Here is a 67,599-nt window from a genome sequence, read left to right as displayed (position 1 = left end):
CTGTAACTTTTAACTTTAATGTGCCATTTCTATTTTATTTGACCCTTGATGTAACCTAGTAATATATAAAATCATATTTTTGAAAACAAGCAGTTCAGTCACATGTTCGAGCTGTTTTAACTGAAAGTAACTTGCACTAACATATCCTAAAATAAGCCAGTGCCATTGTTTTGTCTCTAGATGCACACCAGTAATGTTTTTCAAATCAGTCCAGTATACTGCACATCTGCACACACCTGACTCAAGTCATTGGCTCATTAGTAAAGACTGCACGCCTTTAGTAGGGGAGCGTGAGGCACAACTTAACCCAGCGTTAGTAGTAACAAACATTGTTTAAATACTTTATACACATGCTAGCATGATGAAACGTAATGTATTTACTAGTCACCATCAACAATATATAGAGAAAATTCAGAAATCAGAAATATGTCACTGAAGATTTCTATACAGTTAATAATACAATTGGGATAAATCACTTTTATGAATATCTGTTCAGAAGCCATGGAAGCGAATAAAAACTGAGAGGAAAAAGCAGAACATTTATAAAATATTATTTCAAGAAATGTTTCAGCATTTGTACTGGCTTATCTATTTGTCTTGTGTTCTGTGAGAGCTGTGAGTGGAGGGAGGGGAGTGTTTTTGTTCATTTCTTTTTTTGAATATTTTTTTTTATCTGTGTGCCTGTATTATTTTGACCAGTGCTGTTTAGCTGTTTTGCAGTGTTCATTGTCAAACTACAAAATTATTATAATTTAAATTTCTAAAGAAATGCTATTATTTTATATGAAAAAAATAAATAAAAATAAATTGTCCTGTCACATGGTCATGTTGGCATATTGATCGGATAACATTCCGATCACAAACGTGTTTACACTTGTCTTTTCAATGTGGACAACATCCAGATACAGGTCGCATGTTAATGCCAAGTGTAAACACAACCTATGGTCTCGATCCCGTCTCATTGCTTTTCACTATTGTTTTATATGAATAAAGGCCACAACGACATCTAAATTACTGTGACTTTTTTGTCTGGCTGTTAGGTGTATTATATTGAGAATTTTTTTTTAGGATTAGGATTTGGTTTATAGGCTACAGGCCTTTAGATGCTGATGTCCTGCTTTAGATGCCAATGTAACCTGTGCGGCTCGGTTATGCCCAGCATGATGCATGGCCAGTGACACCAGGTATTAAAACTTGGTCTGCGTTGTGTTACTTTGTGTGAGATTGTGGAGACAGACATGGGGCAGCAGATTCACTGGATCTTTTTACTCGAATCTGGGTAACATAGAGACAAATAAACAGCCTCAGAGTAAGTGGCCCTTATAACACTCAAAACAAACATGATGCACCTCCATCACCATGTGCTCGTTTCACATAAAAGACAGAAATATACTTCAAAGAATGCAAAATAACGAAAACAATCTCACGGATAGATAAAATAACACTATACACAGATATAAAAGCAATAATTAAAGTAAGGATTAGCAGGATGACAAAAGAAACCTACCTCCCCCATTGAATCACATTTCAAAAGGGAAGAGGAGGGGACAGGATGGGAAATTAGGTCATACTGTCACCATGCAACACCTAAAGGGGAAGCACTCATTTAGATCAGCTAACCATATAAAATGTATAAAAGAACAATTTTGTGTGAATTATAACAATATTTAGCAGTATGCTTTGTATACCTGTTACACCAACATAGGGTGAATTCAGGGTGAATGAGACACTTTTTCCCATAGAGATGACTTGGAAAATGTGTCCAAATCAACCTGAATTCACCCTATGTCATGATAACAAAATTATAAGCTACCCAAATATGTATTTTTTTTTTTTAAATAAAGGCAAAATTGCCATGCCCTTTGCCTCAGTGAAGGTTTTAATGTTTCTCAATTCTCACTGAAAGCAATGTGTTATAGCTGTGTCGCTGGGACATTAACACTTTACATGGATTAATCCTACTAAAACAATAACCAGGGTCTCACACATTTTCTTGTCATCAACAGCATCTATGGTTAAGACAACAGTGTAAACAAAGTGGAAGTACATTTCTCTAGCATCTCTAACTGTTCATAATGCTGAATGTATAAGTGTGTTGCCTTCATATTTGGCTTGACCTGCTTAAGGTTTGTTGATCTTTTAATATCACTGTCTTAATGCATGAAGTGTTTGCTTAAAGGTGTAATTGGATTCATAGTATGGGCGCATCTGCTTGTCTGTAGTCTAAATGTTTTATTTATAAGGTGTATAGTAGAATACTGAATTTGGTCCTTCAATATCACTGTCTTAAGTCAGCATTTTTCACGCTAAGTGCTTAGAATGTCCCGCTTTGCTGGCCGCATTTGCCGCCAGTATAGCATTCTCTTGCGGCAGATACTGGACCCCTCGTGAGGGGAAAAATCTCGCCAGTCACCATGTTGATACAGGTGTACTGCAATGTCCGTTTCAGTTTTAAAATCAAGTCATCCATTACATAGACATGGCTCTCGAAAGTGTGGGAGAAACAATAATTTTACAAAAGAAAACTTGTAAATTGACATTTCTTTGTCTTTGTCTATTTTTACGTCATTTACGTAAACGCAATGAACAAAAATCTGAAAAGATGTCTGTCACAGTTCCCTTGTCTCCCGGATTCCATTTCCACACCTGCACTCACTTCCCTCGTCATCTCCCCATCAGCACTCATCACCTGCACCTGGAATCCTTCAACCCGACTATTATGTTTCCTTAATCGATACTATTAATCTGATTTTGTATTTAAATGGCTCCAAATTTGTTGTTGAAGAGGTTAAAATAAGTGCTTATCTCGTCCAGTCTCCCCAGAAATATGGGCGGCCTGGCCAGTTTGTCAGTCTCCATCTTCCTCCACATACCCCTCCAGTGAGCTTTTCCCCTGCGTCCTATCTGAGCCACACTCCTCTGTTGTGTCCGGGCAGTCCAAAAGGAGGAAGAGGAAGAAGGCCAAACCCTCTCCAGTCTCCGCTGAGCCCTCTCCAATCTCCATCGGGCCCGCTCCCGTTCCTGTGTGGATATTAATTGTGTACGAGGGTATGGACTGGACCCCTCTTCCAGCCCTCTCCGAGCCCTCTGCTCCAGCCGCCCTGCCGAGCCCTCTGCTCCATGCTCCGCTGCCGCCAAACCAGCTCCAGTAAACATCTCCTGCCCTCGCCGAGCCCGCTCCTGCCTTTGCCAAACCCGCTCTGACAGCCCTCGAGCTCACTCTAACCCACAAGCCCACTCCTTGCCGTGGACCCTTCGAGACTTCCCTAAACCTCCCGAAGTATTTTTTTTTGGGGGGGGCAGGTACCTGTGGGTGGGGTACATGTGGGCGCCACACATGTGGGTGGGGTTCAAATACCGCCATGGCAGCCCACGCCTCCAGACCCGTCATGGCGGCCCACGTCTCCAGACCCGCCAAAGCAGCCCACATCTCCAGACCCGCCATGCCCTGCCGAGGCTCCTGACCCGCCATGGCTCATGAATCCTCCCTGGAGACCTCCATTCCAGTCCGCTCCTCTCCCTGCACCTGTATGAGGTCTCCAGGGCGCCCGCCCCCCCCTTCTACGGCGTGAGGTAGCGCCTACCGGGAGGGGGAGGTAATGTCACAGTTCCCTTGTCTCCCGGACTCCATTTCCCATAATCCTCCTGTTTCCACACCTGCACTCACTTCCCTTGTCATCTCCCCATCAGCACTCATCACCTGCACCTGGACTCCTTCATCAGCACTGCCTTTATTATGGACTCACTCCCTTCACTCCCTGTCCGTTCTCTGTTAATGTTACCTGATAGTGTGTGTTACGTTGTTCTGTATTCCTATATTACTATTAAAGCCTATTGTTTGTGGATCTCCGTACTCGCTTCATCTTTCCTACATACACCTGTAACAGAGTCAACGTTTATTTTGTGCATATGAAATTTGTGTATTTTGTTTTAATTTAAATTTTATTTAACATAGCATTTAAAAATGCAGCAACCATTCTTTTTTTTTCTTGACGTGGTTAAACAATAAAAAAAGAATGGAAGCAAAAGACACAGACTTTTGTCACATTTTTACTTCCCATACATCAGGATAAATAAAGACAAAAATGTACCCTGCATTAATGAAACAAAGCCACATATTTGTACCAGGCTGTGAAATTAATGTGGAACAAAAGAAATGATCTGATCCCTTAGTAGATTTACACAAACTGGGAAAGTTACAAAGCTGATGCAGCCTCTGAACTGGGACACAGCTCAAATGTGCAGTGCTGAAGGCTCCATAACAGTTTTGAAAACCCCTGTTCAAAGGCACATTTATAAAACATACTTGAAAGTCTTGTAGTTTTAACTAAGACCTTTCGCCTGGCTTTATCTAAGCCCTGTCTATGAAACCAGGCCTTGAAGTCGGCAACCTGACAAACTTTATTAAATCTAGTGATTATTTCATCTTTAAAAGAGCTTACTGTAAAAGTGTTAACATGATTTTCTCAGATAAGCTGATAAAAAATGTTTTATTTATTTATTTTTTTCAGGATTCATTGTGAAACATCATTACACACCTGTTCCTCTGGGATCTTCAGTGGTTTTGCCCTTTTATTCTGAACCTTTAGAGGTGGAGGGTCTGCAGGTAGACTGGAGAAGTAAAGGGAAGGCTCTGATTTTGTATCAAGATGGTGAGAGTCGACCAGAGGTCCAGCAGGAGGATTTTCTTGATAGAGCTCGTTTCTTTACTGATCAGATTCAACATGGAAACTTCTCCCTTCGTCTGGACAATCTGAAAGCTGAAGATGAGGGACAATACACATGTAGAGTTTATAGGCACTTTTCTTGGAATGATATGTTTTCAGCCAAGATAAATTTGGTGATGAAACTACTTGGTAAGTCAAGAGATAAGAAAGAGACCTACTCTTCTATCCTTAATCAATGGTTTAGTTATTTTAAATATCAATTTTGTGTTTCCAACACAATTCTGATTTTTATTTATTAAGTTATAAATAGAAATCGAGTTAGAAAATCGAATTACTGATAGTAGTAGTTTTAATAATTATCAAATATTTATTTCAAAATAATTTACCCATTTGACTCAGTTGGAGATATTTTGTCTTTTCTCTCTAGACACAGTCTTTCGTCTTCATATGTTTCTAGTCTTCTTTCCAAATATTATGATGTTTCTTGCTTTTGTCTTCTGGGGTGTTTCTGAAGGTGAGTGTTTCACTGCTGATTGTTTATCAGTGCATTTTATCATCCTAATATTTGTTTATTAATACAGAAACTATTACTATCTGTTTGTGTTTCAGGATCTGTGAATGAGTCGGTCTCTTGTTGTGCTCTTTATTTTTTGAGACCTCTCCTGATATTCTGGGCGGCTCCATATATTAATGAATTTACAGGTTTGAGTCATTTATTAGAGAAGAGGAAATATGTTCATACCAGATGTTTAGACTTCATTTATTCTTTGTGTGATTTACCAAAAGAAATTTGAATAAAACTTGTATCATAAAATGGACAGTTGATTTTAATTGGTTGAGACGCATTCAAAGCCATTGTAAATTACTCTACAAACAAACACATGTGACCTTAATTACATTAGTATTACTGTGCCACTGCGTCCGTGTGAAATAAATACATATTTTATGGACTAACAGTTTTATAAAAGCAATAAGCCCTGCAAAGCCATGATTTAAAGTGAATTTATAGGAGCATCCATGGCTTCATGGGATTATTGCTTTATTAATGTTGTTTTAGTGACATGTTGTTTAGTGACAGTGTGTAGTTGTGTATCACAATATAATTGCAAATATTGTTGTTTCTGTTTTACAGACAAAATTAAAACATGGATTCTGAATTACAGTTATGTTGCAGAATATGTTGTTTTCTCGATCATTGTTTATTCAGGTAAATAAAATACAAATATCAATCAATCTTTATTATGAGCACATTAAAATGTACATTAACAGATGAGAATTGTTTTTGTCAGAATTTGAATGTAGTTGATCTAAATAGTATTGCATAAATCATAGCATGGCAAAAACATAGAGCAGTTGTGGTGCATAACAGGATTTAGTCAGATCTTATTTCATGATCTTATTAAATGCACCCTGATGTACATATGATTATGAACAAAATCTACATTAAATGTCACACAGCAGGCCTCCGGTTTATAGTTTATTTACGACCCATCTCTCAATACACGTAGACTGGTATATACTGTGTATTAAAGCACCAAAGCATAACCTCAATGAATCTCAGATTATAAGAGAGACTGTCAGTTTAAATTATAGTTAAACAAGATGATTCACATAAAAACCCTCAGTTAAATGTTTTGTAATTTTTCCTAACTGTATTTATAGTTTGATTGTGCCTCTATTTGATAATATTTGTTTTTATCTCTTTCTTTCTTCCAGCTCTTTTTACAACTGCTTGGCAAAAACTTCTGAATATTGCTGTTTTTGACAGAGTCGTGATTATAGTCCTGTTTTCAGTCCTGTTTTCAATAGTGTTTCTGTGCTGCCTCTGCAAAATCATTTACTGTAAGTATTTTTGTGATGTACAGTATTCCCATCAGAAACTAGCGACTCACTGAGTGAAATAGATGAAAGTGTTTATCGGATTCACTGATCTGAACTGCCTTCATAACATTACTGTAATAATCTAAATTCATTTCACACTAGATTTTGATACTGAAATACAAACATATTTTAATGTTCAGATCTGATGTTGTAGTTGAAATAGTGCATATTGATATTTTCATTAAATATCGTAAAACTGTATAGTTTTTATTAGAAACATGAATGTTAGTGAAGGTTAGTGAATGACTAGTGCTGTTATTATTAAAATATGTTTTTAAATGAATCTCTCAGTCACATGATGATTTGCTCAGTTCTTCAGCTTTTGTTGTTGATTGTATTGTTTATTGTTGTAAATTGTATCATTATAAACTGTCATTATAATGACTCAAAACTGAATCAAATATCTTAATAACTGAAAATGTTTCTCTTATATGTTTAGTTACACAGAATGAAAAGAAAAGAGGACAGACAATTGAAATATTTGACCTTGTGGCTGATATGATGTTTGATATTCTGCCTACTTTACAATTCATACTCCTGTTTTACATGTTTGGATCTTCTGGAGCAGGTGATTAATATTCATAATGATATGAGTATATTTTATTGATAGTTCAGATCAACATCATTTGAACATGTTCATCTTCTTCAGTGTCACTTCAAAACACTCATTATTTACTGAAACTGATGTTTATAATGATTTACTGTGATCTGCTGTGAATCTGTTTATCTCTCATAATATCCAAAATAATTTCTCTACTGTTTTTAGGATTCATAATTGTTGTAATGTTACCAGTGTTACTGATGATGACAGATGACAGATGCTTTGATAGATGCAGATGTAGGCTCAGCTGTGAGTATTTGATGAATTCTGATCTGATCTCGGTAGAACTACATTAGTATCTCTGTTATATATTTATCATGAGCTTTGAGAGAAACATGTTACACTGATCTGATCAGTGTCTGATTCACTGTCAATCTAAGTGATATAATGAGTTTTATATTAGATTCATGATACAGTTACTGAGTCATGTCACTTCATCACTTGTTTTACACACACACACACACACACACACACATATATATATATATATATATATATATATATATATAAAATACAAATATTTTTCATGGGATACATTTACAACATTTGTAATCTGTTACAGTGTCGAGTTACTTTAACTATAACATTATAGTTCATAGCAGAATTATAGTTTATTTTTCGTCCCGTCACTTGATGCATGGTTGCTAGCGTGTTGCTATGTAGTTGCTAGGGTATTGTGTGTGGTTGCTGACGTGTTGCTATGCAGTTGCTAGGGTATTCTGGGTGGTTACTAGGATGTTGCTATGCGATTGCTAGGTTATTCTAGGTGGTTTCTAGGGTTTTGCTATGCAGTTGCTAAGGTACTTGGTGTGGCTGCTAGAGATTACACCTACAGTTTACACACAAGCAAGGGAATATAATGAACCATAAGTACAAACACACACACACAGACATCAGCACAGCTTCAGTTTCAGAAGAGAGTTTGGCTTTAGAGTTTTAATCATGTTGTTGTTTTTGTAATTTTTTCATATGATCAATATTAAAGAACTGAAAGATTCTGTAATAAACCAGAGTTGAGTTTTTAATTAAAGTATTGAGAAGTTAATTATTAAGGTAATTATTAATCTGTAGTGAATTTACTTTTTTGAGTAACTTCATCACTGATGATCAGATCAATAATAATCTTGATTCATTCATGTCAATAACAGTCATTGATTTCTGACTCTCTCTAATGGTTTGAGTTTAATCTACAGCAGAAATTATTTGTTTGATTCTTCAGTGAGTAGAATCATGATGCCCAGTGTTCAGATGTTTGTTTTCTGATCATCTTTACATTAAATGTCTTTATTCATTTTATCCTTTGATCTGATCAGCTCTATTTCTGTCTATTGATGAAATAGTTCATCGCGAGTGACAAGAGATGGTGGCGGTCATCATTCGATCTCATTGATCCATAGTTATAGACATAACTTACGATCTATTTCAACCTCACTCAGACTGTCACCACGGTCTTACCTTGGATGACTAATGCCATCAAGTTCACGAGGAAGCCTCCCCTGCTTTACATCAATGTTTAGCGGCCCGGGAGCAGAATTGTGGACCCATGCATAATTGGGTCTGCCACATTGATCCTGTAATACTTGGCAAAGGTACAAGGTGAACTCCATGATGTCCACAAATGTCCATAAGTGCCACCCCCTTCAGAGCCGCACAGGATGTGGCCAGACTCCTGGTAGACTGAGCCACCAGGTTCATTGGAACTGGTAAGCTCTGGCTGGAGTATGCTTGTGCAATAGTGTCTACTATCCAAAGTGATAAATGTTGTTTCGAGGCTGGTTGTCTGACACTTTTTGCTTTATCAAAACACACAAAGAGCTGAGTGTGTGAAAGTTGTAATGACTGTTTGTGCTCAATGTATGTGCGATGTGTTCGAACACAAGGTAGCGAGATCACACTCTACATTTGAAAGACCAGGGTCAGGTTGAAACTTTGCAAGTTCCATAACCTGATTGATTGTGCAAGGATTAAGAACCTTTGGCAGGAAAACCGGGTTTTGGCCAAAGAGAGACTGAATAGTCTGCTTTCCATCTCAGACAGTCTTCACTTACTATTAATGGATGTAATTCACCCACTCTTTTAGCTGAACAGATAGCAAGAAGGAAAATTGCTTTCCACGTTAGTGATTTAAGATCCATCTGAGCCAATGACTGTAGAACCATGGGGAGGTCCCAGGAAGATGATCGCAACCTATTCCCGGAGAAAGGCGATGTGCCCTTTTAAGAAATTGAGACACCAACATGTGTTTACCAACTGATAACCCTTCCACAATACTGTGAAAATGAGAAATAACCACAACATAAACTGTTGACCTTTCTTCCGGAGTCTAAAAGTGATGTAAACAGTTGATGCAAACATGTGGTTATGGGCTCTTCCAAACCGATCCCATATCAGATGCACCACCATTCCCACGAGAGAGGTCCAGTTCGGGAGAGGAGATAAGCTGCCCGGTTTACTATTCCGGGTATGTAGATTGCTCTGAGAAAGGCAAGTCTTGGGTAGGACCAAAACAGAAGGTTGTCTCTTGGTTTCCTGGAGGCAGCGCAATGACCTGGTGGTTGATGTAATAGACTGCCAACATATTGTCGGTCTTTACAAGGACATGCTTGTCCCGTAGGAATGGAATCAAGTGTCTCAAAGACAGAGATTGCTCTCAGCTTAAGTCCATGTGTTCCGTGGTCCAAGGAAACGCCCATGAGCCTCTGACTGTTCTGCCTTGCCAGACAGCCCCCCCAACCTATCAGAGAAGCATCCATTGTCACCACCATTCTCCTTGCTGGTATAGGAACCCCTTGGTTCAATTTGCTTCTGCTTATCCATGGACGCAAAGCCTGAATACATTTCCATGTGACCTTCAACTTCATTCGCCTGTGTAATTTGGGGTGGAGTTGAAAGTCCTTGTATATGTTTGATAATAGTCTCTGTATCTCTTAAGACCTGGTGATGACGTTGTGCACAGATCAACCAGTCATCCAGATATGGGAGGATCTTTATTCCCCCAACCTGAAGAGGGTAAATGACGGCTGACACCACCCTGGTAAAGACCCGGGGAGAAAGTGAAAGGCCAAATGGGAGTACCTTGAATTGGTATGCTTGGCCTTGGAAAGCAGAGCGAAGAAACTTCTTGTGATCTGGATAAATAGGCACATGAAAGTATGCATCTTTGAGGTCTAGTGTTGTAAACCACTCAATCGGTTCTACAGGTCCTTCTCAAAAAATTTGCATATTGTGATAAAGTTCATTATTTTCCATAATGTAATGATAAAAATTAAACTTTCATATATTTTAGATTCATTGCACACCAACTGAAATATTTCTGGTCTTTTATTGTTTTAATACTGATGATTTTGGCATACAGCTCATGAAAACCCAAAATCTCAAAAAATTAGCATATTTCATCCGACCAATAAAAGAAAAGTGTTTTTAATACAAAAAAAGTCAACCTTCAAATAATTATGTTCAGTTATGCACTCAATACTTGGTCGGGAATCCTTTTGCAGAAATGACTGCTTCAATGCGGCGTGGCATGGAGGCAATCAGCCTGTGGCACTGCTGAGGTGTTATGGAGGCCCAGGATGCTTCGATAGCGGCCTTAAGCTCATCCAGAATGTTGGGTCTTGCGTCTCTCAACTTTCTCTTCACAATATCCCACAGATTCTCTATGGGGTTCAGGTCAGGAGAGTTGGCAGGCCAATTGAGCACAGTAATACCATGGTCAGTAAACCATTTACCAGTGGTTTTGGCACTGTGAGCAGGTGCCAGGTCGTGCTGAAAAACGAAATCTTCATCTCCATAAAGCTTTTCAGCAGATGGAAGCATGAAGTGCTCCAAAATCTCCTGATAGCTAGCTGCATTGACCCTGCCCTTGATAAAACACAGTGGACCAACACCAGCAGCTGACATGGCACCCCAGACCATCACTGACTGTGGGTACTTGTCACTGGTCTTCAGGCATTTTGGCATTTCCTTCTCCCCAGTCTTCCTCCAGACTCTGGCACCTTGATTTCCGAATGACATGCAAAACTGAGCAACAGTCCAGTGCTGCTTCTCTGTAGCCCAGGTCAGGCGCTTCTGCCGCTGTTTCTGGTTCAAAAGTGGCTTGACCTGGGGAATGCGGCACCTGTAGCCCATTTCCTGCACACGCCTGTGCACGGTGGCTCTGGATGTTTCTACTCCAGACTCAGTCCACTGCTTCCGCAGGTCCCCCAAGGTCTGGAATCGGTCCTTCTCCACAATCTTCCTCAGGGTCCGGTCACCTCTTCTCGTTGTGCAGCGTTTTTTGCCACACTTTTTCCTTCCCACAGACTTCCCACTGAGGTGCCTTGATACAGCACTCTGGGAACAGCCTATTCGTTCAGAAATTTCTTTCTGTGTCTTACCCTCTCGCTTGAGGGTGTCAATGATGGCCTTCTGGTCGGCAGTCTTACCCATGATTGCGGTTTTGAGTAATGAACCAGGCTGGGAGTTTTTAAAAGCCTCAGGAATCTTTTGCAGGTGTTTAGAGTTAATTAGTTGATTCAGATGATTAGGTTAATAGCTCGTTTAGAGAACCTTTTCATGATATGCTAATTTTTTGAGATAGGAATTTTGGGTTTTCATGAGCTGTATGCCAAAATCATCAGTATTAAAACAATAAAAGACCAGAAATATTTCAGTTGGTGTGCAATGAATCTAAAATATATGAAAGTTTAATTTTTATCATTACATTATGGAAAATAATGAACTTTATCACAATATGCTAATTTTTTGAGAAGGACCTGTATAACCTCCAAGATGGTCAGCATCTTGAATGGCAGCATCTTTAAAAGATTCCGGCCTGAGCCCCTGGAGTTCCACTTCCTTTGTGGTGCATCTCTGATCGAGGTACAAGAGTGAGCCATTTGTGTGTGTCGTGGTGCTTGTCTGACACTTCTGCTGTTGGCAAACCTCCGATAATTACTATTTTGTCTTTTTGTCAAACTCTCATGGTCCTGGTCCTGTCTAAGAGAAAATATTGCAGATGACAGAGGCCCCAATGTCCCGATCATCCAAACTAAAAAGTTTCCATAAAGAAGCCAGAGATCGGGCTGTGCGTGTGGCTGAGTTGTAGGTTAGACACACTAAGTTATCAGTCTTCTCACACTCTTTCCAGGAACTCTGTGGGTCATCAGTCACCTGGACTGGGCCCAAGAGTGTTAAGGATGCCATGCATACCTCCCATGCCCGTTTCTGCAGCATATTGAATATTAGCAAAACGTCTACAACCAGGATTGAACTGGGATGCAGCTTTGGGGTTATTCCAAGTTTTACTTTGCATTTGTGAATAGTCTTCAGTAACAGGAATCAAAACAGAGGGTTGGGACTGGGAGGCTCCAGCCCACACTCCTTGCACCACTGGTGCAGCTGATGTCTCAGCCTGCATTTTCAGACCTAAAATTCTTGCAGCACTAAAAATTCGAGTAAGAATATCAGGTTGTGTATGATCCCTATAATTAGCAGAAGACTTGGACTCACCTTCTTGATCTTGATATCCTGATCGTTACTACCAAAAAGAGAGTCATGAGCATGGAGAGAAATAGTGTCAGGAATGTTACCTCTTTTGTCCCTGAGTGCTGTTGTGAGCTTAACCCTATTTTCTGGGGTCCAAAGTGATCAATTTTCACAGCAAAATCATGTGAAGTTGCTAGAATATGCATCTGGGTTTCAGCTTGATGGTCTGAAGCAATTGACCTTTTTTCATCAGAACAGCCAGGTCGATCCTGAACTTCAATAGAAGAATGCTCCTTTCTTCTTTTAAGGGAGCATGCATCCACAACTGATCATGATGGCTGGGCTTTATCACAAGTTGCTCACTCAGTAAGGCTAGCTTTTTGCACCCTCTCTCGGGGAACCTGAACAGCACACGTTGCTATCTGTGTTTAAATTAATCTCATTTAAGCCTTGCTGATGTAAACATTTAAGAGCAAGATGCAAAAGAGAACTCGCACGCGCTGTGAGAAGATTTGTGTGTGGGCTCATCCGAAGCGCGCACACGCTTATTTCAGTCTTGCGCTTCAGCGGACAAATATTATGTCAACATACAAAAATTATGTCAACATGCCCGTCTTGGTGAGTATCCTAGCAAACATAGTTGGTTATGTCTTAAGTGAACGTATATTAGTCGAGAAAGACAGTGCATGTGTAACAGTATATGTACTGGATCGTGCATGTCTTAAAGGGAAGAAAATGTATTCCTGCTGCATGTGTTTTTAATGTTAAAGAAATCACTCACTGCTCTTGACTGAATAGTTTTTGTAACTTCAATAATGATTCAACTTTATTTTATACGGTGAAGATAATATGCGGTGTTTTTTATATTTGATTACTTTATCCATTTTCTGTACCTTTAAACTACTGTTAGATACCTGAAATCCTTAAAAGTACTGTTTATTTTATTTGAATATTTGCTCTATTGTATTTATTTGTGCTGTTGCTTGTAGTTTGATTGTTTGTTCTTATTTTCTTTATTTTTAGACAATAGTCCTATTTTCCCTCAACAAATCACGTACCGAAACATACCGAAACCGTGACCCTAAAACCGTGATACGAACCGAACCGTGAGCAATTTGAACCGTTGCACACATACAAAGCAGTTACTCACCATATCCATGTGCTTCCCAAGAGTCAGAATATAAACACTACAAAACAAATATTAATATGAATTAACTTGAAAAATGTATTATGTAAACAATACCAACCACTCACCTGAAATATAGAAAAATTACTGCAATCCTCAGGGGCACCAGACGCCTGCACTATAGTGACGGATTGAATGGGTAAATATTTCCAAATATCATCATATACACGCAGATTTTCCAAAACCGGTCTCAGAATAGGCGAGAAAGGCAAAAAAAAGTGTTCGGTTCACCCGGATGTTTTATTGGGAACCAACCACTTGGGGTTGGTCATCTGGTTTTGTTTATATAAGGTCTTGAGGAGAGCTAGCAGAATGGCGTCATTCAAGTAAAACTGTGGTGACGGTCTGAATGAGGTCCTAATAGATAAATCTCACTCTCTCGTCTCTTACAGGTTCACCTTCAGTCACAAGAACAGTGATGTTAATCTTCATATTAGTGATTAATGCAGTGATTATCTGTTTTTACATGACACTGGAAAAGACAACAGGTATCATATTTTAATAATGTTTGGAAATATAACACGTCATTGATCTATTAAATATAAGTTTAACATAGTGTTTTCATTAGTTCATTAGCTTGTCATTAAATGCTGGAGTCGTGGCACAAAGTGTTGATCACGATTAGGGTATATACAGCTGTTGGGCTCATGCCGGTTTGAGTCTGATCTGTGTCTCATTCATTCTCTCTCTCTCTCTCTCTCTCTTCTTTCACTGTTATGTCTGGTCTACAATCCTGAAAAAAAAAAATCTTGAATATAAATTAGACATTTGTGTGAATATTTGCTGGAGAAGTAATTGTTTATTTGGCTCTGATCAATCTACAGATCAAGTCGGATGGGGCTGTGTGATGGTGTATCTGCAGATACACTGGGCAGTTGTGAAGTTTACAGATCCATATTATTTGATCTCTTTTTCTCAAAGTACAGTATTGATCATCTTTGATTATCTTTTACATTTTTCAACATCAGTTTAAATTCATGTACAATTAAATACTTCAGTAGTTAATTATATTAAGCATGCAAGAATTGAAATATTAAGCAGGTCTGTGTTTAGAAGGGACACATTTTTAAGGGGAAAAAAACTGTCCCTTTGTCTCTGTGTAATTTTAGTTTTAATTCTCATTCCTGATGGAAACAGCTAATCAATCAGTTACACTGATTGAACTAATTAATTAACAGTAATTATCAGTTGAATACATCATATTTAATTGATAGACAATATTTTAAAGGGTTAGTTCACCCAAAAATGAAAATTCTGTCATTTATTACTCATCCTCATTCGTTCCACACCCGTAAGACCTTCATTAATCTTATGAACACAAATTAAGATATTTTAGTTGAAATCCGATGGCTCCGTGAGGCCTGCATAGGGAGCAATGACATTTCCTCTCTCAAGATCCATTAATGTACTAAAAACATATTTAAATCAGTTCAAGTCACATGATTTCAACAGTTTGGCGGGTTTGACATGTGATCCTAATCATGATTTGATACACTGATTCATTTATGATCTGAATCTTCATGAAGCAGTGTTTTGAAATCGGCCATCACTAAATAAGTTGTTATTTTGTATTTTTGGCCACCAAAAATATTCTCGTGGCTTTATAATATTAATATTGAACCACTGTGCTCACATGAACTGATTTAAATATGTTTTTAGTACATTAATGGATCTTGAGAGAGGAAATGTTATTGCTGGCTATGGAGGCCTCACTGAGCCATCAGATTTCATCAAAAATATCTTAATTTGTTTTCCGAAGATGAACGAAGGTCTTACGGGTGTGGAACAGCATGAGGGTGAGTAATAAATTACATTATTTTCATTTTTGGGTGAACTAACCCTTTAAAATGATCTGTAGAAGAACGAAGGGCTGACATCAATCATATCAAACAACACAGATTAAATGCAAACAAAGACTAATAGATAATTTAAATGTGTATTTTTTGTTTAGTTTTTGTGTGGTTTCAATAATTTTCTCTAATAATATATTTTTTTAATTAAATGGTAATTAAATTAAACCATTGTTTTAGTGAGTAATTGAACATTTTTATGTCCCTAAAGGTAAACTGATGCAATTATTCAGCAGTTTGTTTAATCTTCACATTAAACATTTAAACTTGCATTACAGATTTTCATCGTTTTGTCCCGGTTTATGTGTTTGGATCAGTTGGATTTATTTTACTGACCTCCACTGCACTAACAACTGAACTGATACTGAAAGCAGGTAATAAAACACAACACTTTGAGAAAAATATTTCAATAATAAGGTTCATGGTAATATTACATATATATGCAGAAATCATCGGGAGTAATTATACAAATACAGATTGATTTCATTTCACGAAAATATTCTTGTGTTTTTCAGTGAATGGTGATCGTACGGTTGGAGATTTGAGATTTATTGTCTTTCCTTTTGAATGTTTCTTTGCTGTATCTCTGCTGCTTTCAGGATTATTTGCATCCAGTGAGTATAAACCAGAACTGTTCCAATTATAATCCATTAGATCACATTTACATCACATGAGCTTGTGTTCATCTGTTTTCTCAGTCATTTGTCTTTCTTCAGAACAAACACAATTAGTCAAATAAATGATCAATCCTTTAGTTTCATGCTGTAGTTAAAGGATTAGTTAGACCCCCATGTCATCCAAGATGTCCATGTCCTTCTTTCTTCAGTTGAAAAGAAATGAAGGTTTTTGATGAAAACATTCCAGGATTTTTCTCAAAACGGTTGAAGGTCAAAATTACAGTTTCAGTGCAGCTTCAAAGGGCTTTAAACGATACCAGCCAAGAAAAAAGGGTCCTGAGAAACCATTGCTCATTTTCTAAAATAAAAATTGTTATATACTTGCACTAGCATATTGTATATGACAATTTAGTTCAAACTTTGACCTGTGGAGGGCAGTAATACACTTTATTCAAATAGTGGAGAAAAAGAGAGCTAGTTCAAGATGAGCATTTATTGTTAAAACGTATTGACCTTATTCCTGACTAGCCTTCTGTGTTTCGAATTATGGGTTCCACTTCTGGTTTGGAGAACTTCGATTCAAAAAGACTGAAACAAATCATTTCAAATCATAAGGTTTCCCAACAAATAATGCTTATCTGCCCATTTGACTGAATGAGCTGTCAAAGTTTCTTTCATGATTTATTTTCAGACATCATGAGAATAACATAACGCTTGGTACTGTAACATAACATGTTATGACAAGAATATCTATGGCAAGAACTCTTTTCAGCCGCTGCTTTCTATCCTCCCAATTATTTCGTCTTTTTGCATACTGCTGTAATAGTATGAATAAGGACAACATATGCTGCACATTTCTGGACTGTTCTCCCGATATAATTTATGATATATCCCATTAATAATTCACTAGAATGCACAAAGAATCTCTCGTTTTACTCCTCAAAGCCTCACATCTCTTTCTAGATTTGTTTTCACAGGTAAATACAATTTATTATCTGTAAAAATGACATAAATCACTTTGAAATAGTATCACGCAATGCTGAAGTTTATGAAAATTTTTATTAGGGCAACGCATATTACATAGTACATATCACTATAGTTATATTTAACCCATTAGCTATTGCTGTAGAAAGAATCATGCTTTTTCATGGCCTGTTTAAAATACCTTGTTGATGCTTTTACACTTTTAAATGTCCAATTGTTCATTGGTTGAAGGGTGACAAGAATAATGTCATCTCATTGTACCCAGTTTAAAAATAAAAAGTATTATTGCGTTCATAGAGTGATTCTGACTGTTTACAGCTTAACGGAAGTTACTCCCATAATTTGCGTCAAAGCAACAATGATTGATGGTTTCTCTAGGTAAGACTCTTATTCCTCATCGTCTGGTATCGTTTAAAGCTCTTTGAAGCTGCACTGAAACTGACATTTGGACCTTCAACCCGTTGAATCCCAGTGAAGTCCACTATATGGAGAAAAATCCTGGAATGTTTTCATCAAAAACCTTAATTTCTTTTCAACTGAAGAGAGAAGGACATGGACATCTTGGATGACATGGGGGTGAGTAAATTATCAGAAAAATTATTTGAAAGTGAACTAATCCTTTGAAGTGCCTGAATTCTGATTCATTCACATATTTAACACATAGATTGTGTTGTGTGTCTCTGTTTGTGTGTTAATTTGCTCCTGTTTGATTGACGATCATATGTTTATCTGGACACTACATATGTCAGGCTCCTAATAATTTATTAATAATCTGTCATTTTTTCTCACAACACTTAAATCCCCCAGAGCCCCATTAAGAGTGAAATCCTATAGAATTCAAGCATCTGCTGAGTTTCACACACTGTGAGCAGCTCATATGCCATGTACACACTATAAAGTTTTAGGAGTGACAACCACATTTAAATGCAGCACTCACTCCTGAAACTGCGATGATTGACCCCATGGTAACCATAGCAACATTCTGGTGTCCCACATCTTTGCTATTCGCTATTCTGAAATATTACAGCGACAAAAGATTGATTATGTTCAGCATTTTATAAATAAAGCATAGTCAACGAAAGCGTCATTTTTTGCTTATGCTTGGAAAGGCTGCTTCACAGAGCTCTTGCAGTTTTGCCATATCCACTTATTATAGGCGTTTTTGGGCTTTGACTCATGAAGCAGTTGAGTTTATGTAGTTATTAAAGTGAGCAAGTGTGGGTCACCAAATTTTGATCTTGTTTTCAGCGTAAGGCATTTTAATATATTTTGCTTTATTGTGGGCTTGGTCTTTTCCGCTGCTTGTGCTGCTTTCCCTGTGATTCACCATACATTCAGAATAAAGACACATCTGCGATGCATGTTAAAATACATCAACAACTAGTTATTCAGTTTGGTTCTGTAAATACTGTGCAGAATGACTGTAAATGCATTTGTCACTACCTGCATTTTTTTGGGAGTTAATTCAGTTGTAAAATAATTTTCACTCCTGTATTTTACTGCAATTTGTGTGTACAGAACAGGATTAGGCACTAAAATGTGAGCTGACACTGAATTTAGCTGCAGTGTGTACTTGGCCATAGTGAAGATGAATGACATGGTTACAGAGAGAACGGCACTCTTATATCACAACCTCACAAACACTGAACAGCTCAAGATCATCACATGACCTGAGATGTGGCCTAGCGTGTATGCTCTCTAACAGAAACATGGGTGAAATGGATATTATTCAGATATTTGTGCATGTCACAATTATTGCGGCATGTGTGTTAATGTCCATGTGTGTTGTAGTTCAATCTTTGTATTTGCTGCCTCTGGTTTATTCAGGTCATTGATTGGGCTGAAGTATATCAGGGATCTTTTTATGTCTGAGCTTTAGCCAGCAAATTAATTACAAAAGTTTTTAACTTGAAATAGTATAATTTTTTAGCGTCTTAAACCACTCGGAGTCACAGTTAAAAATTATTAAAAGTGACAGCAGTTATTAAAATGATATGTAATTCTTGAAGGTTTACGTGAATGAGTAGATTAGTTTAATTTAAATTGAGAATGATCAGATTCAAACAGATCCGCTAATGTCTTTTCTCTCTCTGTTCTGACTTTACAGAGATCACAAACTGTATCCAGTCTTGTCAGGTTCGTATCATTTATAAAGCTGTCTTGATTTGAGATTTACAACATCAGATCTGCAACATCAGGAGACTTTAACTTCATACAACATTCTCCAAATGTTTGAGGATGTGACATGGACACTGTTTAAATGACATGACTTGTTCTTCTTGTTCAGAAGCAGAACACAGCAGAAACACAACAGATTAAATATACGAAGGCTGATGATGAAGATGAAGATTCAGTGGTGTTGAGTGTTGAGAACAAATGATTATTCCTGATTTATCTTGAACACTTCAAGACTTTAAGGCACAATTTTCTTCAAAACTGCTTTGAAAACACTTGGATTGTGAAAGGCACTATACAAATAAAAAAATTAAAATTACACATTACGGTTTAATCAAAGTCTCATGAGCTCCAACAATGATCAAGCTGAGTTCAGTGTAAAGATGTTATTCATTGTTAATATAAGGCATTTTCATTTGTAAACAGCTGCAGGATGTTTTATTGTTTGTTAACACATTTACTTTGTATAATTTTGTTTTATTGTGTGCAATACATTGTATAATTTGTGATTTTGATTTATGTTTAAAGGTGACCTTTAATGCCCCTTTTACAAGATGTGATATAAGTCTCTGGTGTCCCCAGAATATGTGAAGTTTCAGCTCAAAATATCCCACAAATCATTTATTATACCATGTTGAAAATGCCCATTTTTGAGTGAGAGAAAAAAGAGCTGTTTTTGTGTGTCTTTTTAAATGCAAAAAGCTGCTGGTCCACACCCCAGAGGGTGAAGCCAATAGCTTGTGCACTCTGTACTGAAAACTAAAACATGATATCTGTTTGGTTTTGATGATCATCTCTATCGTGGATACGCTCACGTGACATTGTAATTCTTCATCATCATAAAAGATTATCATCTGCATGTGTTTTAAAGCCATATTAGTCTAAACTTCTGATATATGGTTTTCTGAGCGCACACAACCAATGCATATGATCAACTAATTTGTCTTTCATGTATTGCGATTAAACAGTCAAATAAACAGTAAACACAGTTGGTTGTGTCTGTGAACGTGGCAAGTAAAGATCACTTTAATAGATCTTTTAAAATGCTTTAATATTAAATATTATTTTTATTAATATTTTAATATTAATATTATTAATATTAAAACGCATAATATTTTTTTCACTCAATTATGTCATTAAAATTACATATTTTCTCATAAAAACAAGATGTCATTAAAATGACATTTTGTACATGACGTGTACGTTTACCTTTATCTGTTCTACAATAGAGAATTTATATAGCAAATCAGTGAACGGCTCATTTGACTTCCTGGTTCTATGAAGCCACTCCCTGCGAAATAAGCAATGTGCTCAGATTGGTTAGTGGGCCCAGTGTATCGTGATTCGCTGAAGCGTCCGGAAACGCCACGCCCCTTACCATTCGTTGTTACATGCTTCAGTGGAAATGTAAATAATGCCGTCTATAATGCTGTATCAAACTGAGCCCGAATCAGACCCAGATGGAGAGGATAAAGCAGAACCTCTCCAATCACGGCTTTTAAAGGACGTTTATGAATGGTATTTCATTTAGTATTTGTGTCAAAGTGTTTAGATGCTGTCACTGCTGTTTGTTAGCTTTCAATATACAGTTTTATCCTGATTAAAGCTTTACTGTAGCCGAATACATGACTGAGTAGTTGCATTTTTGTAAATTTATCATTTAATTTATAGCATGAACAACTGTTTGTCTATGAACATAGAAGTTTGTTGGTGTCTGTTGCCGTTTGCTGGAGAAGTATGAAACTGGCTAGCGAAGCAAAAACGTGTTGGTCTTTGTTAACTTCCTCAATGCAACCAAAAAATAGCAAACTATACGTTTAAAATACATGTACAAACAATAAAACATACTCACAGTTTGAAGCCAATAAACAGCAGCTTCTGCTTTTAAAGTGGGAACTGCTTCTTTCAGTAAAAGCCTTTGAGCAAATCCAGCATTGAACTCCTGTAGATTCTGGAAGCTCTTCAGCGGCACATCCAGTGTAGAAAATATCACAGATTATAATGGGTTATGTTATATTTTGACACTCAAACTGTTGGTGTATCAGTCGTATTTTATTATAGCCTACATTCAAAAATAATGTTGCTAAAACTAAAATGTTTACAAAAATTAGGCTATAAATCTGTATTTTAGTAGCCTGGTAATACCAGACTCTGCTACTTCACTTTGCTTCGTAGACAGAGTCTGGAATGGCATAATAGAGAAGTGTTTTCTCTCTCGCTAGGGGGCGCTTGTTTGAAGTTTAAAATCATTGGTTACCCGTAAGCCAATCAGATACGTTTAGTTATGACGTATGTTATGCGCCTGTACAGCCGCATCGAAGCACAGACATCATGCATCGAACTCAAATCTGTTTAAAGATTTAAAGACTTAAAATGTTTATCAAACACTCTTCTTGTTCTGGCTTCAGTTTGAAAAAGAGTTGAATGTTCTCCATAACAGAGCGAATTGCATCCCGTGTCTCGTTTCCCATTTCCGCGGTCGTTTCGGTTTTCGATTTCTCTAACCTACAATGTAAAACTCGGCGCTTAGCATCTACGTCACGGCTCTCAGCCCGCCCTCTGTTCGTTGATTGGCCCGGCTGTTTCCAGACCGGTGGCAAACAGAAAGCTCTGACGCTGTATCAGACTGAGTACAGAAGCGAAATGAAATTGAGCGGAAGTAGGAAGTCTGACGTAGTCAGGCTAGTATTTTAGGCTATTTCCACAGCAAATCCTTTAAAATGTAATGGTATTCAATACAAAACAAGAAAAATATAAGTATAAAATAAACAAATAATAGTGGCATTCATTAGAAACAATATTTATTTTAAAGCCTAAACTAATTTATTCAAAGGGAAGCTGAAACTTGCACTCCTCTCATTCGGCACAAATCTAAATATTTCTATTTTCGCACTTGGACACTAAACTATTATTTATTATGTTAATGATGCTTTGTACTTTACTCATGTCCCAGTATCTACGTGTGACGAGAGATGATGTTATATAAAGGGTTAAAGAAAGTTGAACTATTCTAATTCACAGTCACAACTACGCCACCCTGGAATTCAACACCCGGGAAAGACCCACAGGTTTGCCTTTTTACAAAATGACCCAGAGATGTGAATACCTTGTATAAAAATACAAATCTTTATTATTTTATTATTAATCTTTATTAGTTTGTCTCATTCAGTAAGAGATGAAAATTATACGTAAGTGCAACTAGCTGCCCAAGAGTACACATGAGAGAACAGGACAACAAAAGAGCAGGGGCTTCGCAATAGGGAGGCAGCTAGGCACCAGGCTTCAATAAAGCCCGTACTACTTAATTCCCACACGTGCACAAAACCACACTTACACCCAGGAAATTCCCTGCAAATTCACACCACTTTGGTGAACAGGGCTAATGCCACACAGGAACAGCCAGCCTACCTTCTCCAAGCCCCCAGCTCCCACAGACAAGAGGAGAAAATTATACAAACAATCAAATCACAACTAGCACAAACAAACTTGTTGCCACAAAACAAACAAAGGGGGGGAAAGAGGATTTTTAAATAACAGAATGCTTGACTGCAAAACAAACATTCACAATGCAACCAGCTTAAATGTAAACAGAGATTAAATGCAAATCCTAAAAAATAATGAATGCAAAACCAAATTAATTAACTTCAACCAAAAGAAATACTTAAATACAAAAGTACATACATTAAAGCAAATCATGTTAACCAAACAAATTACAAACAAAAGAACTTAAATACAAAACATACATTCAAGCAAAACAAATTAATACAAAACAACCAAATAACTGCAAACTCAGTTAATAGCCTAAGTAATTAGTAGTTAATGCAAAACAAAATTATGAATGCTAAACACGCTAATGAAAGCAATATTAAGGCAAAACTTAAATCTGTACATGTGTGGAAGATTACCAAATTTGTCCGTTTTTCTTATCCAATCAGAATCATTCAGCCAAGTCAAGTAATGACGTAGTTAGTTGACTCTGTTAGAGTATAATTGTTGTGGAAATGTGAATGTACGCAGAGCGGCCTACGAACTCCTGGTAAGACTTGAAGCTGGCTTCAGCTGATAAAACTGCAAACTACAGCTATGGAAAAAATTAAGAGACCACTCCAAGTTCAGAAATCAATGTTAAGTGGTCTCTTAATTTTTTCCATAGCTGTATTCTTCATTAAATTTTTCTTCAATTTATTAAATTTTTTTAAACTCTGACTCCGGGTCTTTATTAAACATACCTGTTTTTAAGGGTCCTAAACTGTTTATCCCAAACGGTTTATGGTGGAGGATGCAGGCAATCACTATTTGGTGACATCCCTGTCTAAACAACAAACAAGGTAGGAAGCGGTTTTATTATTTTGTTATGGCTATCTGTGTGGAAGAGACTGGGTGAGAGGAACAGGATAGCTTCACTCAGACGTGAGTGAGGAGTACCGTGGAACCGGAGACCGGGAAGGTACGTTAATTATACTAGCTTTATGATATTGATGATCATTGAATTTGATAGTATAAGAAGTCGCTGAAGCCACAGGACGGCAGGCAGTGCGTCTAACACACTCCAATACAGGGACACAAAAGTGACTAGGACATGGCATGGTGTATAGAGGTACCCCTACAGGGAGTGTAAGGCACTGGATGGAGTAGATCCGGTGGCACTGTGAATCTGACTGTCTCTTCCACATCAGATAGGGGTACCCCGAAATTAGTGATTCAGACAGTTAGGGATTAAGCTATTAGTTAATTACAAAATGAAAAAAATAAATAGATATAGGGTTTCTTGTTTGCCTGGGATGCATCTAGAACGATTCAGAGAAAAGTAAAATTTTGTGACCCTAATTGGCTTGGACCAGTATGTAACTGTGATTTTGGAGTATACTTTGCAGTATCATCAAGCAGAAGCCAAAGCTGTGTTGTTTAAAGATTGCCGCCTCCATCTATTTCAGGTGAGTATTAACTTTGAATAAGATATGGCTGACAAATTGAGTAACTTGAACTTAAACTTGATCAGTCCTGATACAGATAATGAGACGGAATAGAGCAAAATGCTGTAAGCAGCTCTGCTCTGAAGCTCTCACTTCAAAGACAGAGATTACTAAGAAAATGGTTAGTCAGGGTTTTGATTCTGATTGGAAAGTTAAACAACAACCAGACTGGCTACAAACAAAGAAAAAACCAGAAAAATGCAAATGTTTAGCTGTTTGTGCTTATTCATGGATTTGTAAAATGGGCAGGGTACCATTAACTCCTGATGGAAAAATCCCAGAAGTAACTGAGGGATAGTTCAATTTGATTACCAAACGTAATAAAGATGACAAGGAGTGTTTTAATTGTGGTGAGCAGGGCCATCTCGGCCATAATTGTAAATGCCCACCAAAAAGGTGTAGACAGTGTAGGAAACTTGGCCATATTCACAAATATTGTAAACAAAAGAAAGAAAAGAAACAAAAAATATAAACTTCGACTTTGTCTAAGAATGGGCTTGTGAAACTGAGAAAGCACATCTTGGTTACAAAGGTAACCCTCGTTTCCTGAAGGAGGGAACAGAGACGTACGTCGGACAGACCGACAAATAGGAATCTTGCTAGAGAGGCCAATCTACTTCGAGTGTAACTAAAACGAGCCAATGCACATTGGCATGCAATCATAGGCAGCAGCTGCTCGCCTCGCAGTGCAGGTATATAATGAGCAGCAGGTGCGTTGCATCTTCAGCTTTTTGCTGAGTAGCCGAACCGGATAGGTGGCAGCATCAGCAGGGTACAGCAACTGTGGCGACGGAACGTACGTCTCCGTTCCCTCCTTCAGAGAATGAGGGTTAACTTTGTAACCGAGACGTTCCCATTCAGTCGGTCACGTTCGACGTATGTCGGACAGACCGTCGAATAGGAATCCCTACCAAAGCACCACAGGAGCTGCCCCCTTCCAGCGCTCTGTTGTAAGCCACCTGAACCCCCTTGCCTGAGGATGGTGGGACAGGGCTAACAAAGAGAGTGTCGATCACTGCTGTTCCCCAAACCCCACTCAGTGAGACTATTGGATAACACTGGGAAAGCATACCCTTTCACTGGAAAGGAACGCTACGGAGCCACGTGTTATGTGGAGAAGCACATATGGACTAACTCCGTAGGGCTGTACTACATATGGAAGAACTAGGGTGACTCCAACATGATTAGAGGTGGGTACTCCCAGAGGGAAAGACACAGGCTTCATTTAGGAGCAACCGTTGAACTAGACATATGGGATCCCTGTAGGGTCACACATATGGTACCCAGCCTAAACCCGGTTCTCAATGATGCAACGGAGTATAGGCCTGGCACCAGATGCACCACCATGTCGGCTGCCGACATGATCAGAGATCGGAGGACTCAACAGGGTGCCTTGTAGGCACTCACTGGAGTAAAAGCGCATGTAAGCGCAGCAAGCCGACACTAAGCCTGGGCCTCGCAGTGCCTCTGACCTGAGGTGAGACCACGGGAGGAGACACGAAGGCTGATGAAGGAAACTGCTCTTTTTTTGAGAATTTGGGTACAGAAACAAAATGAAACAAAGGATTTACCTCCCGGCCCTCCTCCGGGGGAAGGAGTGGTGCAGTCACCACCTCCTGAAGTGCAGTCCCATCCATCTCCGGGCCGCCCGTCCTAGGGCCTCTTGCTCTTGGCTTTACCACCCTTCTTGGTGGGGGCCTGGCTGGGCTGGGCACCCCGCTTGCGACTGGCTCCACGGTGTCACTTGGATGGAGGCTGCTGCTGCGGCCCAGGAGTGGGAGTAGCCGAAGGGGGGCACCCTCGGCGACGAGCAGGCTGTGGTGCTGCGGGCGGCAGATGGGTGGCGCAGCAGGATGTGACTGATGGCCTCAGACTGCTTCTGTACAGTCGAGAACTGCTGGGTTCTCGACCGCGTCGCTGAAGAGGCCGGTCTGGCCAGACACAGTCTGGACCACCATAGTGGACATCACACGACCCACTGACCCCGCCATAACCTTCATCGTACAAAGCGCAAGGTCCATAGCAGTACGAAGTTCCTGGAGAACTTGTGGATCATGACCACCGTCGTGCAGGCCTGATGGACCTGCAACAATGCCATAGCGTGTAGGGTGGATGCGGCTTCCCCGCAGGCCTGGTAAGCCTTGCCGAGTGCTTACAGGCCCAGGAAGGGAGAGACGGCTCCCCCGCCAGGTGGAGTTAGGGCACAGTTCATAGCAACGGGCCGTTCCACAGGGGGGATGCGCAGATAACCCTTCGCTGCACCACCATAAAGTGCGGTGAGGGAGGAGGACCCACCGGAACGGAGGAGGATTGGAACAAGGCAACGGCACTGGGACTCCGCCCCTTTGCAGGAACTGGAGTCTCGATTGCAACTCCAAGATCTTCCCACAGTGGGTACATGACTCATCCACGAATGCTGCCTCAGCGTGCTTTAAGCCCAGACGGCTTTTTAGCACTGCAAAATGCACTGTTACCAGTCGTGAGAACAGCCTTTTTAAACTGAAAGAACAGCTTTTTGCTCAAAAGACAAAACGAAAGTAAAAGGAAAAAAAAAAAAAAAGAGGACTTCGACCCCTCTGCCGGCTACGAAGCAAAAAGCTGAAGATGCAACGCACCTGCTGCTCATTATATACTCGCACTGTGAGGCGAGCAGCTGCTGCCTATGATTGCATGCCAATGTGCATTGGGTCGTTTTAGTTACACTCGAAGTAGATTGGCCTCTCTAGCAAGATTCCTATTCGGCGGTCTGTCCAATGTACGTCGAACGTGACCGACTGAATGGGAACAAGAGATAACAATAAGGTCATAAAATTGTAGTTTTAAGGAATTCCTTTTGAAGGAAATATCTATAATAATAAATTTTTGTCTGATCTTTGTCACCACCATGTGCAGGGCCGATGGCTCCAGTTACAGATGTAGCAGAACACTACTCTGAATGGACAGTTGTGAGAACTAAGTTCACTGAGTATAATCTCAGCACGGATATGTTGCTGCTGAGAGAATGCACAGTCTAATGATTTTAGTGATTAAATACTGCTGTAATTTACCTGTCTCCATTTTTTAACACTATTAGGCAGTCCAATGGCTCTGGTGACTCTTGAATGCACCAGAAAACACATGATTCTGTTGAAGAAAACTGTCAAAGATTTCATGATGGGAAAGAGCGGTTACCAGTGTGCACGAGGTGATTTCTCAATGATGGGTAAGATCCTCTTTGGCCAGACAGGGGACAACCTAAGGCAGGGGGTTACCGCCGCCACTGGGAATCTACCCTGATGGGAGGTGTTTTATGTGAGATGGGTATGAGAGTTGAGCAGGACGTCTGTGATGCCAGCAGCATCATTAAGGGGGGAGCTATGACAGGTACAGCAGTCTGCCCCAAAAATTTTCATCTATACCACTCACCAGAAACCGCATTCCTAGGATGGCTTGTTTTTCATTGTGACAAGTCCACAAATTGATCAACTATGCCAGGGGACAAGGCCATGAGGAGAAGATTATTGATAAAGAGTTGTTGGGAATGAGCTTTCAAGAGCCAACTGAGACCATGAGGTAATTGTCCATAATTTCTGGGGAGACCAGAGTAACATTTAGTAACATGATGTTGGTTGCCCTATTGGCAAGAACTGTGTAGAAGTTTTAGATTCAGCAGTACTATGAATCCCTAAGTCCAAGATGCTGTGTTTATTTTGATCTAATGTGTCTATATTATAGTTGTTACTCCTGCAGGTCATTGGACATGGCATAGGATAATTCATAGACATGGTGGGGGCTAAAGATGAAGACTGCTTTTGAAGATTCAAGAGACATATAAGTGCATTCAGCATTTAAACCAAAGATAACCTCAAACATGGCTACTAGCATAACACATTTTAGATGGTGGTAATGGTTTTTATTTGAAAGTTAAACATTTACATTTTAACCTTTGTGAATAACCAAGGGTTCTGTATAGTAATTTAATATTCAATTCTGACTAAGTTAGACTTGTGATTCTGTTGAAAAGATTATTTGTGCAGTAAGAGAGAGAGACTGCTTGAGTAGAGGCAAGGATGGAACTCTGTCTGTTATCAGTCTGCTAAAGCTTAAACAAAGCATTGAGATTAGAACCAAAACCACCTAGCTGACTTTTCTAAAAACCTACAGGAAAAATGTGAAGTTTAAACATGTTTTTAGATTTAAAACAAAAAGCAAACCTTGTCAATGAGCAGGTTCATATTCATGTGTCTAGTGTGAGTGTGTGTTACCAGTGTGCACGAGGTGATTTCTCAATGATGGGTAAGATCCTCTTTGTCCAGACAGGGGACAACCTAAGGCAGGGGGTTACCGCCCCAGGACAGGAAGAAGACAGACTGGCTAAACCGACCGTCTGCTAGCTGCCTCATGTTACAGAAGTCAGATAATTCCCAACACATAGAAACTCTCGCACCTAGATATTATCACATAGAGACTGTGTCTGTACCCCGAATTAATAAAAACAAAAAACTTCCAAACCCATTTAATAGTAAAAATTTAATTGATGTTCAACAAATAAAAAATAGAGATAATAATGATAAACAAATGATAAAGCTTGGGTTGTTAAATATTAGATCACTTTCTTCAAAAGCACTTATTGTAAACGATATTATCACAGACAATAATCTAGATGTGCTGTGTTTGACAGAAACCTGGCTAAAACACATTACATTACTTTAAATGAGTCTAGTCCTCAAGGTTATGATTATCGACACAATCCTCGTCAGAAAGGCAAAGGGGGAGGTGTTGCTGTAATTTATAGTAATATTTACAGTATCAGCCAGAAGTCTTTCAAATATAATTCCTTCAAAGTGATGGTGCTTTACGTAACATTATGTAAGATGACATTTGTGTTGGCTACTGTATACAGGCCACCAGGGCACAATACAGACTTTATCAAAGAGATTGCCGAATTTCTATCAGAATTAGTACTAGCTGCAGATAAAGTCCTTGTTGTTGGTGATTTTAATATCCACATAGATAATAAAAAAGATTCATTAGGATTGGCATTTACAGACATTCTAAACTCTATTGGTGTTAGACAACACGTGTCAGGACCCACTCATTGTCGTAATCATACTTTAGATTTAATATTGTCACATGGAATCGATATTGATGCCATTGAAATTCTGCGGCAGAGTGAAGACATCTCAGATCATTATCTAGTCTTGTGTAAATTACATTTAGTGAAAGCGGCTAAACTGCCTCCCTGCCATAAATATGGTAGAACCATCACTTCTACCACTAAAGATCACTTTATAAATAATCTTCCTGATCAGTTTCATCGCCTTAGCATACCAGACAGCTTAGTAGACCTCGATGTTGCAACAGAAACTATTGCCTCTCTCTTTTCCAGCACATTAGACTCAGTTGCTCCTTTGCGTTTAAAAAAGATTAAAGAAATTAATCCAACACCATGGTACAATGAGCACACTCGGGCCCTAAAAACAACAGCTAAAAAAATCTCACTTTTCTGTCAAAAATACTAGAAAAGGCAGTTTCATCACAACTATGTTCCTTTTTTAGAAAGAAATAGTATCTGTGAAGATTTTCAGTCAGGATTTAGACCATACCATAGTACTGAGACTGCTCTCATCAGAGTTACTAACGATTTGCTCTTATCATCAGATCGTGGTTGTATCTCTCTATTAGTGTTACTGGATCTTAGTGCTGCATTTGACACTATTGATCACAATATTCTTCTAAACAGACTCGAAAACTATGTTGGCATTAGTGGAATTGCATTGGCATGGTTCAAATCATACTTATCTGACCGTCATCAGTTTTAAAGTAGTAAACGATGAGATGTCATATCAGTCACAAGTTAAATATGGAGTACCGCAAGGCTCAGTACTAGGACCGTTGCTTTTCACTCTGTACATGCTACCCTTGGGAGATATCATTAGGAAGCATGGCGTTAGTTTTCATTGTTACGCTGATGATACTCAGCTCTATATTTCTTCGCGCCCTGACGGAACTTACCAATTCGCTAAATTAACAGAATGTATAGCTGATATAAAAAACTGGATGACCAGTAATTTCCTACTACTAAATTCAGAAAAAACAGAGATTCTAATTTTTGGACCGAAAACGATTTCACGCAATAATCTAGAATACTGTCTAACACTTGATGGCTGATCTATTAAGTCTTCGTCGTCAGTTAGGAACCTGGGTGTGCTCTTTGATACCAATCTTTCATTTGAAGGCCATGTTACTAGCATCTGTAAAACTGCATTCTTCCATCTTAAAAATATATCTAAACTACGACATATGCTCTCAATGAAAAATGCAGAACAGTTAGTTCATGCGTTCATGACCTCAAGGCTAGATTACTGTAATGCTCTACTGGGTGGTTGTTCCTCTCACTTGATAAATAAACTACAGCTCGTACAAAATGCAGCAGCTAGAGTTCTTACTAGAACTAGGAAGTATTAGCCCAGTTCTGTCATCACTGCATTGGCTTCCTGTTAAACATTGTATAAATTTTAAAATCTTGCTTACAAATTACTTACAAAGCACTAAATGGTTTAGCTCCCCAGTATCTAAGTGAGCTCTTAATGCATTATAGTCCTTCACGTTTATTGCGATCTCAGAATTCAGGCCAGCTGATAATACCTAGAATATCAAAATCAACCACAGGTGGTAGATCCTTCTCCTATTTGGCTCCTAAACTCTGGAACAATCTTCCTAGCATTGTTCGGGATGCAGACACACTGTCAGTTTAAATCTAGACTAAAAACGCATCTCTTTAACCTGGCATACACATAACACATTATCAATTTATATTTTCAAATCCGTTAAAGGATTATTAGGCTGCATAATTTAGGTCAGCCGGAACCGGGAACACTTCCTATAACACCAGATGTACTCGTTACATCAGAAGAAGAATGGCATCTACGCTAATATTAGTCTTTCTGTTTATCCCGAGGTTTACCGTAGTCAACCAGATCCGGGGCGTATCCAGCTGAGACCAAGGACCGGTGCCATGACACGACCACAACGCAGCCCTGAAGTATCAGCAGAGATCGAGTCAACTAGATCATCCATTGTGAAGACTTCAACACGACAGCCAGTGCCACAGTTCCTCAACAGACCGTCCATACTGGCGTGATGAATACGATCCTCAACTGGACACGACCACAACGCAGCCCTGAAGTATCAGCAGAGATCGAGTCAACTGGATCATCCATTGTGAAGGCTTCATCGACACGACAGCCAGTAGCACAGTTCCTCAACAGACCGTCCATACTGGCGTGATGAATACGATCCTCAACTGGATGGAACTTAAATAAATACTTTGATTGTTGCAATCCTATCAGACTTATGATAGCAACCTGAATTGTAACAAAGCACTGTTTGCCAGAGGAGAACTGGCCCCCCGACTAAGCCTGGTTTCTCCCAAGGTTTTTTTTCTCCATTTTAACAACTATTTGCCACTTGTGTGCAACCTGATGTCACCTGATGGAGTTTGGGTTCCTTGCCGGTGTCGCCTTTGGCTTGCTTAGTTGGGGACACTTGACATTTGATATTCAATAGTATTCCTGACATTTATTCAACAGTGCTTCTGATCTGCCTGCATTGACACTATTCTTTAAGAGCTGCTGTGCAGCCAAATTATGTACCAGTTATCAATGTAAAGCTGCTTTGACACAATCTGCATTGTAAAAAGCGCTATATAAATAAAGGTGACTTGACTTGTGTGATGGTGGCTGAACTTTGTTTTGTATGTGTAAGTTTGGAGAAATATTCTGTCCTCAGTGTGTGTATATGTCATTTCGGATTGAATCTTATGAAAAGATGATACAGAACATGGGACGAGCTTTAAAGGGTTAGTTCACCCAAAAATGAAAATTCTGTCATTTATTACTTACCCTCATGATGTTCCACACCCGTAAAACCTTCGTTAATCTTCGAAACACAAATTAAGATATTTTAGTTGAAATCCGTTGGCTCCGTGAGGCCTTCATAGGTAGCAATGACACTTCCTCTGTCAAGATCCGTAAAGGTACTAAAAACACATCTAAATCAGTTCATGTGAGTACAGTGGTTCAATATTAATATTATAAAGCGACGAGAATATTTTTGGTGCGCCAAAAAACAAAATAATGACTTATATAGTGATGGCCGGTTTGAAAACACTGCTTCAGTAAGCATCGGATCATAAATGAATCGCTGTGTCGAATCTGCTGTTTGGAGCGCCAAAGTCATGTGATTTCAGCCGTGTGGCAGTTTGACGCACGATCCGAATCATGATTCGCCTGCTTATACTATGTCCTAAAAGTATGTACTGTTTTTGTAAGAAAAAGTACATACTTTTGAGTGTGCAGCAGAAGAGTATGCAAGCTTTGGGACATACTTCCTTGTCATAATTGAGTCTTTAACGGACATTCTGTTGCTTAGTTACGCAACCTGTAACTGTTTAAACTACCCTGTCAATCATCTTGTCACAGTTAAAATCCTCCATATTCAATTAAATTTAATTTCCTACCGAACATTTAATAAATATCTTTTCGTCAGGTTAGATACTGATTATTAATCATTCAAGCCCCTTTATTCATTTTAATGAGAAAAAGATGTAATTTTAATGACATAACATCTCGTCATTACGAGAAAAAATGTGTTTTAACAACATATTTTTATGAGAAAAGATGTCATTTTAACGAAATATTGTCGTTTTTATGACATCTCATTTTTACAAGAAAATGTTTTAACGACATCTCGTTTTTACAAGAAAAGATGTCGTTTTAACGACATATCTCATTTTTATGAGAAAAGATGTCATTTATTACATCTTGTTTTTATGAGAAAAGATGTCGTTTTGATGACATCTCGTTTTATGAGAAAAGATGCCGTTTTGATGACAACTCATTTTATGAGAAAATATGTTGTTTTAACGACATCTCGTTTTTACGAGAAAAGATGTTATTTTAACAACATTACATCTAGTTTTTATAAGAAAAGATGTTTTAACAACATCTCATTTTTATGAGAAAAGATGTTGTTTTAACAAAATAATATCTTGATATTATGACATAATTGAGTGAAAAAAATATAATGCATGTGTAAAAATAAATTGCACTGTAGTGCTATAATAAACAAACAAAAAAAGAGCCGTTTTGTGATTTTGATCGGTTTTATTATTATTTTTTTAAGGACAAGTCTATTACAATCTAGAACAGGATCTACATCACCCAGATTTGTATGATTCCTTATATGTACATAATTTTTGTCACCCGTGTTGAGCATCACCCCAGCATCACTCCATCTCCAGCTGCTGCTCACTAATCTTAATCAGCAACTGAAACAAAGAAACTACTGTTTATACACACAGTTTTTGCACTGCAATAATACTGTAATAATATAAATTTCACATATATCAAAATGTAGATTTATTGAAATGAAAATTTTATTCAAGTCTGTATACTTGAACACTTTATCAGTTGCTGTGCTTTGCAATTTCAAAATAAAAAGTGTATCAAAATTTGGCTATAAGCATTGTAAATGCAATAATAGAGTAAATATATACAAACCCGATTCCAAAAAAGTTGGGACACTGTACAAATTGTGAATAAAAAAGGAATGCAATAATTTACAAATCTCATAAACTTGTATTTTATTCGCAATAAAATATAGATAACATATTGTAGTGAACAGCACATTCCAGGGCCCAGTTTATGGCCGGGCCCCTCTCTGTCCGTAACAGCGGACAAAGGTTTGCTACATTTTGATTGGATCTTGGTGGAGTAACACAAACAAACTGTCCAACGCCATCAGATAAAGATGTAAGGACAACATCCAGACACCTCTTAGAGGCCAAGAAGAAGACCTCTTGTACCAAGGCTGAGAAGGACAGGACTTCCCATTGGTCCACGTGGAGTTTCTGCCCTTCACCCATCTAGAGACTACTTCCAGGTTGCCATAAAAATTCCTCGGGACATTAGCAGCAATGGGTGAAACAAAGAGAGATCACAAAGATCCATCCAAATCCATTCAAAACTATGTTTGAAAACCTTAGAACTGATGCAAACTACACATCCTTTTCATACTTATTCACAGAAATAAGTATTCTCCGTGACAGCTATTTGTAGTGCAATATCTGATACAAATTCAGCTGTTAATGTACAATTGAGTGACAGTTCAATCTTTTTCCATCATGTTTAGTCTCTATTTGTTTATAATATTACCAAAGGTATTCTGGTGGTGGTTTGGAAAGTGAGAAATGCATTGGTAAACTTTAAAGACACTGTAAAGACTTCCAACTTTGTGCTTTATGCAAATGTGTTCCACAGGAGAAAGAAGGGTGGGTCACACTCTGTGTGTCCCCTCTGATGCCAGCAGCCAATCACAGCACTCGAATGGAGAAGCACCAAAATGCAATCTCCTCCTCATCGGAAAGGGATAAAGGTATCCTTGTTCATTCCTTCCTTGTTCTGAGTCTGCCCAACAAAGGGGAAAGACACAACAGATACGCCGTTCTGAGTCTGTCCTGCACGGGGATAGACATTAACAGATATACCGTTCTGAGTCTGCCCTTCAAACAGGGAAAGACATAACAGATATTGTTCTGGGTCTCAACTCTGTAAAGAGTGAGACATTAACAGATATTGTTCTGAGTCTGTCCTGCATGGGGATAGACATTAACAGATACACAGTTCTGAGTCCCGTTTTACGAAGCTGAGACACTAACAGATACAACACCGTTCTGAGCCTCTGGTCCATCCAGAAGAGACAACAACAGATCCTGTGATCTGAGTCTACAGCTTGTGAGGCAACAACAGAGATGACCACATTCTGAGCCTCCCGCTTGCGAGGAAAGAGACATTAACAAACTGCGTTCAGAGTTTCCGTCCAGCGAGACAGTAACGACATCGGCAACAAGGTTAATGTAACCCACACCTGAGGTGTAAATTTTATGTTAGCTCTACAACTGGACCAATGTGCTCAGAAGACTAGGTTTGTCCACAGAGAGAGATGGTGCAACAAGAGTGAACAAATTCAGACGATCAAGGTTTTTGGTAAGAACAAAATTTGAGTGTATTGAACACAAGGAATAAATGATTTCATTTAAATGCAGTGACATAAGAATAATCACATGTTACTAATTTGTACCCTTTCCTTTTTCTTTCCAGGAATTTGATAGTTGTTTCGCTTTATAAATTTAATTTTTAGTTCAGAATTCAATCAAGGCAAATGCAATCTGTCTGTGTATAAATTGAGACTAAATAAAATATAATTTGGTTGTCCTTTTTGTCTGAATTACTTGTTCTTGAATTCAACCCTATTTAGTTTTCACTTTTTGAACATTAACATCAAATCAGTTTAACATAAACAAAATTTCAGTTAATGAACTGAATGACCAGTAACCACAGGGTTCATTCACCATAAAATGGAAAAAACCTCAAAATAAAAAAATAAAATAAAAATCAGTCCATGAATTCAATTCAGTTCCTGGAAGAAATGTTCCTTGAATGTGGTATAATTCACAGTCTGTGCAGTTGATCCAGGATTAGGATGGAAAAAAAACAAAAAACAAGTTTGTTGTGTAATTTCCGTACTACCGTTCGACGACCACACGGTTAAGTTCACAAGAAGTTAAGGATTCACTCTACAGGTGGCCCGCCAAGATGCATATAGAAAGTGCAGGAAGGAGTTGAGACGATTCACGAATCAGAAGGATTCACGCTTTGATCAGTCCACATCAGATCAGGCAACATTCAGAGGCTGGTTCCACAAAACTCAACAGACAAGACATACAGGAAGAAAAAAAAACCTGGCCTTGAACACACAAGGCCAAAAAAAAAAAAAAAAACAATTAATAACTGATGCTATAAAAGCACACATTACTCAGTTTAAACTCAATTCCAAATAAAACATCAAATAATATCCTTGTATCTTGTTACATCAATTTGTATAACATTTTTCCCTTTGTGCAATTAATTCTCTTACCATTAAGGGCCTTCGTTTAACCCTTGTGCACTTGCTTTTCAGTTAACACACAAACTGCACCTTAACATTTCATATAACATATATACAGCGTCTTTTCTGCTTTAAGTTTACACTTAACGCTATAATCACCATCAATATTACACCAATAACAATCATTTGATTAAACACTCAATGTGACTTTGTAATGTAACGTTACTGAATTGAAAATAAAAAAAGGCCTGAACTCACCAAGGAACTCATTCATCACATGTACATCGGCCAACAGGAATTTTCCAGAGCATACGCGTTCCAAAATGTCACTCTTCACAGAATCTGCTTCTTTCTGAACCTTTTTGTTAGAAATATACACGTATACCACGTCACATTAGCTTAAGCTAATGCTAAAACACGTCATTAACATTCATTGGAATGAACGGAGATACGAGTAAATATCGCACTTGTGCTTGTTTCACACTAATCTCTACATAATCACATACAAATAATTTAGAGACTTATAAATCATCCTTACATTACTTTTCTCCGACTTCAATGCACTGAATCTCTCTCTCTCTCTCTCTCTCTATATATATATATATATACACATAATTCCATGTAATTAGTAAAATTACATCATTTATGGTTTCAGCCTCTTTATACTTATTTTAATATATTGTTTTATATATAGTTTGTTTATTTCAAATGTTTTTTTTTTTGTTTTTTTTTCTCAGTCACTAACCACTAGTAACCTGGGTTACATTAAGCTCAGGAGAGCAAACCTTCACTCCAAGGTACCTTTGTCTGCGTGTTCCAGATTGTTAAGGACCTTCTGCACCTATACCAGGGCCTCATCTGCGTGTTCCAGATTTTAGGACCCTTTGGTGCTCCAGGAGATCAGCATCCCACAGAGCTTCGTCTTCAAGACTGTTAAAACAGATTCTGGCTCCTCTCCCCGCTGCACTGTCACCCAGCACAACCAGTGGAAGACGTCATTGGACTCAACAAAGTGGAACGTAAATATCACTAAACCAAACCTCTTTCCAAAGACCTTGGCATTGTTATATATTATCAGTATATAATTTCCTAATTTCCATTAGATGTAATATAGCTGATGTTCGTTTATTTATTTATTTATTTATTAGTTTATTTGACAGGGACAATGCAGTCAAACATAGTTACAGAACGTCTCGGTTACAAAGGTAACCCTCGTTCTCTGAAGGAGGGAACGGAGACGTACGTCGGACAGACCGACGAATAGGAATCTCGCCAGAGAGGCCAATCTACTTCGAGTGTAACTAAAACGAGCCAATGCACATTGGCATGCAATCATCTGCATCAGCTGCTCGCCTCGCAGCGCGGGTATATAATGAGCAGCCGGTGCGTTGCATCTTCTGGTTTTCGCTGAGGAGCCGAACTAAGCAGGCAGCAGCACAGCAGGACAACAACTGTGGCGACGGGACGTACGTCTCCGTTCCCTCCTTCAGGGAACGAGGGTTACCTTTGTAACCGAGACGTTCCCATTCAGTCGGTCACGTTCGACGTACGTCGGACAGACCGACTAATAGGAATCCCTACCAAAGCGCCACAGGAGCTGCCCTCCTCCAGCGCTCTGTTGTAAGCCACCTGAACCCCCTTGCCTGCGGACGGTGGGACAGGGCTGACACACAGAGAGGGTCGATCACTGTTGTTCCCAAACCCATTCAGGGCAGCGCTTGCAGGCTCACCACCTGGTCCCTGAAGGGAGTGGTAGGAACCTTGGGCACATAGCCAGGCCGGGGTCTCAGTACCACGTGGCTGTCACCCGGCCCGAACTCCAGGCACGATTCGTCGACCGAAAATGACTGCAGGTCCCCTACCCTCTTGATGGAAGCCAACGCAAACAGCAGCAAAGTCTTCATAGACAGAATCTTTAAATCTGCCGATTGCAAAGGCTTAAAAGGAGCAATCTGAAGTGCTCTTAGCACCAGAGCGAGGTCCCAAGAGGGTATGGAGGGGGGACGAGGAGGATTGAACCGTCTCGCCCCCCTAAGGAACCTGACGACCAGGTCGTGCTGACCAACAGATTTGCCATCTATGTGGTCGTGGTAAGCGGAGATAGCAGCAGAATGGACTTTGAGGGTGGAGGGGGACAGCCTACGCTCCAACCCTTGCTGCAAGAAGGAAAGCACGACACCGATCGAGCATCTTCGGGGGTCTTCTCGGCGAGAAGAGCACCACTCAACAAACAGGTTCCACTTCGAGGCGTAAGCACGTCTCGTAGACAGTGCACGAGCCGAAGTGATGGTGTTACGTACCTCAGGGGGTAAGTCACCTAGAACCTCCGCGTCCCATCCAGGGACCAGACATGGAGTTTCCAGAGGTCTGGACGCGGGTGCCAAAGAGTGCCCCGTCTCTGAGAAAGAAGGTCCTTCCTCAGAGGAATGGGCCAGGGAGGGGCTGTCGCGAGGAGTGAGAGTTCTGGGAACCAGGTCCGGTTGGGCTAGTAAGGCGCAACTAGCAAGACCTGCTCCTCGTCCTCCCTGACGTTGCACAGAGTCTGTGCAAGTAGGCTCACTGGGGGAAACGCATATTTGCGCAGGCCCCGGGGCCAGCTGTGTGCCAGTGCGTCTGTCCCGAGTGTTCCCCCGGTCAGAGAGTAAAACAACTGGCAGTGGGAGGTTTCTGGTGAGGCAAACAGGTCTACCTGAGCCTCTCCGAACTCTCTCCAGATCAGCTGAACCACCTGGGGGTGGAGTCGCCATTCTCCTGGCAGCGCAGCTCGTGATAGCTCGTCGGCCACACGGTTGAGCACACCGGGGACATGAATGGCGCGAAGCGACCTCAGATGCATCCGACTCCACAGGAGGAGATGGCGGGTGAGTTGCGACATGCGACGGGAGCGTAGACCACCTTGACGGTTGATGTACGCAACGGTCGCAGTGTTGTCCGTACGGACCAGTACATGCTTGCCCCGTAGCAGGCCTTTGAGGCGGCTCAGAGCAAGACGTACTGCCAGCAACTCGAGGCAGTTGATGTGCCAATGCAGATGGGGTCCCGTCCAAACCCCTGACACTGCATGCCCGTTGTACGTGGCACCCCAGCCGGTGGCAGAAGCATCTGTGAATACCACAGCATGCCGGGACACCTGTTCTAAGGGGCACTCCTGCCCGGAGAAACAAGGGGTCCGACCACGGACTGAAGGTTCGGCGGCACTCCTGAGTGATTGGCACCCGGAACGTGCCGCGTTGCCACGCCCATCTCGGGACTCGGCCGTGAAGCCAGTGCTGAAGCGGTCTCATATGAAGCAGACCGAGTGGTGTTACAGCCGCAGCAGCCGCCATATGCCCCAGGAGCCTCTGAAAGAATTTCAGTGGGACCGCTGTCCTGCCATTGAATGTATTCAGGCAGTTCAACACCGACCGAGCACGTTCCTCTGTGAGGCGTGCTATCTGCTCGACCGAATCCAACTCCATACCGAGAAAAGAGATCCTCTGCACCGGGGCGAGTTTGCTCTTTTCCCAGTTGACCTGAAGCCCCAACTGGCTGAGGTGTCTGAGCACCAAATCCCTGTGTTCGCACATCTACTTCATCTCATTATATTGTATCGTGAGTCAGGATCCCTGACCCCGATACACCATCCTGTATACTGTCCCTAAATAGCTAGTATAACTGTATAATCTCAAAAATGCACTTTCAAAAAATAAAAATAAAAACCTGAGACTGTGTAATGATGCACAACCAAACGTTTTATTAACAGAAATTATTATGTACATTAGGATTTACACTAACAAAAAATACTGTGCCACAAGGAAACAAATCTAAATAAATAAATATAATAACCTTTTTCTATTATAAACACTATTTACCCTCCAGTACACTCACGTTAATACCTGGGAATGTGAAATGCTGACAAATGCAAACAAACATAATTTACTATGTACGTTAGTAGCCTATTTATACTTACAAAAAAACACTGTTGCAAGAGGTAGACTTTGAGAACTTTTGGAGCATAATAATAAACCAAAAAACAAAGCAAAAAAACATCTTTATTCTACTATTTGGCACTCAAAATTATAACTCCATTATGGCTACTTTCCACATTTTACTGCATTTTCTTGATTCCTTCCTTTTATCTAAACTTTCCAAACTGATGCCTACGTCTGTCATTTACAGATACAAACTGTTGGCCTACATCGTTAAGGTCCACTTTGTCAAGGGCCTCTTGATGTACATGACATACAGTTACATTATTAAGGCGCTGCTGAGACATAGTAGATCGTAACCAAGTTTTCAGTCTCGTCAGTGCACTGAAGCTTCGTTCAGCTTCAGCTGAGGCCACAGGGACGACCAACAACAACCTAACAAGCTTCTCAACCTCATCAAATAAGCCTCTCACCTCACTTCTGCTTCCAGAATGCATGCAGCTTCATTACTTGATGTGATTGTATGCTTTGAAAGAAACATTGGTAGCTGAACCTTCAAAATATCCATGTTTATTTCTGGATACTGTACAATCACATCATCCATCTGCCCAGTGAGGAGAACATTCTCGATCTGTTTCAGTTTCTGTAAGTCTGGTTGATTAAACCGTTCCTTGAACTGAATGCCCAAACTGTCCAACACATTGAAAAATTCTATTCTATAGTATTCCTCTGGTGTTTTTGGCTTATGCTGACTTGCCCCGCCAGTGAATCTTTTGGGGGGATTTCTTTGATGAGGGAGTTGAATAGGTTCAATTCCCATGGAGTCTACCATTGACACTGCCTTCTAAAACACTTTTGCAAACTTTTCCTCACTCCTTTTTTCTTGAAGAGTTGAACTAACATAGTCAACAGCAGCTTGCATGCCTTTAATTGTTTGGGACTGTTTTTGCAAAGATTTGTTTAAGCACTCAAGCTCTCCCAACACCTCTGATGCTACCAGCAGTCCAAGAACAGTATTACCCTTCTGGAAACTTCTGGACAACTGGCTCTAGTGCTATTTTGAGAACCAACAGAGGACATTTCCTCCAAACTACACAACACAGCTTCATACTGGCTAAGAACTGTATCAACAGCTTGACCACGCACTGTCCACCTAGTTGGACACAGAGGTTTAACTGTTTTGGTAGGCCCCTCAGATGTTAGATGGTTAGCCAATACCCCTTTGAATTTCACTGATTGGTTGCTCAGAGTTCCAAGCTCATGGACCCACTGCAATGTATCACATAGTAAGGTAGAGGCACTGCAAGCACTCTGTGTTATTAGATTTACACAATGTGCACCACAATGCACATACAAAGCCAATGGCTGTTCTCTCTTCAACACTGCCTGTGCTCCTGAGAATTTCCCTGCCATATTGGCTGCTCCATCGTAAGTCTGACCTCGCAAGCCAGAGATTGAAATATTCAATCTCAGGAGCACATCAATAGCTAGCTTAGCCATCTGCTCACCAGTTGTCCCTAGCACCTCATACAATCCCACAAAGACTTCCTGCGGCACAAGGTCTTGATCCACATATCTGAGACATATGGAAACCTGCTCTTTCCCCTGTATATCCTGTGTACCATCCATTATGATTGAAAAATGTAGCACAGACAAGGACCTGATTGTTGAGGCAATTTCCCTCACAATTGTGTTGGCAAATAAAGCTAAGTACTCATTTTGGCACTGTGGACTGATATAATCATGGCAACGTTTGAGCCAAGAGGATAAAATAGGGTCCTTGGTTGCAAGGAATTTCACAAGATGGTAAAAATTACCCTCATTAACCTCATATCCTCAAAAGGCAACTCCCTGCCTTGCTAGATATCTCAAAGAGCCCATGATTTGCTCGAGACAGTACCTCGCCTCCTCCTGTAATCTAGCCATTGAACTGGATATTTGAGTGTGCACTGGAGTTTGCTCGAGTGCATTGACAGTAATGGCATGATGGTGGGCTTTGCTTTTCTTGTGGCGATTAAAGCATTCTACGGCGTGTTTCCAATTGTTAAACCCATTAGAGCAAAAGGCAGGGTAATTTCTTTTCTCTAGTGTGGTCTTTTTGATGGTGTATGCTTTGACACACTCAAAACAAAGAACTTTCTGTAATGTAGGACTATAATGCAGTCATGGATATTGATTAAACCACTTTGCCTGAAACCTTAACTTCTTGTTTCGAAGTTGCTGTACTTTTATGAATTTTGGATCAGGCTGGTATGGCTTACTTCCCAAGTCCAGGACACTGCTACACTGACTTGCTTGAGGATTGCTGTTGCTCTCACTGACTGTCTCCTGAAGAGCAAACAAAACATACCCTGGTTTTTATCCACACTGATATCCTTTTATACTAATACCAATTCATTTCACTTTCACATAATAAAACAGGTAGACTATATTTATATTTAATAATTTGCTATTAATCAATAGTAGTATATCTCATCACAGAATCACTTTAAGACCTTCTCTTTAAGATGATCTATCACTTTAAGACCTCACCTGAAGCCCTGAAGGTCCAGCTACTTCTTCCTCAATATTCTCTATGACATCTTCACAAGATGTCTGAGTTTCCTATATGTAATTAAATAATGAACTAATGAATCAAATACACACGTATCAGTATGCATTCAACACATCATGTTTATATTTCAGAGCAATTTAAATATGAAGGGGACATGGATTTTAAAACTTTTAACATGCATGATTTCCTTTAATCACGCTTTAATAATTCATAGTTCATAAAGACCTCACCTTAAGCCCTGAAGGTCCAGCTACTTCTTCCTCAACATGCTCTATGACATCTTCACAAGATGTCTGAGTTTCCTATATGTAATTAAATGAACCAATGAATAAAATACACACGTATCATAGTATGCATTCAACACATCATGTTTATATTTCAGAGCCATTTTTAAATATGAAGGGGACATGGTTTTGTGGATTAATGTGTTGAAATTTATGTTAATCTATGTGTTAGTTTGTCTGTATGAGACTAGCAGTAAGCTAGATCAACATTAGAATAAAATACAGATCATATTCTAACATTTTATCATTGTTGAACTATATAACATTGATTAGTATAACAAAAATAAAAAATAGTGCATTAGATTAAACTGGGAAGGGTTATAACACTTGCATATTGTTGTCCTAGATTTACTGCTTCTATTGTTCTCAATTGTAAGTCGCTTTGAATAAAAGTGTCTGCTAAATGAATAAATGTAATTGTAAATCTGTTGTGGTTTGATGCTGTCTTTCCTGCATACAAAATGGTTAATTAATTTTGTAGTCTATCCTATGGCTAGCAAGTTTAATCCTCCTACCAGATAGTGTTATTGGATATTATGAATTAAATAATGATTCATTATATTTGAATAACCAACGGTGTTAACTTTTGCCTTTTTAACATTGCCAACACGTTTTTTCCAGCACATGTGTCTAGCAATGTCAGTTCTTCATTAAACTGTGGGTGGTTTCCCTTTTATTTCTCTGCATGTAGGGTAGGCTACACTCACAAATACATTACATAAACAGAATGTAGGAAACGAAAAATGGCTCAGATCCACTGTTTATGTTAACTGCAAGATTCTAAGTTAAGGTACAGGCTAATTGACATTCTGTTACTTGCTAACGTAGCATTCTATCATCCTGGGTAACACATACTATCACCAATTAATACTATTTTCAACAGTAGAATCTGCATTTGAAAGCCTGGTCAGTCACTACTGCTAGTTTATTTGTGTGGCTAGCTAGTTATTTTGCCTACTTACACTCTGACTCTGCTTTATGAAAAAGCTTCTTATGTCCCCTTTCTTCTTCTTGGGTGGCATCTACAAAGTACAAAAAGGGGCAAAAAAACTGAATATTAAAATGTTTTAACTCTGGCCTTTGTATGTGGCAGAGAGACAGCCCTGGTAACTTACCGTCGGCATCGTCAACATGCGCACACACACACACACACACACACCACCCGCTCGCTGCTAGTGCAAGCACAAAAGTAGTCCCGGCCCGCACGTGTAGCCTGTCAGATACCCCACCACCAATCAAATTACGGCGTTTCTTGTACTGTCGTCATCCTGGCCATTAGAATCGATCCAAATAGCAGTGCAAAGATCCAAATAGCAGTTCAAAGGAGCTTGCTAAATATTGGTGGGGACAAATTTGTCATCTCAAAATATTGATAGGAACTAGTACCTAGCGTCCCCCCCTAAACCTACGCCCATGCTTTCTACTATAATAACACAATATTCAGTTCTAAGAAAAAATACACAATGCAATTTTACATATTCAGAACTCACTCATTCTAAAAACTCATTCTAAAAAGTACACTGTGCAATTTTACATATTCAAAACTCACTCATTCATGTTCAGACAACTACAAATGGGTACAGTTTTGTTTTTTTTCAGCCATGCCTTGAGCCTAGAGGTGAACATTTTAAACTCAGAAATGATCTTAATCTCTGTGGGCAATGAGTTCCACAGTTTACAAGCCCTGTGAGAAAAGGCTGATTTGCCAAAAGATGTTCTGCACTGTGGGATTTTACAGTTTTGATTTGAGGAACCTCTTGTCACTCTACTGCTGTTTGGTCTCTGGATAAATGTACTCAGGGGTTCAGGAGCCAAATTATTGGTGCACTTAAATAACAATTGAGAAAACATACATTGCTGAAGCTTTCAAAACTTAATAAATTATATTTCTTAAGAATGTAGCAGTGATGAAAGCGAAATGGTTTTCTATCCATAATTTTCATTGCTTGGTTGTAAAGTGAACCAATGCGCTTTGTAGCTGAGGGAGCTGCCTGGGCCCATGCTGTCATGCAGTATGAAATATGAGAAAAGATCCGCCTGGTTCGGAATGTAATGTCAGATTAATTTGAAACAATTTAAATTTTGTTGTATTGTTTTTGATATTCTCTCAATATGTTTATCAAATTTTAGTTGGGGGTCAAGGACCAACCCAAGATACTTGAATTGAGTTACTAATTGTATTTTATCATTATGCAAATGTATTTGAAATTTTTGTTCTAAATTGTGTTTCCCTTTCATGGGAACTCGCGCTGCGTAAATCGCTATGGGAACGCCTCTGCGTGATGTCGTCGTGAACCACGTATGCAATCTGTCCAATCAGGAGACGGAACGTCATAGGCGGGTGACGTCACTGACCAGGAACCATAAAGCCAGCCCAAAAACACTGTCATTCAGCTTCTGTGTCTTCAGCAAGCGCTCCATGTGATCTTTCTGTCTTATTTACCATTGTCTGTCTACTCTACGAGTATTTATCATGGCGAGCGAGCAACAATACAGGAAGCGCGTGCACCCTTGTCCGCGTTTTATCCTGGACAGGGACTCGCGTGAAATGTGTGTTGTTTGCATGGGAGTGCAGCATGCCCAGGCAGCTCTCAAGGGGACTGCTTGCGTGCATTGTGATCAGCTGCCGCTGAGAACGCTGCGCTCCCGCCGAGCTCTCTGAGGAGAGTGGCTCGGTTTGCGTTCCCCAGGGCTCGGGTCCCGCTTCTACCGAGGCAGGGCGGCGCCTTATGTCTTGGGGTTCGCAGATGGATGTATCAGAGGGGTTAGAGACGGGCCATGCCTTATCTCTGCCTTCACCTGGTGCATCCGGCAGTGTATCCATCCGGAGGCAGGAAGCACGCTTTGTGATTTCTTCCGCTCTGGGGGATATGGTCACGTTAATGGCGTCTAGTTCTGAGGAGCTAGATGTTGTTAGCGTGGCCACGGGAGAGTCTGAAGATTCGCCACTTCAGTCTCCTGTGAGCGAGGAGCTCATGGAGGTGCTTTCTCATGCTGTGGCCAAGTTGAACATCGATTGGCCGGCCGAGAAGCAAGAGCAGACGGTGAGAAGCAAGCTCGATGAACGCTTCTTGCCATCCAGGTCTGCTCAGCCTCCACGTCGGGCAATACCATTTTTTCCCGACCTCCACACTGAGGTGTTGAGGTCGTGGAAGAAGCCGGTTTCTACCCGTGTCTACACACCTCAAACCTCCATATTCAGCAACGTGGCAGGGATGAGGAGACACGGGTATGGGGCGATGCCAAGAGCAGAAGAGACGCTTGCGAGCCATCTCTCTCCGCATGCGGCGTCGTCCCTTAAAGCCCCGACGTTGCCCACTAAGCCGCTCAAGGCCACTTCAGCGCTAGTGGGCAAAGCATACTCTGCGACAGGTCAGGCTGCGGCGTGCTTGCATACAATGTCCATCATGCAAGCATACCAAGCTGACCTGCTTAAGGATTTGGGGGAAAGTGATGAAGTGGGGGCGGATCTCATCCATGAGTTGCGTCTGACAGCCGATCTCGCTCTCCGTGCCACCAAGGAAACAGCCAGGTCTGTTGGTCGTTCTATGGCAGCCCTTGTGGCCATGGAGCGGCACTTGTGGCTTAATTTCACTGAGATTAAGGACAAGGATAAGACGTTTCTCTTGGATGTCCCACTGAATCCTTCCAACCTGTTTGGTGATGCTATCTCTACCGTCACCGACAGGTTCCAAGAGGCGAAGAAACAGTCTGCACCCTTGCAGCAGTTTCTCCCTCGACGGGCCCAAATCCCCTCAGCTGTCGGGCGAGAGCAGCAGAGGCCGAGTGCGAGTTCCTCGCAGCACAGACAACATCAAAAGCAGAGTGTTTCTACCCGTGCTCCCCCTCCGAGGAGTTGGGAGGCGGGGTAACACTCGCAGGTGAAGTCCTCGAAGGGCAAGACAGATCTGAGGGCCGTCATTGCTGCCTTAGAGGGCTTCGTCTAAGAGATCCTGATGCCAGAAGGGTGGTCAGGATCCTGAGGGTGGTCCCCTCCGGAGACAAACAGTGTTCACCTCATCATACGGTGCCTGTATGTCTTCAGTGCCCTCAGGAGGGCGCTCTGCCAACCCCGCCACAATGCCGGGGTGCAGTAGTTCCCTGCGTGTCACCCGAGGGTGGCGTGCTTCCTCTGCAGTCACGACAGTTGTTCCCTGCCGGTCCGCCGCTTCAGGGCACTGTGCTGGCTGCTCATGTTCCACCAGAGGCTAGTCTCGAGAGGCTGGTACCCTTAGTAGACTTTTTGTCAGAGTAGAAAAATCTGTCAAAAGTATCTCAGTGGGTCCTGCGAACTATAGAAAAGGGGTATGCGATTCAGTTCAGAACACGCCCACCCCGATTCAACGGGGTTCTATCCACAGTGGTAGACCCCGAGCAGGCTCTGGTATTACCACAAGAGGTTCAGACGCTCTTGCGAAAGGAGGCTATAGAGAGGGTCCCTCCTCCCAGCAGGGAGTCAGGCTTTTACAGCCGTTACTTCAGTACAGAAAGACGGAGGATTACGTCCGATTTTAGATCTATGACAGTTGAATCGAACAGTAGCAAGGCTCAAGTTCAAAATGCTGACAATAAAGCATGTTGTGTCACAAATCAGATCCGAGGATTGGTTTGTGACGATAGATCTAAAAGACGCGTATTTCCATGTGTCAATCCTTCCACATCACAGAGAATTCCTGAGGTTTGCTTTCGGGGGCGAAGCATACCAATATCGGGTTCTCCCCTTCGGCCTAGCATTGTCACCCCGAACTTTTACCAAATGTGTAGATGCGGTGCTGATGCCCTTGCGTATACAGGGCATCCGCATTCTCAACTACATAGACGATTGGTTGATTCTCGCTCAATCAGAGCAGATGGCGGTTCAACATCGAGGTGTTGTTCTCGCTCATATGGAAAAGTTGGGGTTGAGACTAAACGCAAAGCTCAAAGACCCACTGTCTCGGACATAAGGCAAGGCCAGTCACTCACTGTAAAACAGTTCCAGAGACTGTTAGGTCTGATGGCAGCAGCGTCCAACGTTATACCTTGCGGCTGTACATGAGACCACTGCAGTGGTGGCTCAAAACCAAGGGGTTCTCACCGAGGGGGAATCCGTTTCGTATGATCAGAGTCACGCGGCGATGCTTACGTGCTCTAGACATATGGAAGCTACCTTGGTTTCTATCCCAGGGACCTGTGCTGGGGGCTCTCAGTCGTCGCGTAACGCTAACGACAGATGTATCCCTCACGGGCTGGGGGGCGTAATGAGTGGTCGTTCGACATGGGGTCTGTGGCAGGACCATCATCTCACATGGCATAAATTATCTAGAAATGATGGCGGTATTTCTAACATTGAGATACTTCCTCCCAGATCTCAGAGACCAACATGTGTTAGTCCGGACAGACAACACATCAGTAGTCTCATACATTAATCACCAGGGGGGTCTGAGATCACGCCCGCTTTACAAGCTGGCGAATCAGATTCTCCTGTGATCCCAAGGGAAACTGCTATCCCTCAGAGCAGTTTACATCCCGGGGTACCTGAATGTGGGAGCAGACATCCTGTCGAGGCAGGGGGCGAGGCCCGGGGAATGGAGACTTCATCCAGATGTGGTGAAGCTCCTTTGGGAGAACTACGGCTAAGCCCAAGTGGATCTGTTTGCATCTCGAGGGACGACTCACTGTCCACTGTGGTTCTCCATGACAAACCCAGCACCTCTTGGGCTGGATGCTATGGTACAGCCGTGGCCGAGGCTACCGCTGTACGCATTTCCCCCGATCGCTCTGCTCCCAGGAGTTCTGGAGAGAGTTCGCCGGGACGGGTTCGCCTATTACTGGTAGCCCCGTATTGGCCGGCCCGAGTTTGGTTCTCGGACCTGGTTTCTCTCCTGGACGGGTCTCCGATGGAGATTCCGGTCAGGGAGGACCTTCTCTCACAGGCGGGCGGTCTAATACTGCATCCCCGCCCGGAGTTATGGAAGTTGTGGGCATGGCCTCTGAGGGGGCACGTCTCATAGATTCCAGTCTCTCAAATGAGGTTGTTGAGACCATACTCCAGTCCAGAGCTCCATCCACGAGGAAACTATATGCTCTGAAGTGGAGATTATTCACTTCATGGTGTGAAAATCATCAGTGGGATCCAGTTAACTGCCTGGTTAGCGTGGTGCTGGACTTCCTACAGGAAAGATTTTCTGCAGGGTTATCTCCCTCCACACTAAAGGTGTACGTGGCAGCCTTAGCTGCTTATCATGCTCCCTTCAGTGGAGTCTCTTTGGGGAGACACCCGCATATAACCCGTTTCCTTCGTGGTACTATGAGGATGAGACCTGCAGTACGCACGAGAGTTCCGACATGGGATTTGGCCATTGTATTACAGGGCCTGTCTATGGCCCCCTTCGAGCCCATAGAAGAGGTGGCAGAAAAGTTTCTAACACTAAAGACAGTGTTTCTTATCATCATCTCGTCTCTCAAGAGAATTGGGGACATTCAAGCCCTGTCGGTTGCTCCATCATGCTTGGAATTTGCGCCTGGCAATGTGAAGGCATTTCTACATCCCAGACCGGGATACATCCCTAAGGTTCTTACTAATACTGCGAGACCTATAGTACTGCAGGCCTTCTGTCCTCCTCCGTTTACGTCATCGGACCAGGAAAAGTTGAATCTACTATGTCCAGTACAGGCATTGGATGCTTATGTCCACAGAGCTGCCATGTGGAGAAAGAATGAACAGCTTTTCGTATGTTTTGGTGCACCAAGAAAAGGTCTACCGGCATCTAAGTAAAGGATGAGCAAGTGGGTCGTCGAGGCTATCTCACTTGCTTATGAGGCAGTCGGACAGCCTTCACCATTGGCTGTCTGGGCGCACTCTACGAGGAGTATGGCTGGCTCCAAGGCTTTTATCTCGGGAGTTTCCCTTTCGGACATTTGTGATGCGGCAGGCTGGTCCTCACCGCACACATTTGTCAGGTTCTATGAACTAGACCTCGGCTCCGCTCCAAGGGCACAAGTGCGCCTCGGCTTCACACGATCGGTCACTTGTTACTATGGCGACGTTGGTATGGCGTTCCCATAGCGATTTACGCAGCGCGAGTTCCCTTGAAAGGGAACGTCTCGGTTATGTATATAACCTTAGTTCCCTGAATAGGGAACGAGACGCTGCGTAACCTTGCCATACTCCCTGCATGCCCGAGAGCGACTTGCTTCAGACTTTGAGAAGCTGAATGACAGTGTTTTCGGGCTGGCTTTATGGTTCCTGGTCAGTGACGTCACCCGCCTATGACGTTCCGTCTCCTAATTGGACAGATTGCATACGTGCTTCACGACGACATCACGCAGAGGCGTTCCCATAGCGATTTACACAGCGTCTCGTTCCCTATTCAGGGAACTAAGGTTATATACATAACCGAGAAGTTTTTAATTGAAAAACACATAGCAACTGTTTTTGTAAGATTTAGAACCAACTTATTTTGAATGAGCCACTGACTAACCTCAGCCATGCACGCAGACAAAACCTCTGCAGCCTGCTCCGGTGTCTTAGAGGATGCATAAAAAACAGCATCATCTGCGTAAAGTTGGCAGCGGACACCCGGGTTAATAACAAATAATCTCTCGTTTATTTGTTTGTTACATATGTAGGGACTCACCCTATTTACAGTTTTTTACAATCACTTTGTTACTATTTTCAGAACCTTGATGTCATTTTTCACAACTCTAGACACAAAACTCACAACCAATGATCAAAATGCACATTTTTCAAAACTCTAACCCCTTTATGAATTGCTTGGATACAATACACATAAAACTTAGATCATTTGTTCATTCAACAAAAATCATCTGTTCAATATGACACAACTTAACATCAAAGTACTACTATTTCAAAAGGCAATTCACACATTACATTTCAAATGAGTGTCTATTCGTTTAATTACAATGATCTAACTATCAATTGATACAACTGCTCAAAATGAAAAGTAACTGTTGCATTTCTCTTAATGCATAGTTGTATGTAAACAGACAAACAATCTTCCATGTTTATTGTAAATCATGAAAGTTTCAGGATAACAAGATTCATTGTCACCAATTAGAGTGGAGCATGAACCAATTAGACTACAGTATCCATGGATGCAGCCTAATATTTTATCATAATGCTTCATCAGACACTGTGTCTATGGCCCCAAATACTGTACCACCTTTTCAGACTATTTACAGTATTGACAGTACTGCACTGTATAGATGCAGGCCCTTGTAATGGATGACGCCTGCAATGACATCACAGCAGACCAATGTCAGGCAAAGGTTTTTTCCAAGATGTTTGGATAATGAAAACATCCATTGTGATGTAGATGGGAACCTGTGGCCAAATCCACAACACAGAGTTGATGACAATGTAGAAGTACAGTAATCACTCCTGTTTTGTTTCTTACAGTACAAGCAAGCAAGTTGAGGAACACTGCATTTGATGTTTTACAGTCATAGCTAATTATTTTTGCTTTGATTCCAATAAACCTATGTTGTGATTGTACTGTAGTGTTTTGCATCACTATATTACAAACTTTGTTCAATGATTTCACTGTCTGTAGAATTCTCTACTACTGCAGTACTTTTACAGAGATGTATTTAGTGTACATGTAGTACCATAATGAACCACCTATTTTGTTCTACAATATTTAATGACTGTACAAACAATGACACGGTGAAACTATCGTTTGCTTGTGTGTGGGTGATCTATAGTTATGTTTCAATGGTATTTCACAGTAAATTTGTATTTTGAACCAATGATTGTGCAAGTGCAAGATTTCTTTAAAGATGTGAATGAACAATGCAATGTTTTGAACATTAGACAGCCTGTGTTACAAGTGATAACCGTTTTGAGTTTTGTGTCTAGAGTTTTGAAAAATGACATCAAGGTTCTGAAAATAGTAGCAAAGTGATTGTAAAAAACTGTAATAGCTCAATTAATTATAAAGAGGGGTAATTGAGTTACAGGGAATAAGAATTTAATCAACTGTAAATGATTCATCGCAACTGATTCAGAATTAATATTTAACACTTAACCAATTATTCGTCCAGCGAAAAATTGAGGTTACAGTATTTTATCAATTCTGGATAAAATATTATTCTGTGGCCAACAGTAACAATATTTTATTATGATTATTATAAGCAAGAGGTAACTTTATCTTTGAGTTTAAGACAGTAATTTGATACACACAGCACAAGAAACTTGTATGTGAAATTCAAAACAAGGCTTTATTGACTACTTCTAACGATTACAAGAAACTAAGGCTAAACACACATACATACATACGCACACACACACACATTCGCGGAGTTGATATGAGTTATGAAGAAAGTCCCAAATACTAACTAAACATCGCAACCTGAGGAAAATCACAAAAGCAGAGCTTTGGCTTGATTCTTTAGGTTTAAAGGAGTTTCAAGGATTTTCACCAGTTTCCAGCAAGAGAGAGAGAAGTTTGCTTGTACCTGAGTTTGCTCTGACAGCTGAGGTAATCGGGTTGTTCCGTGACTCACGTGCAGCGGAATCCTGGTTTGGATTGGCTGTCTTTGAGGTGACGTCTTCTCGGGAAAGCCCTTCGTTGGGTTGCGCGGAAGCTTTGAAGTTGTTGCCGGCTGGTGAAACGCGCTGTTCTGAGCAGTTTTCTTCTTTGGAGACTTTGGTCAGATAGTTCACAAAGTGTTTTGGAGTCTGGATGTGACGGCTGTTGGGTGGTCAGCTGCGCGGCTCGTGGATGAAGTCGGCGACTGTTAGATGGAAAATCAGCCCCGGCAAAGTTCTCAACTTCTTCTTTTCAGCATGACCCAAGCAACTTTTCAGCCGTGGTCAAAGTAGGCTATCGGTTCTTCAACTACCGTTCTTCAACTTGTACTTCAACGACTAGCTTGTTTGGACAGCATATTTTTAAAGGAGAACGTTAGCTCCATCATTCAGATGTGATCCTCCAATGAGACGTTGCTACGGAGCTTAGGCACGCCCCGTCTATTGTCTATTGATTACATCGCGTGATATCCATGGAACATAATCCTGTGATATTAGTAACTTTATAAAGTTTCCTAATGTCGTCCTGATACCGAATTTCAATGTTTTATGCACACAGAAATAAAGAGAATTATAAATCCTATATGTAGAACTCAAACATGGCACACTTCTTTATACACATATTACTAGATTGACCTAATTAAAACAATGGTTACAAGAGAAAGAAAATGCATACAGGAATACAAACATATAATGCATCGAATCCAACATGTTAGTAATCACATCATAGTATGGGTTATTCTGGATATAGTTAATACTTTAAATGATCGACAATTGTCCTTTTGAGGTTCAAGATTGAGTCTGTAAGCAGAGTTTAAACAGTGACTGGAGTCACGAGCGACCGGGTCAACACGAGTTCCGAATCGGGGGATGTCTGTGTGGATCAGCTGTGTTTTAGGTCCATTAATTAATGTTTCCTGTTCCATTTGTTTTATACAAAGGAGGTATTGGATAAGACCCATTGGTCTTAAATCCGTTGATTGGTCTTTTCCTGGTCCTTTGATAATACAAGAGGGTTTTGTGAGAGAATCGATAGATTTAATGTGATCAGGAAGGCTTTGGAACAGATATTCTCTGTTCTTATGTCAGTTACCACTTCTCTTAATGCTGACTAACTGGAATTGAGCTATCCAGTGCCCCCTGGGGATTTTTGGGGGTCAGCTAATGAATCTCTCAAATGAAGCTTTGTTTGGTCATGTTGATGAGGTCATTGGTATGTTCTGTCGAGCGAGGCCCTACACACACAACAGTTTATCTTTCCATAAGATAACGTAACTCTTCCATAGCCACACCAAACTTAATCACGTATTCTATGTATCTTATGCACTTTATTCCTTTATCATTCATGGTATTCATTTAGTAGTTGTGTTAGTTATTCTTGTTTATCTTTTTGTTAATAAAATTTATTTTTATTACACTTGTGTCTTCCTTATGCTGATAATACAGAAGAGGCTCTACGAGTTAGCAATATCACCAATCTTTCAGATAAATCAGCTGACCACTTTACATTACAGTTTTTTACAATCACTTTGCTACTATTTTCAGAACCTTGATGTCATTTTTCAAAACTCTAGACACAAAACTCACAACGGTTATCACTTGTAACACAGGCTGTCTAATGTTCAAAACATTGCATTGTGCATTCACATCTTTAAAGAAATCTTGCACTTGCACAATCATTTGTTCAAAACACAAATTTACTGTGAAATACCATTGAAACATAACTATAGATCACCCACACACAAGCAACCGATAGTTTCACTGTGTCATTGTTCGTACAATCATTAAATATTGTAGAACAAAATAGGTGATACAGGTTTCATTATGGTACTACATGTACAGTAAATACATCTCTGTAAAAGTACTGCAGTAGTAGAGAGAATACTACAGACACAGTGAAATCATTGAACAAAGTTTGTAATATAGTGATGCAAAACACTACAGTACAATCACAACATAGGTTTATTTGAATCAAAGCAAAAATAATTAGCTATGAAATAGAAAAGAGTACTGTAAAAAATCAAATGCAGTGTTCCTCAACTTGCTTGCTTGTACTGTAAGAAACAAAACAGGAGTGATTACTGTACTTCTACATTGTCATCAACTCTGTGTTGTGGATTTGGCCACAGGTTCTCATCTACATCATAATGGATGTTTTCATTAGCCAAACATCTTGGAAAAAACCTTCGGGCATGGCAAATCCAGGCCTGACACTGGTCTGCTGTGATGTCATTGCAGGCGTCATCCATTACAAGGGCCTGCATCTATACAGTGCAGTACTGTTAATACTGTAAATAGTCTGAAAAGGTGGTACAGTATGTGGGGCCATAGACACAGTGTCTGATGAAGCATTATGATAAAATATTAGGCTACATCCATGGATACTGTAGTCTAATTGGTTCATGCTCCACGCTAATTGGTGACAATGAATCTCGTTATCTTGAAACTTTCATGATTTACCGTAAACATGGTAGACTGTTTGTCTGTTTCCATACAACTATGCATTAAGAGTAATGCAACAGTTACTTATCATTTTGAGCAGTTGTATCAATTGATAGTTAGATCATTGTAAGGAAATGAATAGACACTCATTTGAAGTGTAATGTGTGAATTGCCTTTTGAAATAGCAGTACTTTGATGTTAAGTTGTGTCATATTGAACAGGTAACTTTTGTTGAATGAACAAATGATCTAAGTTTTATGTGTATTGTATCCAAGCAATTGAGAAAAGGGTTAGAGTTTTGAAAAATGTGCATTTTGATCATTGGTTGTGAGTTTTGTGTCTAGAGTTGTGAAAAATGACATCAAGGTTCTGAAAATAGTAACAAAGTGATTGTAAAAAACTGTAATTCTAAATGAATGAAAGCCCCTGTTGGGAGTGTTCTCATACTGCCAAGGTAAAAGACCTTGACTGGTGCCCTGAACTAGGGAAAAAGGGGGAAGTGGTCGTCTGATGTACTCATAACCACACCTTAAGAGATGTGTGATCCTAAAATCACAACGTCAGTGGTGACGTGAGTACCAATCCCTATTTTACTTCACGTCCTTGGATGGACAAAGTAAAAATCACTACAATATCAAATGTTGAAAGTGAGACATTTTGAAATGTCATGCCAAAAATTGGCTCATTTTGGATTTCATGAGAGCTACACATTCCAAAAAAGTTGGGACAGGTAGCAGAGGCTGGAAAAGTTAAATGTACATATAAGGAACAGCTGGAGGACCAGTTTGCAACTTATTAGGTCAATTGGCATCATGATTGCATATAAAAAGAGCCTCTCAGAGTGGCAGTGTCTCTCAGAAGTCAAGATGTGCAGAGGATCACCAATTCCCCCAATGCTGCGGCAAAAAATAGTGGAGCAATATCAGAAAGGAGTTTCACAGAGAAAAATTGCAAAGAGTTTGAAGTTATCATCATCTACAGTGCATAATATCATCCAAAGATTCAGAGAATCTGGAACAATCTCTGTGCGTAAGGGTCAAGGCCGGAAAACCATACTGGATGCCCATGATCTTCGGGCCCTTAGACGGCACTGCATCACATACAGGAATGCTACTGTAATGGAAATCACAACATGGGCTCAGGAATACTTCCAGAAAACATTGTCGGTGAACGCAATCCACCGTGCCATTCGCCGTTGCCGGCTAAAACTCTATAGGTCAAAAAAGAAGCCATATCTAAACATGATCCAGAAGCGCAGGCGTTTTCTCTGGGCCAAGGCTCATTTAAAATGGACTGTGGCAAAGTGGAAAAGTGTTCTGTGGTCAGACGAATCAAAATTTGAAGTTTTTTTTGGAAAACTGTGACGCCATGTCATCCGGACTAAAGAGGACAAGGACAACCCAAGTTGTTATCAGCGCTCAGTTCAGAAGCCTGCATCTCTGATGGTATGGGGTTGCTTGAGTGCATGTGGCATGGGCAGCTTACACATCTGTAAAGGCATCATCAATGCTGAAAGGTATATCCATGTTCTAGAACAACATATGCTCCCATCCAGACGTCGTCTCTTTCAGGGAAGTCCTTGCATTTTCCAACATGACAATGCCAGACCACATACTGCATCAATTACAACATCATGGCTGTGTGGATGAAGGATCCAGGTACTGAAATGGCCAGCCTGCAGTCCAGATCTTTCACCCATAGAAAACATTTGATGCATCATAAAGGGGAAGATGCGACAAAGAAGACAGTTGAGCAACTAGAAGCCTGTATTAGACAAGAATGGGACAACATTCCTATTCCTAAACTTGAGCAAGTTGTTTTCTCAGTTCCCAGACATTTGCAGACTGTTATAAAAAGAAGAGGGGATGCCACACAGTGGTAAACATGGCCTTGTCCCAACTTTTTTGAGATGTGTTGATGCCATGAAATTTAAAATCAACTTATTTTCCCTTAAAATGATACATTTTCTAGGTTTAAAGATTTGATATGTCATCTATGTTGTATTCTGAATAAAATATTGAAATTTGAAACTTCCACATCATTCCATTCTGTTTTTATTCACAATTTGTACAGTGTCCCAACTTTTTGGAATTGGGTTTGTACATACCAAACGCAGAGACCTCTCCTCTCACGTCCTCTCTCCACTGCGCCGCTAGCCGAGGCAATCATCGCTTTAGTTTCAATTTCAAAGATATCTTTTATCAATATCATTGATGCTTTTCCCTTTCTAGATGTAATTATCGAAATCAAAACAGTCCATAAACTATAAATCCACATGAAAACTCACGTGTGCACATCAACCGTAACTAATCTGAGAGATCAGTCTCCTGACGTTGAAGTGTCAAATTTCTTGGTTTTTGAATGGATGGATGGCTTGATTGACATGTCTCTGCAAACTCATATCAACAAAAAAGTTGATTATTTACGAACAAAAGCTCACAAAAATGTCAAGTCAAGTCACCTTTATTTATATAGCGCTTTTTACAATGCAGATTGTGTCAAAGCAGCTCTACAGTAATATAATTTTGGCTTCAGCAGCTCTTAATGAAAATGGTGTCAGTATCCATCTTAAGTGAATTCAGTATTGATTAAATCCGACGTAAGAAACAATAGTTATTAATTTAGTTAATTTATCTGTATAAATTATCTATATAAATCAGCACTGGAGTAAACAGTGATGTCATCATCCAGCTCAGTTCAGTTTGCAGACAATGGTGTCAATGCAGGCAGATCAAAACACTGTTGAATATATCCCCATCTAAGCAAGCCAAAGGAAATCAAACTCCAACAGGTGACAAATGGTTGTTAAAAATGGAGAAAAAAACCTTGAGTGAAACCAGGCTTAGTCGGGGGGGCAGTTCTCCTCTGGCGAACACTGCTGTGTTATGATTCAGGTAGCTATCATAAGTCCGATAGGATCGCTACAGTCAAAGTATTTATTTCAGTTCCATCCAGTTGAGGATCGTATTCATCACACCGGTATGGATGGTTTGTTGAGGAGCTGTGCCACTGGCTGTCGTGTCGATGAGGCCTTCACAATGGATGATCTAGTTGACTCAATCTCTGCTGACACAAGACGCAGGTCCTCGATCTCACCTGGGATCCGGTTGACTGGTAAACCTCAGGATAAACAGAGAGACTAATATTAGCATAGATGCCATTCTTCTTCTGATGTAGCGAGTACATCTAGTGTTATAAGTGTTCCCGGTTCCAACTGACCCTAATTTATGCAGACTAACAATCCTTTAACGGATTTGAAAACATAAATTGATGTGTTATGTGTATGCCAGGTTAAAGAGATGCATTTTTAGTCTAGACTTAAACTGACAGAGTGTGTCTGCTTCCCAAACAATGCTAGGAAGATTGATCCCTTTAGGGCCCGAGTGTGCTCGTTGTATCACGGCGTTGGATTAATTTCCTTAATCTTTTTTAAGCGCAAAGGAGCAACTGAGTAATGTGCTGGAAATGGCTGATAACAGCAATGATTGGGTCCTGACACATGTTGTCTAACACCAATAGAGTTTAGAATGTCTGTAAATGCCAATCCCATTGCGTCTTTTTCATTATCTACATGGATATTGAAATCACCAACAACAAGGACTTTATCCGCTGCTAGTACTAATTCTGATAGAAAATTAGCAAATTCTTTGATAAAGTCTGTATTGTGCCCTGGTGGCCTGTATACAGTAGCCAGCACAAATATCAGCTTACATAATATTACATAAAGTACCATCACTTCGAAGGAATTATAGTTGAAAGACTTTTGACTAATACTGTAAATATTGCTATAAATTACAGCAACACCTTCCCCTTTGCCTTTCTGACGAGGATTGTGTCAATAATCATAACCTTGAGGACTAGACTCATTTAAAGTAATGTAATCGTCCGGTTTTAGCCAAGTTATTGTCAAACACAGCACATCTAGAATATTTTCTGTGATAATATCATTTACAATAAGTGCTTTTGAAGAAAGGGATCTAATATTCAACAACCCAAGCTTTATCATTTGTTTATCAGTATTATCTCTATTTTTTATTTGTTGAACATCAATTAAGATTTTACCCTTAAATGGGTTTGGAATTTTTTTTTTGTTTTTACTAATTCGGGGTACAGACACAGTCTCTATGTGATAATATCTAGGTGGAAGAGTTTATATGTGTTGGGAATTATCTGAATTCTGTAACATGAGGCAGCTAGCAGACATTAGTTTTAGCCAGTATGTCTGCTTTCTAACCTGGGCCCCAGTTTGTCATGTTTCAGCTCTAAGACTATGTGCCATATTACTAGAGAGAAGAGCAGCACCATCCCAGGAGAGATGAATACCATCTCTTTTCAACAGGTCAGGTCTGCTCCAAAACATTTCCAATTGTCTATGAAACCTATATTATTCTGCGGACACCACATAGACAGCCAGCCATTGAGTGATGATAATCTGCAAACTATCTCATCACTCCGACGAACAGGAAGGGTACCAGAGCATTACTTTTTTTCTGACATTGTACTTGCGAGTTCACACCTCTTTAATGTTAATTTTAGTGATCTCCGACTGGCGAAGTTGAACATCATTAGTGCCAACGTGAATTATAATTTTAGAGTATTTACAATTAGCATTAGCCAGCACTTTTAAAGGTGCCCTAGAACACTATTTCACAAGATGTAATATAAGTCTAAGGTGTCCCCAGAATGTGTCTGTGAAGTTTCAGCTCAAAATACCCCATAGTTTTTTCAGTATACAATGATTTAACTGCCTATTTTGGGGCATAATTAAATATGTGCTGATTCAGCGCGTGTCCCCTTTAAATGCTCACACTCCCTGCCCTCAATCTCGCAAGAGTTGCAACTCCATAATACATTTTATAAACAAAAGAATAAGTTCACACAGCTCTCTCAAAATGGATCTTTACAAAGTGTTTGGGATGCAACATATCAGATCATGTAAGTATGGCATATTTTGTGGATGTTTACATTTGATTCTGAATGAGTTTGATAGTAGGCTATGCTCCGTGGCTAATGGGGCTAATGCTACACTGTTGAAGAGATTTATAAAGAATGAAGATGCGTTTATAAAGACTATAAGCGTTTGAAAATGAAAATAATGACATGGCTCTTGTCTACGTGAATACAGTAAAAAACAATGGTAACTTTGACCACATTAGCAGTAGATTAGCAACATGCTAACAAAACATTTAGAAAAACAATGTACAAATATCACTAAATATATCATGTATCATAAACAGTTATTATTGATCCATCTGCCATTTTCGCTATTGTCACTGCTTGCATGCTTCACAATACCTGCAGAGCGTCTGATGATTCAGCTGTGCAGCTCCAGATGTTAATACTGCCTTGCCTTGAACATGGGCTGGTATATGCAAAAATTGGGGCAGGGAGTGGCTGGAATGACGAGTCCCTCATAGTGTGTTTCCTAAATGGTCTATCTGAGGTGATCAAGGATGATCTGGCTACCAGAGAACCTGCCTGTGATTTTGAGACTCTTATTGATTAAGCAATACGGCTGGATAATCGCTTGAGAGAGAGAAACCTGAACCGCCCTCCTGTTTCCACCCTGTCTGCCAGCCCTACTCCTGTTCAAATGCTACCAGTGCCCCAAGATTCCTCGGCACCTATGCAGTTGGGTAGGACTCAACTTTTTTCCTTCAGAACGAGAACGTCGCATGAGAGCGCTGTTGTTTATATTGTGGATGGTATGGTCATTTTCGTTCCACCTGCCCAGAGCTCTCGGGAAATGCCTGGTCCCGCACAGGCAATGAAAGACTGTAACGGCAGTAACACGCACTGCTTCACCTTCTAACTCTGGGTTGTTCCTTCCCATCATACTCACTTATGGAGACCAAAAACACCAGCTCCAGGCCTTGATTGATTACAATCATGATGTTAGACTGTGTGTCCTGTGTGATGTGCAGCAGTTTTTTTTCCTCAAAAAAATGCTGTAATTATGAAATGTGGACTGTCCACGGACAGCGTATACAGGGGCCCTGTCGAATAGGTTACAGGTGTGATGCTGGCCAGGGGGACCAGTGTTTGTCCACTGTTTTGGTCTATGATTGTCTGGTTCTTCTGAACATTCGACGAGAGGTGACCATTTTTTTTTTTTTGCTATCCCAGAGTCAACTGGTGATTTCACTGTTTTGTGCCAGCTAAACTGATGCAAGTATGCCATCTCCCTGGGTGTTTATGCCTCTGGAGTAAGCCTAGAAGAAAGCGTTGGAAGCAGCCTGGAAGCTTAGTGAGATCAAGGGAGATTCGGAGGGATACTCTCTTTGGGTTCTCTACCATTGCTGGATTGTGTTGAAATCGCAGCATTTATGAGTTGCTCTTACCTGGTGCCTGTTGTCCCGTCTTAATCTGGATTGGCATGGCAGCCTTCGCGGAATGTACACTCGAGGTGGTGACATGGAGATCGGGGTGTTAATTCACAAAATCTACGTTCCCTGGGTTGCTGTAAGCCAGGAAAAGCTTGCAGTTCATCTCCTCAACTGTCTTCTCAACTTTCTTCTGACTCTACTTCAGTGACAATGGCATTGATCAATGCAAGATATCTTTCAAATAAGTCTTTTATTTTGAGCAATCTTTTCCTCTCACACAATTTGGATTTTTTATTTATTACTGAGACTTGACACAACATTGGTGATATGACTCCTTTTTCTGAACTCTCTCCTCCAGACTGTAGCTTTTATTTCATAATCGTTTGCTGTTATTTTTATTTTTATTTTTTTTTATTTTTTTGCAGACTTCTTACTGAGGCTTACTCTATGATTTTATAAGTGATTTTTCAGATTTTTTATCTGTTATTATTTCATGTTCAGATAATATATTAATTTGGGGGGATTTTAATATTCATGCGTGTTGTCCTTCCAGACCCTTGGTTAAAGAGTTCAATCATCTATTAGGTGGCCCTAGACATGAACGTGGTCATACTCTTGATTTAGAGGTTTTTCTGTTGGCAGTGTGCAAATTACTGGCACTGTATTATCTGACCACAAGACTGTTTTGTTTAACCCTATTTTTCTAACCCTATTTTCTTATAACGTTCAGGCTAATGATGGTTCTATTGCTGTTGAATCTCAGGTGCTCTCTCCCCTTACTGCTAGTTTTTTTTTTTTTTTTTTTCAATTGATTTTGATGCTCTTCCATTGAAATTATTTATAGAGTGTCCTTTTTCTGGTATGGGATCTGAAGAGTTGATTATCCAGTTTAACACTTCATGTTCTGATATATTAAATTCTGTGGCTCCTTTGAAAACTAGGAAAAAGAAGGCTCAGCCCTGATTGAACAGCAATACTCATACTCTTAGGCAAGAGTGCAGGAGGGCTGAGTGTAAATGGCTCAAAGATAAATTACAAGTTTCGTATGAATCTTTGAGAGATTGTTTGACAAAGTTTCAAAGAGCGGTTAAATTAGCTATTTTTCTGACATTATTTCAAAGAAATGTCATAATTCAAAAAGAATATTCTCTACTATTAATACAGTACTTCAACCTGTTGTCCTTCCTTCAATTTCTTTTTCTGTGGACACGTGAAAAGTTCATACAGTTTTTCTACTGGTAAGAGTGTTGGAATTCTCTATCAGATTTCATCTGTTAGTAATGATCAAGCTACTTTTGTTGCTTCTTTGAAAAAATTGACCAGTTTTGTTCCTGTGTCTCTGTCACAACTCAAAGACATAGTTGTGCATATGAAGCCTACTTGTTCTTCATGTTATGTTATCCCATCTGCGTTATTTAAGGAGGTGGTGGACTCAATTGGTCCAAGCATGTTATCAATTGTCAATAGTTGTTTGTCTTCTGGTATTGTTTCAAGTAGCTTCAAACATGCTATCATTAAGCCCCTTCTTAAGAAAGTAAATTTTGATGCTTCTAACATTAATAACTTTGGTCCTATTTCAAAATTATCTTTTATTCCAATGAATAAAAAATTGTATTTGTATTTGTTTTTTTTTAGTTAGTTATAATATTCTCAATAGATTTCAGTTAGGCTTCAGAGCTGTTCATAGCACAGAGTCTGCTCTATTGAGGGTTTCAAATTATATTTTATTAGGTGTAGATTCAAGTAGTCCTGTTATTCTTCTATTGTTAGATCTCAGTGCTGCTTTCCATACGGTCGATCGTGATATCCTCACTGATCATCTTAAAGACCAAGTTGTTATCCAGGGTTTAGCCTTGGGTTTCCTCATATCTTAAGGCAGAACCATTTAAGTCAGTTTGGGAAACTGCTCTTCTTCTGTTGTGTAGACTTGTGCCGATTTTCGGTAATGCGTTATATCGCGATAATGAATATGCATGATATTGTTATCGTGGGCATTTCAAGATACCATAAATAATAATTTATTACCAATTATTAAAATTTTTATAATGCATTTAAAAATACTTTCCCCATCAACCGTATAAAATGCACAACACCGCTGTATTCTGCGTCAAAAGAATACGCACTCAGATGTAAACAAGCCCAAAGTACATGAGAAGCACATGGCGGAAAGAGTGAAGGAGACGTGCTGAATGAAAGTGCACGTTCACTCTCTGACAGCAGAGGGTGCTGATGGAACAGCAGAGTGCAACGGTTACCTTGGAAACCCCATAAACAAAGCAACTGCACTAGTGAAGTTTTTAAAATGCCTCAAACATATATTTTAATCTGGACTACAATGTCCTACAATGTCCTAATGATTAGAAATGTTCAAATTTTTTTTTTTGTTCAGTAAAACTTTGCAACATACGGCTTCATTAGTTAACATGTTAATTCATTATTACCAAACTGACAATGAAAAATAATAAAGCATTAATTATTCTTAGTTAATGTTAATTTCTTACTGTAATGAAGTAACATTCGTCAGGGAAGGAAGAGGACAAGGGTCGGCTTTGACTGCTGACTGAGTTTATTTTCACCAGAAAGAAAACCAAACAAACAAAAGACAGTGCAATGCACACAATAATTCCACATCAAAAGACGGGCTTCACGTTCAGCAGGCTCAGTCAGCAGTCCCTCTCTCTCTCACATGCTCCTGCTTCTCCTGGCGTTTTATCCTGTCTCCACGCCAATTACTCGAACAAGAAACAGGTGTTCATGATTTGCATTCAACCCGCTCACTCACAACGCGTCTCCTGACGCTCTCTCCCGTTGCAGACTCCGCTGAACCACGCCCCCCTCGCCACATACCCCCACCGCCCGACTCAGGCCGGGGAGCCCCATTTCTGGAGAGGAAATCGGCCACAGCCATCTGAACACCCGACCTGTGGACCACCTTGAACTTAAAAGGCTGTAAAGCCAGATACCAACGAGTGATCCGCGCGTTGGTATCCTTCATGCGGTGGAGCCACTGCAGGGGAGCGTGGTCCGAACAGAGGGTGAATTCCCGTCCCAGGAGATAATAGCGGAGGTTTAGAGCTTACGGCTAATGTACAGCACCGGCCGTTCCTCCCCCTCTATCTCCTGGGACAGGACTGCACCCAGTACAAACCTTCTGTAATATCCCGCCAGCCCGAGGAACTGTCTTACCTCCTTTTTGGTCTTGGGGCGCGAACAGGTCGCTATCGCTGCCGTCTTATCATGCCCCAATCACGCACCTGTCCATGCCCCAAGTGGAAGCCTATCTAAGATATCTTACTTCCACTTACACTTCTTCGGGTTGGCCGTGAGCCCAGCCCCTCTCATCAATCTCAGGACAGCCCTCAAATGCTGCATATGCCGCTGCCAATCATTCCTAAAAATAATAATGTCATCCAGATAGGCAGCCGCATATGCACCATGGGGCCACAGGATCTTGTCCATGAGTCGCTGAAAGGTACAGTAGGTGGCCATCCAAAACGGTGTTTCTACCGCCGCGCGTGCCGCCGCCGCCGCGTCGCAAAGTGCATTTGCAGCTTTTGACCGCTGAGTGGCGTTTTAACCACATGTTATCCAACCAATGCATCAAAGCACATTTATCTTTATGCAAAATGTTAATTTTCTCACATATTAGGCCTATATTTATCACAAATACATTTTTTATTTATATTTTAAACTCCTTTAATAAAACAGCATGGATTTTTGACACGCACATACTTTGTTATTTGTTACCTGTCCTTTATTTGACAGATAACTACTTAGGAAAAATATAGATTATCTGTTTGGACACTGATTAAGAAATTGTTTCGTGTTTCATGAATTATATCCTTTATTTTAGTAAAACGTGAGTCACTGAATAATTTCGCTCCCATTATTAAGGCACGATTTAGCTAAATCATTGAAACTAAAAAGAATGGACAAATTAATAAAACGTCATAAAAATGCAGGAGTGTATTCTATTCCTTAAAATATCAAATATAAAATTCAGAAACAACACATTCCAGCTGATAGATCGCCTCTTATTTAACACAGACCTACGAATTTATTATCGAATTGAGATATTTCTTTCTTTTTAGGTACACTTATTCGCTGAGTTTAAGTTCACTTTTGAGACGTTTCAGATTCTCGCAGAGAGACAGCTGAAAGCGCACCCTGTTTTTTATTTTATTTTATTTTATTTTATTTTATTTTATTTTTCAAAAGTACAAGGTTTTGTTGTTATTGTGAGCGTACACAAATAAAAGTAGACCATTTGTAGTCTTGCACTAATCTGTATCGCCAAAAATGACGGAAGGCCTATTTTAAGTTGTTTCAGCAGTCATGAGGAGAAAATCCATCAGAACGCGCCGGCGCTTTCGTCGGGCAGAGGGATAAAAATGTAACCAATTTAGTTTCATATTTATATTTAAATATTGGGCTATAGCCTAATATAATTTTTTTTTAATATGTCTCCAATGCTGATTATGAAAAGTGAATAGCATGACGGATGCGCAATGTTGGGAGACAAATGCAGCGGGTTAGACATGTGTTCGACCACTTCATTAAGTTTTGTTTTATAGTAAGTCTTTCTTTAAAACGAATTTCGTTTTGTAGAAATTGTATCTTAATTTCAATCAATGTTTCATCAACCAATTATTAATAATTAGGAAGAAAACCATGAACGTCGGGTGTGGAATGGATTGAAGTGCGTAACAAACAAACTCATGTTTCCGCGGCCTTTGAATAAGGCTGAAGCAATAGACGACTTTCTGTTTTTATTAAATTTCTTAAATATATGCCTTTATTACTTAATTAATTGATAAGATGTTTTGGTCTAACAATATATTTTAGGTGGTCTACATTCTAAGTTAGACACAAATTTGAGTATAGGCTTGGCTATATAAGGTTCCCTTCTAGACAAGCGCGTACATTGCTGTTTCGGCCGCAAATTTTCAGTAATTTCGATTAATTACGTTTTGGCAATATAATAATAATAATAATAATAATAATAATAATAATATCTCAACAAAGACCGAACATATTTATTTGTCTCGGCACACGACCGCTAACAGTAACACAGTAGCACAGCGCATCAAAGCTTGCTGTTGTCTTGGCTACCTTACAAACGGCGATGGAAACAGTGATTTTTTCCCCCTTTTGTGGTAATTTAGCACTATTTTCTATGGTATTCTGCTTGCATTTTGGGGCTTCAGTTGGATGCTTTATTTTTATCTTTAGTCAATTTAGTTTAGTTCTAAAAAAGCAAAGGCTTTGGTGGTGCGGGGGTGTCCCGTACGCCCATGATGTAATGGTAATACATCGCTTACAAAGGGTTCATATTAACTACTGTATGATTATCCGACGATTTTAATGTGTTAATGTTTCAACTATCATGCAATTATAGCTATGTAACAATCTGATAAACTGCAATTGTGCAGTTTGTATCCATTAACACGCTCATAAACATTACAAAAAGAAATGTCATGCCATAAGCTACACAATTACGAACGAAAAAAACCGTTGATATCCCAATAATCAACATTTTGTTATTCAACAAGTGCTAGGCTATTAAGATAAAAAGTTTCTGCTATAGTTTAAGCCTAATCTGACTCTTCACAATGGGCTACACAATGCATAAAAATATTTTATAGGCCTATTTGTATTTTGACTGCAGTTAGAGCAAAATGACGAGAACATGTTTAACATTGGAAGTTTAAGATTCTTTATTAAATATTCTTACTTTATGCAAAACATATAGGCATCTGTACCTCTATAACATCATAACATAAATTATTAAATTATAGTTCAAATGAACCGTACAAACCCAATCTTGGTTTTTGCCTATTTTTTGCCTATTTATTTATATTTATTTATATCAGCAGATCTGTGTTGATTCAGTTTATTTCAATAACTGCTGATGTTGCAAACTGTGGTTAAGCTGTAAAGCAGCTCGAAAGAATTGACCAAGATATGTAACATTATGGCTCGTTGACAAGTTTGAGATAGGGGGAAGGGCGCTTTGTTTAAAATGTTTGTCACCAAAGCCATTAATCCAGAGGGCGGGAGACTCAAAATATTAGCCTAAACTATGCGCGTGACAGACCTTTTTGCAATCGGTGCTTTTTGTTAATTTTAACATCCTGATCTGATCATATGAAATAAGCTGACGAAATACACAATTGTTAGACTCTGTTATGAGTATTTGCAGTAAATTTCTTTATTTATTTGTGT

General features: G+C 40.0%; 1 protein-coding gene across 1 annotated transcript; it reads left to right on the top strand.

Annotated features, from left to right (window-relative positions):
- Nucleotides 1–6,967: 6,967 nt before the first annotated feature.
- LOC125269757 lies at nucleotides 6,968–20,432 on the top strand. Its single transcript, XM_048192719.1, has 8 exons — nucleotides 6,968–7,116; nucleotides 7,315–7,398; nucleotides 14,194–14,289; nucleotides 14,626–14,721; nucleotides 15,930–16,025; nucleotides 16,167–16,265; nucleotides 19,360–19,388; nucleotides 19,540–20,432. The coding sequence occupies exons 1-8, from the start codon at nucleotides 7,047–7,049 to the stop codon at nucleotides 19,630–19,632; spliced, it is 663 nt and encodes a 220-aa protein (XP_048048676.1). The 5' UTR covers nucleotides 6,968–7,046; the 3' UTR covers nucleotides 19,633–20,432.
- The last annotated feature ends 47,167 nt before the right edge of the window (nucleotides 20,433–67,599 follow it).

Source organism: Megalobrama amblycephala, linkage group LG6 (genome assembly GCF_018812025.1).
Source record: "Megalobrama amblycephala isolate DHTTF-2021 linkage group LG6, ASM1881202v1, whole genome shotgun sequence".
NCBI lineage: Eukaryota > Metazoa > Chordata > Actinopteri > Cypriniformes > Xenocyprididae > Megalobrama > Megalobrama amblycephala.
Note: the sequence above shows the minus strand (reverse complement) of the source record. Positions and strands in the feature narration are given on the sequence as shown.

What these genes read in the sequence shown, in the direction of transcription:
- LOC125269757 (XM_048192719.1), top strand. Translation starts at nt 7,047, where the DNA reads ATGATGTTTGATATTCTGCCTACTTTACAATTCATACTCCTGTTTTAC. An exon ending in GACACTGGAAAAGACAACAG is followed by an intron (nt 14,290 to 14,625) that starts GTATCATATTTT and finishes ATCAATCTACAG; the next exon opens with ATCAAGTCGGATGGGGCTGT. An exon ending in TTCAGGATTATTTGCATCCA is followed by an intron (nt 16,266 to 19,359) that starts GTGAGTATAAAC and finishes CTGACTTTACAG; the next exon opens with AGATCACAAACTGTATCCAG.